At 38.3% G+C, this 55,840-nt stretch overlaps 4 protein-coding genes across 5 annotated transcripts; 2 read left to right on the top strand and 2 right to left on the bottom strand.

The window, feature by feature from the left end:
• Positions 1–2,083: 2,083 nt before the first annotated feature.
• On the top strand, positions 2,084–7,741 carry lamtor5 (late endosomal/lysosomal adaptor, MAPK and MTOR activator 5). The gene is made up of 4 exons (XM_079827875.1): positions 2,084–2,240; positions 2,326–2,387; positions 5,794–5,911; positions 6,087–7,741. Exons 1-4 carry the CDS (start codon positions 2,206–2,208, stop codon positions 6,145–6,147), a joined length of 276 nt encoding a protein of 91 aa, XP_079684001.1. The 5' UTR covers positions 2,084–2,205; the 3' UTR covers positions 6,148–7,741.
• A 706-nt stretch (positions 7,742–8,447) lies between these two features.
• slc16a4 (solute carrier family 16 member 4) lies at positions 8,448–30,111 on the top strand. 2 transcript variants are annotated; one of them, XM_079827041.1, is made up of 11 exons: positions 8,473–8,771; positions 9,171–9,291; positions 10,279–10,389; positions 18,808–18,937; positions 19,041–19,173; positions 19,251–19,394; positions 19,787–19,948; positions 20,352–20,927; positions 24,594–24,805; positions 27,145–27,238; positions 28,014–30,111. In XM_079827041.1, exons 3-11 carry the CDS (start codon positions 10,367–10,369, stop codon positions 28,217–28,219), a joined length of 1,680 nt encoding a protein of 559 aa, XP_079683167.1. In that variant the 5' UTR covers positions 8,473–8,771; positions 9,171–9,291; positions 10,279–10,366; the 3' UTR covers positions 28,220–30,111. The 2 variants fall into 2 exon arrangements, with proteins under 2 accessions (XP_079683168.1, XP_079683167.1); XM_079827042.1 differs by lacking the exon at positions 9,171–9,291 and having other exon boundaries at positions 8,448–8,771; positions 28,014–30,013.
• A 391-nt stretch (positions 30,112–30,502) lies between these two features.
• rbm15 (RNA binding motif protein 15) lies at positions 30,503–39,691 on the bottom strand. Its single transcript, XM_079827022.1, has 2 exons — positions 30,724–39,691; positions 30,503–30,630 (listed from the first exon to the last, which is right to left on the bottom strand). The coding sequence occupies exon 1, from the start codon at positions 39,542–39,544 to the stop codon at positions 36,983–36,985; it is 2,562 nt and encodes an 853-aa protein (XP_079683148.1). The 5' UTR covers positions 39,545–39,691; the 3' UTR covers positions 30,503–30,630; positions 30,724–36,982.
• A 2,282-nt stretch (positions 39,692–41,973) lies between these two features.
• On the bottom strand, positions 41,974–48,945 carry alx3 (ALX homeobox 3). The gene is made up of 4 exons (XM_079827881.1): positions 48,528–48,945; positions 44,629–44,900; positions 43,920–44,045; positions 41,974–43,248 (listed from the first exon to the last, which is right to left on the bottom strand). The coding sequence occupies exons 1-4, from the start codon at positions 48,850–48,852 to the stop codon at positions 42,886–42,888; spliced, it is 1,086 nt and encodes a 361-aa protein (XP_079684007.1). The 5' UTR covers positions 48,853–48,945; the 3' UTR covers positions 41,974–42,885.
• Positions 48,946–55,840: the final 6,895 nt, after the last annotated feature.

The raw sequence follows: 55,840 nt of genomic DNA, 5'->3' as shown, positions 1-55,840 counted from the left end.
AATCACACACAGAAGCATGTTTAGCAAGCCTGTAGATAAACAATACATAAAAGCTCTAATCAAAGAATCATTTACACTAATGCCAGGTTCGCTGTTGAGATTTTAACGTTAATGTTTGTAAAGTTAGGTGTTCGTCGGATAACGTTAAGTATGAATGAGCATTTAACAGACTGGTTTGCAGAACAGCGTTGTCATCTGTTTACTTCCTTGCTACAACGTACAATTAACCTATTACAGGAAAACACATCGATGAAAAATAAATCAGACTTACAGGTTGTGGCCCGTAAACAGCTTCTGTTTGTAAATCCAGCTTTCAGGACAAGCCGTTGTGCATATCCTGTATTGAACTCGCGAAGTTTGTGGAAGTTTGTGTTGTCCTCCGTGAAATGTGCAGCGCGCGCGTCGTGCATCCACGCACCGGCAGTGTTTTTTTCACGCAGCTGACGTTGTGCAAATCTGGCATTGAAATCGCGAAGACGGTGGATGTTTTCCTCTGTTATATGTGCTGCAGGGAGCCCTGCGCGCGCCTGATTCCCCGCTGACTCAAACACACGTGCATATAACATGCTGTATGTTAAACGCTCTGCAACGCACCCCCGTCCCAAGGAAGGCTGAACAGAGCAAGTACCCCAGACCTGCAATCCGGATGAAAATAACAGCGTTTCCTTGGCATCGCGGCAACAACACTCCAGCCTACTAACCACAACAGCGCCGCGATACAAAATGGCCTCACCCCCCCCTTATTTAATATTCTCGGAGGAGGGGTTTATGTAAATGTTGAGCCTGTTGATGTCACCAACCCTGGAGGAATGTGTGTAGTCGCCTACTGGCCGTTTGCTGTAGTTCTTAGGAACTGATTTCTTTAAAAGCAAATATCTCCCTTTGCTTTAAACTTTGAACGTTGTAACTTTGCAGATGTTGTTTATGCTCAAGCAGCAACATTACACGCTAGCTAAAGTTAGAATAGTGAAATCGTTGTTTACCACCCCTTTAATCAGATCATGGTCTTTATAATTTATATAAATTATATAATTTATTATAGCCTATATAATGTTATTTACTTAATAATCCGCATACTTCTAGTATCTTACAGCATCTTGGCACTTAGGAACTTATTATTCATTTATCTGTCAAGAGAGAAATGAAGGGGCAATACATAAAATTTACCTTACCTTATATCCATAAGGCTGCATGCATTCTGAAACCTGAACCTGTTCTGATGGGCTCTAGAGGGACAGAGATGTTTGATGATGCTCCCTTCCATTTGCATGTATATTGAGTTCAATAGCCTGATTTATACTTCACAATTTGCACAAATACAAAATAGTAGGTTGTATTTTAAAGTGAGTACAAAGAAATATAGGCCTGCCTATTTTATATATTATATAATGGATATGACAGATAAAGTGGCTTCATCAAAAGTGGCTCTTAAAACAGGCTCATGAAACACAAAAGAGTGTATCAGTATCATGAGTTCAAAATAGAGAAGACAGCATCAGTTTCTGATAAAGAACTTCTGCTCAAATACAATTGATGGCGAGAAGCAGGACTGATCTTTTATTCTGCTTTTGGTCAGAGCATGGGGTCGTCTAGAGAGATATCAACAGTGAACAGTCACACGTTCCCCTGGGAGTTCTCATTGACAATGACAGCTAAATGTTAACCGGATGTATTTGCCCTTTAAAGAATTCTTTAAGAATGTATTATTGATAAAAGGAAGCAGAGGAAGAAAAAAGACGTTGATCTAGATAGTAAACCGTCTAATAACAATAGTCCAGCAGGAACATTCATCTATAGCTGGTTGCTGTATTTTGGTACATAGCTGGTTTCTAAAGTGGTCCAAGCTGGTCTATAATTTGGTCCAACAAAACAGCAGCTATTAGTATGTTAGGCTAATTGTTCAGTTCTCCTGTCACACTCCATCAAATTCACTTAAATGTATTAACCCAAAACATTACATGCAACATGGAGAGTGTTTCGCAGCTGACAATATTTTCTTATTTACTGACAAGACTGACTGAGCTAGATGGCGCTAGATAATTTTCGCCTAGTGTTTTTTCCTCGCAGGGCGCCGTAGTGCTCCAGTCGCATGTTAGGATGTCAGCTGACATCCCGGAAGAAGTCCAAATAATAACTGTCGCTTCCCCTCTCTCCACAATATTTACTCTTTTCTGTTAATTTAACAGGGTTATTTAAGCCGCTGTTATGGAAGGTGCACTGGAGCAGCATCTTGATGATACGTACGTTAAAAACATTATCGTTCTTTACCAAGAATTTATGCTTATTTTATGTGTTGCTTTACTAATCTGTGTTTTCTTACACTAGGATGAAAAATCCTGCCATTGTTGGGGTTTTGTGCACAGACGCTCAAGGCCATAATCTAGGATGTAAGTATAGTTCTGTCTCGTTCGTCCACTAAGTCATGATAACAGTAAAGATTGTATTTTCGTAGTTTCGGCTACATGCCCATTAATTAATTTATTTTTCTCAGCAACATCAACAATATTAGTTTTAGGTAAACATTTAGAAAAGTATACACGGGAGGGTGTAGGTGAAAATTACTAACGTAAAGCTTTGAATGTTGTTCAGTTTACTTCCATAAAATCGGGGACATCATTACTATTCAGGGTTGTTATCGTTAACTCAAACGGAAATTATTAAAGACGTGTTAATTGCCATAAAAAATATTAAAAATTAAACTGAAATGTGCTTCTAAGCCTAAAGGCAACTAACTTAAAGTACTAAAACAAACTAGAAATACATGAAAGCTCGATTGTAACTGTAAAAAAAAAACACTAATAAAATGACAATATAATACAACAAAATGTTAGTAACAAAATTACAAACAATTACATTGAAATTATAAAAATGAAAGCTAATTCTAAATATGAATATATAAACAATAATTGTAAAATAACGCTGCTTTACATTATTTTAATTTGTTTCGATATTAAAGTAAGGGTAATAATATGTGGAAGCTTGTTTCCGCCATGTAATAAAAAACAAAAAAAAGATAATTGCAGCCTTGATGAGCATAAGAGGCTTTTGACTTGTATACTGTATCTCACATTTCTGACCTTTTTCCCGCAATTCCATTTTTAAAACTCACATTTCCTTAGAATTGTGAGATATAATATACATTTTTTGCAAGAAAAAAAAGGTATTTTTTCATTAAATTCTGTGATAAAAAGTAAATTAATAAGACCAGTGACAAATACCTTAAAGATTCCTTTTCCCCACTTTTTTTTTAATGTACAAAACAATATAATTGAAATTGAAATACACTTTATTATCCCCAAGGGGAAATTTGTCTTGGACTCGAGGTGCGTTTACATTGATAATACATTTGGGTCCTTAAACAATAAATGCATAATACAGTGCAATTACATAATAACAATACATAATAATAAAAACACAAGTCCCTGTATACCTACCCTTAACATAACATTCATTTGTTGTTTAATTGAGGTAGGTTGTATAAAATATTTTTTTTAATGATTGTACCTACACACTGGTAATCTGTTCCGTCTTCCAGAGTGCAGCAATTCATCCTGCGTCCAATATGTGCAATGCCTCAGCAAAATTTGTATGTGTTTCCATAAGAACTGACTGTTCATACAATGACTCGAAGGACTGATGTTCCTTTTTCCCTATGGTCTTCATTGCTATTTTTACCAGGCGCGCAAGCTTAGACTTTGCTTGGACTGTACGGTTCCCAAACCATACCGTAATGGCATATCGAATTATGCTCTCTATAACTGCCATAAATAAACCAATAGTTTTCTGGTTCACTCCATAAATCTTAAATCTGTGCAGAAAATATAATCTGCACTGTAAAAACAAATTTGTTCAGTTTACTTAATTCAATTGTGCATACTCATAGCCTTAATTCAATTAAGTAAGCATAACTTAATTGCATCAAGTTGTTCTTACTTAAACCATTTAACCATAAAGCCATCTTCTGAGGGCAAAATAATTTTTTTTTTTTTTTTTTTTTTTTTTTTTTAAATGAATACAAGACTTGGCTACTTTTCCTAAATTTTCCAGTGCCACCTGAACACACACACAAAAATTGACTCGATTCTACAATTAAGTGCTTGAAGAAAAAAAAAGTCCTTAATCCCGCCTTCGTGGACAAAAATGGGCACTCATAGGAATGAATGGAAAAAAATGTAATTCTGAGCATATTTTTTTTATTTGTCCAATAAAAATTAATAAATCCAACACAATGCAGATCATACATACACACAAATGAAGGAGTGAGCCTATAAAACATTCTCAATGTGGCAAACACACACACACACTCAAACACACACAAACACACACATCCACAAAAGCATAGCATTGAAAGCCATTGAATGAGCCTATAACAGAGTGAGTTTTATTTTTTTATTTTTGTCAAATAAAAAACAGTGACTCACACATACACAAACAAAGGAATTAAATGAGCCAATAACTGGGCAATTTAAAAAAAATTGTTAAAACATTGGTTTACAGAGTTCAGCCCATATGCAGCCATTGAGTTCTATTGCCATCAAGATAGTGGCTATTGATATTTTAGCTTTAAAAATAAACTAATACCATCATAGGTCACCAAAGTCACCACATTTTTAGGTTTTGGCTCTCTGGACTTGCTGATATGTTTTTTTTTTACTGAATTTAAAGATATATTAAATATAACATAAAAATAAGCATATTTTACATTAAAAATATTAGAGGTAAATACATTCATTAATACCCCAAAAATAAAAAAAGGCATGAATTGATAGAATTAATTTGATCAAAGATGGTGATATAACATTTATTTAAAAAAAATTTGAATCACACTTGTGACCTTCGTGCCCAAATGTGTCCATGAGGGCGGGATTAAGGGCTGTTATGCGAGGGTGGCTTGAGGGTTCAGTTTATTTCTAACTGTGATCTGAGGAAGTGTACTCCCAGAGTGCATTGCAGCCTTAATAAATTAATTGCTTGGTTTTACTATTTTTTGCTTTATTTTACCAATTTATTTGCTGTCTTGTGTCAGTATAACCCCAATAATGACAGCAAATAAAATTGTAATGGTCTTAAAAAACAAAACAAAACAAAAAAAACCTTGTTACCATTGTTGTGTTTTGCATGCTGAATGTTGAGGTCTGTGTGTGACTCAAGCATGATTAATTACAAGATATTGTCAAAAATATAGAGGGATTGTATCAACCCAATTAAAAGTTTGTCATAACATAAGTGTTAGCGTAGGAGACTGACACAGACGTGAGGAAATTGTTGAATAAAGTCGTTATTTTTGTTTGTTTTTAGCGCACAAAAAGTATTCTTGTTGCTTCATAAAACTAAGGTCGAACCAGTGGAGTCATATGGACTATTTTACATTTACATTTAGTCATTTAGCAGACGCTTTTATCCAAAGCAACTTACAAATGAGAGCAATAGAAGCAGCTAGAACAGTCAAGGGCAACAATATGTAAGTGCTGTAACAAGTCTCAGTTAATCTAGCACAGAACACACAGGACAGATGTTTTTTTTATTTTTATAAATTAGACAGACAGAAAATGATAGTAAATATAGTAAAACCAAAACATTTTAACAATGTTTCACTACCTTTCTGGACCTTGAAAGTGTTAATTAAATAGCTGTCTATGGAGGGGTCAGAGAGTTCTCAGATTTCATCAAAAATATCTTCATTTGTGTTCCAAAGATGAACGAAGCTCTTACGGGTTTGGAACGACATGAGGGTAATTAATGACAGAATTAAAATTTTTGGGTGAACTAACCCTTTAATGTTTTAATCTCTAGGCCGTGGCTCGCTCTCTGATGAACATGGAGGAATTGTGTCTGTACTGGCCAAGCAAGCTGCTTCTCTAACCAAAGACCCCACTGACTTCCCTACTGTGTGCCTGGAGTCTGACTGTGGGTAAGACGCTTCTGGATTAAGCTTAATTTTGAGAGGGAACAAAGAACAAAACAAACTCCAGATCTTAAAGGCTTAGAATCCTCATCCTAAAGTTTATTATAAAGAGACTTCCCATATATATTACAGCCAATTTATAAGTATTAATTGGGAAACTTTTGTAATTCTGTCATTGCAGGAACATTTTGGTGAGAACACACGGAACAATTACACTGGCCGTGCATAAGATGGCATCATGAATTCTGTTTGTATCTAAATCGTCAGATATTGAATGTGTGTAGTGTTTTTAAACATCATTACTTTGAGTTTGAAAAGCTTTAACCGTCTATTGTCAGCAACATCGAAGCTTAATGATTGGCTGAGATCAAGTCTTCCATCATATCAGAATGTTTGTTTTCCGTGGTTAATCACTAATTTCTGTTCCAATATTTGTACTTTCTTATAACCATAAACCACAGTTCAAATGTGTTTACTTGCTTTTTCGTTCAAACAATATTGTTTCTAGTTAATAAATTGTGTTATTTAAGGAAACTAATTCTGACTGTGTCTAATTTGCACATAAGTGAGAGGTGCTTTAGTTGAAGTACCATAGTGTGTCAGAAGGGGGCAGTAGTTATAACACGTTTAGCATGAAGCAGATGCCTGAAAATCATCAAATCGGAGCAAAAGAGTTTTCATTCATTAAGTATTTCACCGAGAACATTTTAAAAGTTCATTATGAACTGTAGTTTATATTATCAAAGTTGAGACAGGTGAGATGTTAAGCCATTATTTCTTAAAAAGAGACTGAGAAAGCCATTTGAAACAAGGCAACTATAATTATGATTATTTTTTAGGAAATATAGTATCCCTATCTCTTTTTCTTTGTTTGTTTGTATTGTACTGGCTTTGGCATATTTTTGTCATTCTCACTCTCCAGTAAAACACATTAGAGGGGAAAAAATGAGGTATCGGAAGATTGCTGATTTTTTTATATCAGGCACTGTGGCCTGTCATAAAGCATTCCTTCTGAATGCATGTGATGACTGACTGGTGAACCAGACTTGAGTTTATTGGCCAAGTTTGCAGTTAATAAGAAAACAACATCCAGTAGATATACAAAGAAAACCGCACGAATACTAAGAAATCAAGATCATTGTTGTACCATGTAATGTACACTCAAAAAAATGATACGTTGGATTTACTTAATTTTTTTTGTCAACAGGTTCCACGTAATTGGGTTATGTTGAATTTAATTAACATTGTTTATTTCAGTAAACTTATTTTTTTTTTTACGTAAGGTTAATTCAATGCCATTTAGTTAAATCAGGTTAACATTCTTCATTTTGTCCAAAACTATTAAGTTGAATTATTCTAAAATGAAAATAAACAAAACAAAACAAGTAATCCAGTTTAATTGATTATTTTTATTTAGTGAAATACTATTTTTTTACAACATTTACAAGATCTTATTCGTTAGCCAGATGATGGTTTTGTTACATCCATGGCATGCACAAATTAGTTATTATTAAAACAACTTTTAAATACCAACATTAAGCATTAAAAAGTCTCTTCATTTTCTCATCTTGTTAAAAATGCATCAAATAGCACTTTATTTAAACATTTACTCTCCGAATTCAGCCCCTTTGCAAAGCATGATGGGAAGTGAAAGTCCTGTTTGATTGGGTTACTTGATTGAAACATGTTATTTCAAAATTAAAACATCAAGTTATGTCAAAGAGTAACGGTTTGAAGTCAGTTTAACATGAATCAATTACATTTGAACCAGAAACCTGATATAATTGTGTTAAATCAAGACGAATTGCTTAAATAAAGTGAACAGCATCATAAAATCATTTTTTGAGTGTATTATTTGTAATGTTTAGTATGTTCTGAATGTCTAACTTTTTTCAAGCACAAAAACAGCACTGAGAACAGAACGCAATACTCATCATCAAAGCATGTTTGGGTGAAACATGATTTCATGAGGGAAAACAGTTGAAAAAAGTTGCTCTGGATCGAATTTGGATAATGCCATTTATACAACCAAAAGGACCAATTATTTTCTCTGAATTTCGGGATAAACTAAACATTGCAGAAGGTTTGTGTGTGCTTAAGTCAGAAGATAAAAAGTATATTTGTATGATTATTAAAACATTTCAGAATGCAGCAGGTTTGACCCATTGTGCCATAATGAGACCTGAGTAGAAAACTTGACACATGACAATGTTTACCTGCTACAGTATTAAAATAGAATGTGGCAATGTCTTAGAATGATAGACAGTCTGTCATTCATTACTGTCTATTTACCTGTGTTGTTCTACCAGCCTCAAATATTAACCTGCCCTTACGTTTTCAGGGCCCTGGGCTTCTCGCATTAGTGCTTTTATGGTTTCCCCCCCAAATGGTGATATCCATCTGAATATATACATTCATAATTTGCCCCTGAAGCTGTCACAGTGTAATGACCTCTTTCAAATAGCCACAGTCCAGGAAAGCCTCTGAAATTTGTTCCACTTCAATACTTGGCTACTAGGTTCCGGTCACATGGTCAATAAATGCACTAGGGGCCAGTATTTTGGCTCAGCACAGCCTGAGCGTATTGCATCCGATCTGTGCCGGTCCAAGGGGTCAGATGTGATCCCCGAGAGTCTCAAAGACTTTTCGGCAAACTTTCAGAAAGTAAGAGAAATCAAGCACAGAGAGTCCAGCCATGTTCAAGGATGACATTGATAAGACATACCACCACATAGGAGGAGCTGTAACCGGGAAATCCACGGATGTTGCCCGCAGCGCTGCTGCAGATGCGCGCATAAACTACACAAATCAAGTCTTACCAAGTGAAATCTGTAATAAACTGACTGAAATCGTCTCGGGAAATGTGGTAAGTGTTTATTTTTGTCGCCGACCGTATGTTTGCATTTATAAAATGGTACTCTCTCTCTCTCTCATGAGTCACTTTGGCGATAATATTATATACTGTCGATTCGATGTTCAGTAAGTCATAAAATAAAGTTTTTGAGTCTTGCTTGAATGAGAACTTTAGTTTAATAGAATCGCAGTGTAATCTTACAAATGTAATGTGTTTTCACTGTTTTGTTAATTATTTAATTTATTTGAAAAAATGAAACGAGAGGTGGGATGGACTTTTCTTAGTGTTTTCAAGTAGGCTACTTCACTAACAGAAAAGTAAAAACCGACATGTTTTATCGGAACATGAAGCATTGATCATAGAATGCCGGAGGTTTAATGACAGTGTTTTTTCATCGACTGTTATCGATAGGTGTAAAGTACTGCACTCCAGTAGCGCGCATTCACATGAACGCCGCTGTGCTCGCGCGAACCACACATGAGCGCTATGCGGCTGCGGGTAGCGCGCGACAGCATCAGCTCTGGCGTTTGGGGTAAGTGCATAAGTGCAACACCCTCGTGATTTTCCACACTGCTTTGTGTCATGGTATATAGGATTATAAACTAAGCCTAAGTTTTTAGACGTTTAACTATACAACCTTACTGCTAGTTGTCGTCGGTGTAGTTATCGACGTTTTGGGGATGATCATGTTGTAGACAGTGTGGGATGTCCTGGACGGTGCGTTCCCAATCTTTGAAGGGTGCAAACCCTTTACAAATATTTGTTTAAATAAAAGTTAGGAGTCACACGGCCTGTTTTCATTGTTGGCAATGGCAGTGCATTAATAAAGTAGACTTGAAGAGTGATGATGTAACATAATTTATAAAGTCCACATAAAGACACTTTCTCCCAAAGTTAGAATTAATCTTACTCGATCTACTAGTATGTTTCACATGTTTTGTAGAATCTAAATGTTTGATGTGAAGACACTGGGAGGCAATGTGTGGAAATGTACTTCTGTGAATGTATGTGTTTAGAAAATACAGCAAATCAATGGAGAGGTCAAAGAAGTTCCTTTCCCTGGCTGTAATGTCACAATGACAAGATTGCATCTGCAGAATCATCAAATGAGAGAGATTTATAGATTTAAATACAATTCTCCCTTGAATTGAGGTTATATATCTGATTAAAAAGGACCAACCCCTGCACAAATCCAACGCAAGAAAAAAAAAGGGTCCACAATCATAGGGGTGTAAAGTTCCACACAGGTATGCCAACGCTACAATGTTTTTAAAAAATTTGAGCCAAAAGCAGAATTTTGACTTTTCACCTCAGTTATGAAGTCGTGTGACTCCCAGTCAGACATCTCTGACAATGAATGCAAGATTAATTGCATCATGCGTATGTCATCATGCATGAAAATGTGTTATTTAAAGGTGTTTGTGTTATTTATTCACACACATTGAACACCCAATGATTAAAGATTCTTGTGTGGGGAAGATCTCAATTACAGCAAGTTATAACACCGTTTGTGTAACAGGTTTGTCAAATACGGGATCTTCAAGTTGAGCTTCATACAGAAGATGACACAGAGTAAATAAGGCTCTTCATTTTCCTGTGCAACGACTATGCTGCCAAAAGAACAACATTGGTGAGTCTGTAATTCCAGTGTCCTTTTATTTATGCATGGCTCTAACTCAAATTATTGTCATCATCCAAAACTCTCCTTCCCATGTTAGTGACTCTAAAATTGAATACATTTTAGGATGTTAAAATGTTTTGTTCAGTTTCTGCTCTTAAGACATGCGAATGCACAAATGAATATACACCGATCAGGCATAACATTGTTAGGTGAAGTGAATAACACTGAATATCTCTTCATCATGGCACCTGTTATTGGGTGGGATATATTAGGGAACAATTGAACATTGTTTGACAAGGGCCAAATTGTGATGGCTAGACGACGGTTTCAGAGCATCTCCAAAACTGCAGCTCTTTTGTGGTGTTCCCCGTCTGCAGTGGTCAGTATCTATCAAAAGTCGTCTAGGGAAGGAACAGTGGTGAACCGACGACAGGGTCATGGGCGGCCACGGCTCATTAATGCACGTGGGGAGCGAAGGCTGGCCCGTGTGGTCCGTTCAAACAGACGAGAAGAAGTTAATGCTGGTTCTGATAGAAAGATATCAGAATACACAGTGCATTGCAGTTGTTGCGTATGGGGCTGCATAGCCGCAGACCAGTCAGGGTGTTCATGCTCATCCCTGTCTACTGCCGAAAGTGCCAACAGTGAGCTCATGAACATCAAAACTGCACCACGGAGCAATGGAAGGAGGTGGCCTGGTCTGATGAATCACGTTTTCTTTTACATCACATGGATGGCTGGGTACTTGTGCATCGCTTACCTGGGGAACACATGGCACCAGGATGCACTATAGGAAGAAGGCAAGCAAGCTGAGGCCATGTGATGCTTTGGGCAATGTTCTGCTGGGAAACCTTGAGTCCTGCCACCCATGTGGATGTTACTTTGACACGTACCACCTACCTAAGCAGTGTTGCAGACCATGTACACCCTTTCATGGAAACGGTATTCCCTGGTAGCTGCAGTCTCTTTCAGCAGGATAATGTGCCCTGCCACAAAGCAAAATGGTTCTGTAATGGTTTGAGGAGCACAACAACAAGTTTGACTCATAGACTGTAAAAAAATATGGACGTAATGTCCGTGACGTCACCCATAGGATTCTGAAGAGCAGTTTTGAAGCGTAAAGTAGGGTCGAGCTGGCCGTTGCCATCTTGGCACCGCGTCATCGTGCGTCACTCCCGGATAACAGAAAATGGGCAAATAGGCGGGACGTGGGTGGAGCTGAGGTGGCGCGATGACTAACAGACAGCAATAAATGGCTATCCACCTGTCACTAAAAGTGGCCACACCCTTAATTATGCAGAACTTTAAGGCTTTATATAATGTAAAAGAATGAGTTATAAAAAAATCACCCCCCTCACAGTTGTCATGAAGGGCAAAATTAGCCATATAAACCAAAACCACAATTTGTACCAGGCTGTAAACATGTTTTTTTTCTGCTGTAAAGTTGGCCATTTTAACATGGGGCTCAATGAGATTCTGCTCCCCTCCTGGAGCCTGTCTCTAGCGGCCAGTCGAGGAATTGTAGTTTAAGGCTGTGTTCACACTGCAGGGCTTAATGCTCAATTCCGATTTTTTGAAAAAATGAGATTTTTTTGCAAGGCCGTTCACATTTCCAATTAAATGTGACCTTTTGTGATCTCCTGTGTGAACGTGAAATGACCCAGAAGTGACCCGCATGCGCAGAAGAGTACTCAACGGTCAACGACGTCACTTGTTGTTTACGGAAGTAGCCATATATGGGTGTCAGCATTGGAGTTCGTTTAGCTTTATTAAAGTTATTTTCGCAACGGAGCCAGCACCATTACAACCTTCTCATGTTAAGAAGAAACTTAAAAAAGAGGAGGAGAGCAAGGTTTTTGGCCATGGCGTTTTGTGGAGCAGTGGTAGCAACGTCGGTACAGAGAAACGTGTGTGTGCGCAGTCGCAGCCAGGAGTGGTGGGATACTGATGTGAGTGGCTTTACTGATACCGAATTCGTCAGTAACTTCAGAATGACCAGATCCACCTTCAATTATGTTTGCGAGCGCCTTCAACTAACTTTGTCACGGGAAGAGACACGTCTGCGGCGGCCCATAACAGTGCAGAAACGCGTTGGAGTTGGAGTGTATTGGCTAGCAACAGGTGCGTACTTCTTCTTTTATTGGCGGTTAGCAACTATTTCTTGTGCATTACCGCCACCACTGGACTGGAGTAAGGAACGGGAGTTACAATGATGACGTTTGTTGCGTATCAACGACGTGCGGGTCGGATACATGTGACCTGGCAGTTCAGACTGAAGACGCATTTCAAAAGATCGGATATGTATCGGATTTGGACCACATACCCAAGTGGCCTGGGTCGCATTTGAAAAGATCGGATCTGTGTCGTTCAGACTGTCATGAAAAGATCAGATACAGGTCGCATAAGGGCAAAAAAATCGGAATTGGGTCGTTTCAGCCTGCAGTGTGAACGCAGCCTAAGTCACTTCCATATTGGCTTCAAGAGAAACTGCGGTAGTTTGCCGCTTGGTTTGACTTGGCCTCCAAATTCCCCAGATCTCAATCCAGTCGAGCATCTGTGGGATGTGCTGAACAAACAAGTCCGATCCATGGAGGCCCCACCTTGCAACTTGCAGGATTTAAAGGATCTACTGCTAACATCTTGGTGCCAGATACCACAGCTCACCTTCAGGGGTCTAGTGGAGTCCATGCCTCGACGGGTCAGCGCTGTTTCGGCATCAAAAGGGGGCCCAACACAATATTAGGAATCATAGTGTTATATTAGGTCAATATTAGGTCATAATGTTATGCCTGATCGGTGTAAATTACAATTTGGTGGGATTTTGTTTCTCTGTGAACAAGATGAGAAAAATAAATAAATAAATGACATAGTATTGATGTATAAGATATACATATAAGAGAGAAAAAAACAAAAAAAAGAATACAGTATATATAATGGTGAAAGTCTTTTTTTCTCTAATTACTCAAAATTATGAGATCAAAATACTTTTTTTTTTTAATGTGTATATTCCTAAGTTTTTTTATGACGGTTCTTTTCGTCTATATACATGTTTTGCTCTGACATTCAAAACAAAGCGACCAGTTCTGCATGACAAAGCACAAGGACATAAACATTGCTGTTGTGACACAAAAAACTTGGCTTACTCAAATGCTGTTTAGGGCAGTTACCAAAAATGCAATTAGCTCTTTTTAAGAGGCTTTTGAGTGAAAGTGTTTGAGTAAAGAACAGGGTAGATCATAGTCTGCCGCAGTACCTTTCCAATACAACTTCCTGCACTTCCCCTTGAACCAAGGCATTCACACTTGTGGTCTTGCATACATGCATGCATGCGAGCACACACACATGCACAGACACACTCTGGGGTGGCCCGCTGTAAGCACATGGAAGGAAATGTTTCAACTTACAACACACTGGCCCAATTCATTGCTCTGTAATCTTCTAAGCAGTTTCTGCATGCTTAGGCCTCCCCACTTGTCTATCTTCTCTTGAAGGAACGGCCAACTAGTTTATGTACAAGACAAACCACATATTTTCTTTCTGGGAGGGGGTTTGTGCCCTTACTCGTGCCTCAAAAGGACTTACAAAGATACATAACAGCTACAAGTGTATGCACTACTTGCTTTTTAAGCTCTATATAGGATAAATCACAATACAGGATTTACCCTATTATACTTTATCGAAACAAATTGATAGTTCAAACAGCCACCCTTAAATATAGTCTATAAACAAAGCGTCCGGCTGTAACCATAATATAAACCATAATTCCTCTGTTCAATTAGGCCTAAGACATCAAGAGTCACGCAGACCTATATCAACCCAGCCACAACACATAATTTGGAATAACATGCCTTACCTTAAAGGGATAGTTCACCCAAAAATGAAAATTCTGTCATAATTTACTCACTCTTGCGTTGTTCCAAACCTGTATGAGTTTCTTTGTTCTGCAGAACACAAAAGAAGATATTTTGAGGAATGTTTGTAACCAAGCAGATAGAGCAACCATTTACTACCATAGTAGGGAAAAAAATACAATGGTAGTCAATGGTTGCTCTATCACAAACCACGTTTTCAGGGGAGCCCTTGTCTTATCAAGGGGAGCCGAGCACTCCCTATCTCCCCGTAGTTCGCACCCTGGGTGTGAAGTCTTAAGAGTGATTGAATCTGCCTGGAAGAATGCCGGGGCCACACCAATCTCAAATTGTAAATATCTAACATGTTGAATATTTACAATCAGAAATCCTGTTGTTTAGAGGGAACCCTGAGGACAAATGCGCACACACTCTGTAGATTGTCATATGGAACTAAACAATACCCAATCAGAAAGCGGGCTGACAGAAAGGAAGCATAGCACAACCTATTCCTCATCCAAACCTTTTTCTTTTTTCCAGCAAATTTTCTGTAAAGGCAGTCCAAACACTATTATCAGCATTTCTTCTTGTCCGTCGTCCGCCATGTTTGTTTACTCTGAAGTCACGTTTGATTGCGAGATTTTGCGACATTTTCCATGTTCACAGTCGGGAATCTGGCTGTTTGTGAATGAAATCTGTCAGTGTGTTGTGTGCTGTCTTGGTCACATTGCGGCACTCTGCACACTATATATATAAAAACCCTTTAAATCTGTGATTTTTTTAAATTTTTTTTAATCTTCATGTTTGTGGTCTCACATTTTGAAATGATAAGATTTTAAAAATGTTGTGTGGGCCAGCCTTTAGATAAAGGAATAGTTCATTCAACAAAGAACATTTTCTTGTCATTTACTTTAAAACTTGTATGGAAAACACAATGAGATTTTTATAGCAGAATGTCCAAGCTGCTCTTTTCTATACAATGAAAGTGAATGGTGACCAGTTAATAAAGCATTACACTTTAGTCTATTTATCATCCAAAGCTATCAAATCGTTTCAAAATATTTGAAATATAATCATATCATTATAGTCTACTTCTATGGGGGTTTTTTGATGGTGTTTTTTTTGTGTGGTTTTTGGAGCTTGGTCCCTATCCACTTTCACTGCAATGATTCTGTTCAGTATAGCTCAAATATTATACTAAATTTTTTATTAATATTATACCTTTTTATGTTCCACGAATGAAAGAAAGAAAATCATATAGGTTTGAGATAAAATGAGGGTCAGTAAATTAATACATTTTGAGTGAACTATACCTTTAAGATAAAAAGTGTATAATTCTATACAGTTGTTGTGTGTACCGTATGTACACATTTTAAAATCAACAAATTTCATCATGTTCCAGCTTCAGCTGGAACCACCTGAGGTGCTGACTGTGATTGCTCTGTATTTATAGTTGAGCAAGCATTTGTCTCTGTGAAACATTTCTAAGGGATCCGCCACCTCCGCACAGGGACTTGCTGTTCGGTTAACTTTATGCCAGGTGTTTGTTTGAACGAACCCGTTATCCTTTGACTGTTCTTTCGGTCAGTCTCTCTGTCATTTTGAACACTGTACTAGACACACATTGTATTCAGCTGTATCAGCTGTCTCTGGACTGGATCCAAAACACTTCACCTCATACTGATCACCAGATTAAACCAGTCGCATCCTCATGTCACTTAAATTTTAACCACTCTAAACAGAATAACCCATGGTAGTACTGATGTCATCATAATCCGCTACCTCCTGGAACAGAAAATATTTAACAGCTAGCCGTTAGATCACACCACATAATGCTGGCGATACTGTATTTGGGTCCAGTGCAAAAGAGATAGAAGAGTGACTGGAGTGAACTTAAAAATTAACACGTAACACATGGGGAAAAATTGCCATTTTTTTAAGATTCCCTTCTAAATCTAAAGCAAAACAAATGTGTACATTTGTCTTTGTTCTAATTTAACCTGTTGATGTAATAATTAATTATAAAAATCACAGAAGCCTTTTATCTGTAAGTGGTTGTATGTTTCAGAAAATGAACAGGGACAATATTCAGCCTCGTTCAGACTGTCAGTCCAAATCAGATTTTTATGCATATCCAATTGGATTCTGATCATGTTTAGCAAGTGTGAATGGCAAGAAATTTCATGAAATGTGTTTTTTACAAATCCGTTTTGAGCCACATTGAAATGTGATTTGTAATCCATTTCTAGCGACCTATTTCAGTCTGATCATTCTAATCAGATTTTGCGTGGTTTATGTAGCCTTCTCGTCGCTGTAGAAACAAAGTTGTGTTTTTGAAAAGTGCCAGTTGACAGTCAATATTTTAAACCTTGTCAGGCTGTCAGGCCAAATCCAATTTTTGTGCAAATCCGATTGGATTCAGATCATTTTTAGCAAGTGTGAACAGCAAAAAAAAATCACATGAAATGCATGACATTTTACGAATCCATTTTGAGCTACACTGTTAGACTTTGCTTTACTTACTGCAAAAAATCTGAGTAAAATACCATATATATTAATTACGGTTAACTACTGTAATTTGCACTGCATTGTGGGTATTTGTTAAGAAATTTACAGTAACTTACGGTATATGTGAATTTACAGTACTTTACTGTTTACTCAACAGCAGTAGTGCTACTGCACACACACACACACACACACACACGCACACAAACACACATCATACTGTAAAATGAAGTTACGGTAAGGGTATCATACTGTAAAATGTAATTACGGTAAGGGTATCATACTGTTAAATCAAATCACAGTAAGGGTATCATACTGTAAAATTAAATTGCGGTAAGGGTATCATACTGTAAAATCAAATTGCGGTAAGGGCATCATACTGTACAACACATTTACAGGTAAGATACTGTAAAGGGGCAATTACAGTAACTTACTGGCAATAGTGCTGCCAGTAAGTTACCGAAAAAATACAATAAAATGTGTGTACAGTGTACATTCATGTGTAAGCATTTCTGAAAATCAGTTTGACCACTCTAATCGAATTTCGTGTGGCGTCACTTTCTCACGCAAAACATTAACCAGACGTTGTTAAAATAAACATGCTGAAAGTTACAGAAACAAGGTTGTGTTGTTGCAAAGTGCTGGTCAGACTAAAACCGAATTTGTATAGGATTTCAAACAACATATGAATTAGGGCTGTACGATTAATCAAAAAATAACCGAAACCGACATTCAGAACTTCTAACCAACGTATTTTTCCCATGTCGGTTATTTCGGTTTTCACGTGACTCCGCCCCGTCAGTCACATCAAGTGCAGTTTGCAGGCACACAGAGAGATGCAGGAGCGGTTATCTGTGTTTATAGATGCCCAGAATCACTATAGTAACTTCATGTTTTACACAGTTTATACAGGTCAGTTAATTGCTGTTCTTATAGCCTACGCGCTGACATGCACACACACACACAGACGGTGCGCGCAAGCCCCGAAGCCAGATCGCTTTCACTTTCATGCTCATAAAGTTTGTCAAGTACATGCGTTTAAAGGCTTGCCAGTTTCAACATTTAAAGCGATTGTGCACTATTCAAAAACAACAATACGTATCCGTTCAGTGCTCAGCTTTTTTTCTGTGACACAGAGATCCGAGTCGTGTCGCGTCTCTGACAACACGCGCGCGCGCCCTGAAGGCAGACCTGTTTCACCTAACTCCTCACAAAGCTTTGTCATTTGTATGTGGTTTAAGCCCCGCCAGTTTGAACAGTAAAGCGAGTTTCGACCATCAGATGTGTATTATGTTGAACTAATGCCTGATATATTGTGACAAACGAACACTCAGACAGAAGCTTGCAAATCACGTGAAGATCGCGCGCAGAAACGCAGTGTCACCGCCGTCCTGTGACTAAAGTCACTAAAGTAGCTTAGAAACTCAACAGTTATAGGCATACATTTGAATACCTTTGAAGTAAGTACAAACCACAGCTTCATAAGAATAGAGACGGTATGACTAATTCACACACACAATCACTCTCATATCTCTACTCCCATAGACACTAACTGCTAAAAGTGAACCGTTTCCTTCAAGTATTTTAAAATCACAAAGAAATGCACTTTTTCATTAGAAAAAAAAAATCCACCTTTAATAGTTGAAAATATTTACAGTACAAACCTTATCAGTGAACTTACTCAAAAACCTTATGAGGGCAAAAAAAAGCAAAATAATCGTTCATTAATCGTAATCAAGGTCAAATGTTCAATTAATCGAGGTTTTTATTTTTGGTCAAATCGTTACAGCCCTAATATGAATGTAGTTCAAAAATTTTTTTTTTTACTAAATGTGATCGGATTCTAATCGGATATGCACAAAAAACGGATTTGGACAGACAGTTTGAACGAGGCTTTAAATCACATTCCAATCACATACACAAATAATTGGATTTGGACTGACAGTGTGAACAGTCTACATGGTATTTGGTAACAGTCTCTCATGATACTTGATTTTATAAAACCTTATCACTAACAATGGATGCATTGTATTAAGTGTATTAAATATATTAAGTGGATGTGGTGATGTTCCAGTGATGGCAAGGCTGCCAAAACCTCCTGCAATGAAGAAAAAGCCAAGGCCATGAAGAATGAAAAGGAGGTTGAGTATGTGGACCCACCAGATGGCGGATGGGGTTGGATGGTGGTTCTGCATTGTTTCCTGGTATGTCATGAATACCACTTTTGATAAAGAGCTTCTTTGTAATGATAAAACTGAAGTGTTTTGTATGTGAGCTAAACTCTTGGATCTTCTGCTGTCTTTTCAGGTGAACGTGTTGGTGATGGGTACACTGAAGAGCTTTGGGATCTTCTTTGTGGCATTCCAGGATGAATTTGGAGGCTCGTCCGAGAGCATAAGCTGGATTGGATCCATAATGTCCAGCCTCAGGCTCTCCGGAGGTACGGTCACCATAGCAACCATTTTCAAACCAAAGGGTCAATATGAGAGGTCATGAACTTTGTTTGTGGCCCGTTAGGTCCGTTGGCTTCAGTGGCCTGTGCCAAGCTGGGGAACAGGGTTACCTCCATAGTGGGGGCGCTTTTCGTCAGCGCCGGCTTTCTCTCCAGCATATTTGCCACCAGCGTGGTCTACCTTTACATTAGCATGGGGTTAGTTGTTGGTGAGTATTGTGTTTTGTTTTATAAATCAAAGTTAAATAGTGGAGGGTTATCATGCAAAAAGTCCTTTACATGGGGCAGTTGTGGCCTAATGGCTAGAGAGTCAGACTGGAACCCAAAGGTTGCGAGTTCGAGCCTCAATACCGGCAGGAAATGACTGAGGTGCCCTTGAGCTTAGCACCTAACCCCCAATTGCTCCCCGAGCGCCACAGCAAAAACAGCTACCCACTGTCCTGGTGTGTGTGTCCACGGTTTACAGTGTGTGTGTGTTCACTACTCACTACTCCTAATGTGTGTGCCTAACTTGGGTAGGTTAATTGCAGAGGACAAATACCATTCTTGGCTTTCACATGTAACTTTCGCTTTTTCACTTCCAAAACTTTGATCTTTCCAGGTCTCGGGTTTGCTCTTCTTTATCAGGCCACATCTGTTGTAACAGTGACCTATTTCCGAAAGAGGCTGGCAACTGCCTATTCTATTGGACGCTCTGGCATGGGTCTGACCTTTGCCCTCGCGCCTTTCACTCAGCTGCTTTTGGATCAGTATGCTTGGCAGGGTAATTAGCTTTCAGATACATTATTATAAAATTTGTGTTGTAATATCTTGGCATATTATTATTATTTCATTATTATTTCAACTGTTTTTATGTGATGGAAAAGCTGGATTTTCAGCAGTCATTACTCCAGTCTTCAGTGTCACATGATCCTTCAGAAATCATTCTAATATGCTGATTTTATACTCAAGAAACTTGTATTATTATTATTGTTTGAAAATAGTTGTGCTGCTTAATGAAGTGTGGATGTCTTTTCAGGATTTTTTGAGGAGACATTATTAATTTATTTACGGTCATTTTGCGGCAATTTAAAATATCCTCGATGAATAAAAGCATCAATTCCTTAAAACATTTTTAAAAAGAAAATCTTATTATTCACGTTGACTGTTTCTTGTTCTGTCTTTAGGAGCTCTGTTGATTTTGGGAGGTCTGATGCTGAACCTGGTGGCTTCTGGGATGCTTTTGCGGCCCCTTAACACTAGACCTCCAGCTTCACCCATGTCAAACTCCACCATTCATCAGGCTGGATCTGAGAAAGATCCTCTTAAGAACAATATGAATGGCAACACGCCTGTGTCCAATGGCACTTCCAAAATGGACAGCTCATCCCCCAATCACAGGGACATACTTATAATAGAGAACCCAGCTCATGATCAGAACACTCTTCCACATCTGGAACTCAAAAAATCCATCCAGAATGGAGTGAACGGAACGGACGGCAGTCAAAGTAAAACGTCCCCTGAGATGAATGGGGTTTCTCCTGTGGATGCGTTACTTGAGAACAGCAAAACAGAAAATCTTCCTGAAAACCAGCAAAAAGTTCTGGACTTCTCGCTGTTGAAGAACCCTTTCTTTTGCATCTACACCTGGTCGCTAGTCTTCAGTCAGCTGGCTTATTTTATCCCCTACTTCCATTTGTCTGCAAGGGCCCGGAACCTGGGCATCGACCCCATGGATGCTTCCTTCATCATCTCTGTGGCTGGTGAGTCATATTACCTTTGACCAACCTATGTAACACTAGAGTTTTGTTTTTCCACTTTCATCTATTTTAAGTACGAAGTGGGGTTTTTTCAGGATTAATTTTGCATTAGCAGGGAAAAATAGATAAAGGGTTGGTGACAAAGGTTACATGATGGTTCTAATTACAAAGTTATCTATTGCATAAAAGGTCCTCTAGTCAGCATGTTTGTTATTGCTGTTCTCTGGCTGCAACAGTTCAATTGTACACTAATAATGTGTAACAGCAGAATAAATCAATAGGACGTAAGCACTGCTGAGCTATGCTGTGGAAAGTAGAAAGACAAAAGACCATGTAATGCCAGTGCCAGTGGACAGCGTGTCCTTAGCTGTGCCAGAGAACTGATTTTTTTGTCTGGCTTCATCAGTGCTGTATTCCTGGAAAGCCATGAAGCTGGACCTGGGAGATGCACTACGGCCATTGTGCTTTGCAGCAAGATCTGCTCCAATATAGGGTTTAAGGGGTTGATGCAAACGCAGCCAACTTCACATTAATTATTTGTGAGCAGTTTAAAATCTGCAGTGTTATGCAATGAGGGCTCTTACATAAATAATGAACTTTGGCCCAGTGGCTAAAACCAGAGGGCTTGTAAGTGCCCTATCAAAAATGTCATGGTGAATGAAAGAGTTTACTCAAACATTATTTTTTTCAATCATTTACGTTTCTTTACCAAAAGATAATAGTAACGACACCCCAACCCTCCCACCATGGACCCAAAACATCCCTCCACCCCCCAAAAAAAATGTTGTCTGAGTATGTAGTAAACTAAACAATCAAATACTCTATCAATTATCTGTTTGTTTAATGCAATACACACCCCAATGAAGGCTCTCTTTTCACAACATGTGAAAATGTTCATGTTATAGCCGATAACAGACCAAATGACCAGTTGTTAAATTATTAACTATTTTGGTAAAAATAAATGAAGAATAAAATGCAATCGTGTATCCCTTTTTATATTGTAAGCCAAAAAGTCACTTTTTAGAATTACACCTAAAATGTATGAATGTCTCTGAATTATATAACAAAATCTCAAACCAAATAGCATTTATTTTAAATTCAACATAAGCGCACATTTCAAGCAAAACATTTAAATTCATAAATCACTGCAAAAATGGCTCAACGGGAAAGGTTTAGCATTAAACTTATTCACAGATGCCATTTGTTTTTATATTAAGTGTCCAAATACTGTGAAGCCAATGTATTTTATTTTTTTGTCATTTTTTTCTGTTAAGTTTGCCTGATTTAAGCTGTCAAAAAACTGCTTCCAAAAATCTGAAAAGTTTGACAAATAATTACAAAGAAGTAACATAAACATGAATTTTTTAAGTAGTAACACTGAAATAGCACTTTCTTATGATCACCAATAATCTTTGTTTTATTTACAACTTACCAAAATCTTTTTTTACAGAGTACTCTACCATGAATGAACTTTATAAGGTTATTTTGTAATCCAGAATTAGAGTCTGTTAGCCCCACCCCCTCCGCTACATAAAAAAACCTGTGATAGTTGAGAGAATATAGTGTCCTGTCCAACATGTCACACTTAGTTTTCTCGGTTTATTAAGTGCTGAGTTTTTAAAGTGCACCTTTTCTTTTCGGAATTTTCAGTGTGAATATATTAACCCGCGTATTCCAAACGTCTCATTTCCCTCACCCCCTCCCACCTGCACTTTGCAGTTTTCACATCAGGCAGGGTGAGCAGGGAACTAAAGCTCACCTCCTCGTGGCAGGTCACACACAGTCGGCGAGCTGAGGGAAATCGCTAAGCAACAGCCCAAGTAGCTGACGCGAGGCTTGGTAGTTCTGTGCCCAGTTCTGAAGTGCCTGACATTGTGTGGCTTGCCACCGAGGCAGCAATGCGGACAAAAGAGAGCGGGGAGACGAGCCAAACACGTTTTATGTTTTAATGAGCTAGTAGCGCTCGGACATGTATTTGGACTCTATTGTCCGCCTTTGATGTAGTGGGGACATTGCATTTGTCCAGTCCTTTTGTGTCAACTTGGTGAAGTACACAAAGACACAAACACCTGTCACATGCCCGATTACCCTGGTGAAAGTCCCCCTATACACTGCAGAGTTGTGTGGACTGGGCTCCTCCATTTAAAGGCAGTTTGCTACTTTCTGTCACTGAGATTTTGTATTGAAGTTTCATTGTACAAAGCATGACAGGAACAGCTGTGAAACTCAATGGCCCTGCTGGGATTTAAAAACACAAACAACGCACAAAATGTCTTCGGGTCCAAGCGGGGCACACCAGGACATCACCTTTAGTGGCGCACAGAGGACACGCAAACATTGAGCAGCTGTTTTGTTTTATGTCTGGCCAGCAATAAATGACTCCACATGTGCATGAAATGCAGCATCAGCTCAAGCCATCGGTTCTACATGAGCTGGTCAGTGTGGTTGATCATGCCAACACCACTAGGCTTTTGTGTAAACATACGTTGCTTGATAGGTTATGAATGAGTTGCAGAATACATGTATGGGGCATATGTGCATTTTTTTATGCATTCAATAAACTGTGGCAGCCTGCATGTCAGCAGTGAGTGTCACCCTTTGGATCTGTTGCGTATGTATGAATCTGCAATAGTGCTGCATCAGGTCTTTTCCTAGACTGTTCAATATCGCCCTGCAGCACACAGACACACAATCACAACTGCGGCACAGACAACAGCAAATACAAACCAGCACTGAATTCTTTGTACAGGATGCCACAAAATAACTAAGCTGTTATCATCATGCTATATTTCTTGTTAGATTTACATACACCACCGTTCAGAAGTTTGGGATAGGAAGGTTTTTAAAAAGAACAATTTTTTTTAAAGTGTCTTATAATTAAAAAGTCTGCATTTATTTGATCAAAAATGCAGTAAAACCAGTACTATTGTGCAATATTGATATAAACTATTTTCTATTTTAATATATTTTCAAATGTAATGTATTACTGTCATGGCAAAGCAGCCATTACTTCAGTCTTCAGTGTCACATGATCCTTCAGAAATCGTTATTTGCTGATTTGATGCTCAAGAAACATCTCATAATTATCATCATCAATGTTGAAAACAGGTGTGCTGCTTAATATTTTGGTAGAAACCATTCATCTTTTTTTCAGGATTCTTTGATGAACAGAACGTTCAAAAGAACAGCATTTATTTAAAATAGAAATATTTTGTAATGTTATAAAAGTCTTTACTGTCACTATTGATCAATGTAATGCATCCTTGATGAATAGAAGGATTCATTTATTTAATTCTCACAAATAAAAAAATGATTGAATGAATGACTTGAAATATATACACGAGTCATTTAGATCACTTTCAATATATGTTTATGGTGATTTTTGTCATTTTGGATCTTGACAGCCACAGTCCTCATATGCATATTGAAAAGAGGGCAAACAGGTTTGGAACAACATGAGGATGAGGTAATAATAATAGATAGCAAGCTGCAGTCATTGGCATTTAAAACAAATAGCCTGCAGCTATTTCATGCCTGATGATGGTTGACCAATGTGTGGCCAGCTGCTAGTGGTTTAATATAATGGCTCAATACTGTATAAGCATGAAACCTTTGAAGAATCCAACACTAGTAGTCCATTTTCAGTTCAGCGTCTTTTCTGTCTCACAGGTATAACAGAGACGGTGGCCCAACTTGCATCTGGTTGGGTGACAGACAGGAATCTAGTTCACAAATATCACTACCATAAGGCCTACCTGATCCTGTGTGGTGTGGTCAATCTTCTCTCCCCTATGGCCACCTCGTACATCTTGCTCATGGTCTACGCTGTCTTCTTTGCCATCTTTTGTGGGGGCTACATGGCCCTACTACTTCCTGTTTTGGTGAGTACTGAGTAGTTATGATATGAACATACAGTGTTTTGAAATTCGCTAGGTTCAATTTCTCAATACTTAGGTCACTTTCTTTTGTTTAACTCTTCATACAGTGATCACAAAAGCACTCTATGTGGCCTTAACTGTGGATCATTTGTCATTGCTTTGGAACAAAATGCATTCAATGACGACGACATCTTTCAAATTTCATGAATTCTTTTTATACTCTGACACAAACACCACCAAAACTATATGTACATACATAAATTTTTTTTAACTGTTAAATTCAAGTTAACATTATACAGAAATAAGGCAGCAATTTTCTACATTTCTATAGTAATACCATATTAAAATAAATTCGGAATCTAAAACATGAAATGGTATCAAAACAATAAGATGTAGCTGAACACCTATAGGTGTTAGTCTTTCAGTTTCTTTACCATTTATACAAAATGGGACAACTTGGGAATCATTTTGTGCATCATTTTGCATTTTGTATATATAGTAATGAAATTGAAAGACTAAGTGTTCTTCTGCTACATCTAATTGTTTTGATTTCAATCTTAAAATTAATTGTTTTTAAATCTATTTCAATTTTTGATTCAGTATATGTCAGTATGGTATTATTGTAGAAATTATGCAAATTGCTGTCTTATTTATTTTTGTATTATGTTAGGTTTTGAACTTAAGTTTAACTGTTTTGAAAAGAGCATGTAAGGGTTTTTGGTGGTGTTTGTTTCTTAAAGCCACAATATGTAATTTTTCACCGCTAGAGGTCAAAGGCGTAGCTTAATGAAGCCTTGATTTCGCAGAGCTTTTATTATGCCGCAGACGACCGCTTCCGCTTCTTCCTGACAAGCGTTTATGGGGTAACGCAGTGCATAGATACATTTGAGTATGTTTGAAAGTTATGTTATAATGCTACTCTGTGCGTCCGCTCAGCAGCTACTATGAGACACTTGTTGCACACTGCAGAAAGCTAGATCGAAATTAGGCATGGTAAAACATGGTATTAGGTACCATGGTAGATTTAAATAATAAGACTAACTGTGTTGGGCTATATAACAATGATGAGTTTTCTGTTGATGAATGTATCCAAACAGTTGCTCACCTGTCTAATAAAACACATAATATATTAAAGTGTCTTTGGTGTTTCCATGGTTTCTACAAAAACCGAGAGTAACGCCGGTATGATGTCATTGATAGGCGGACATGGTCCGTGTCCGGGTTAAAATAGCTTATTTCTCTGGATTTAAACATTATTGGAAACATTTGGGGTACTGCAAGTACACAAGTCAACAAAATATATAACATTGTTTCTAGTGGTTTTTGGATATTTAAATAATTTAACAAAACGTACATATTACGTATGTACCTTTAAGTGAGAAAAGAATGAATGTAAACTGAAAGTAGCAGTCATTGAATGCATTTTGTGCCAAAGCAATGATAAATGATCCACAGTACAGCCCACATAGACTGTTGTTGAGTTCACTGTGTGAAGTGTTTTGAAAAAGTGAATCGAGAAATGTGTGCTAGCGATTGTAAGAAGAAAAACCTGTAAATCAACACTGAACAGCACAATTTGAATTTGTCTCATATTTGATAAGTTCTGCATTGTTTTTATTTTCCTGTTTATTACTGTGACGTTGCTCTGGAACATGTATTTTAAAAAGTGCTATATAAATACAGGTCACTTGACATGGACCGGCTGGCAGGCTTTGAGGACATCCTAGTGCTGAGTGCTGCTTCCTTCACATTTATTATTTGTGCCCATGAAAAGGTCTCCGTACCTTTCTAAGTATTGAGACATTGAGTTCGTGTGCCCTAATACTGTGCAGGGAAGTGTAATGAGAGAGGGATAGATTGACAGGCAGCAGTATACCCGTTCCTCGGGAAGGAATCTTAGGTTTTACCTTTCAAATATTTTTACAACCTATGGAAACCATCTCAGTGAACCAGATAGGCAGAGTTAGTGCTTAAAAACCCAAGTGTTAGTGTTTGACTTTGCTTTAAATTAACAGAAAAAGCAAATATGTTTTCTTTGTGAACTCGCTGAACCTAAAGAAAGCAAAAACCAAATAAGAAAATACCACGTGTTTTTACCTTGTCATTACTTGCCCAAATGTCATATGCAAATCAGCTGTTCTTTTAGGATTGAATTAGTGAGTAAATGTGAAAAAATTCTCCATTACAGCAGTGTTTCATACTGTTTGGTACTGTAAAGTCCTTAAATGTATGAAATATATACACGTCCATTCAAAAGTTTTGCAAGAAACCTTTCAGAGAAGTCAATCTGTCATATATCATCTATCATAAATACGGTTCATTTTCCTATCTGTGTTTTCCAGGTGGACTTGGTGGGTTCTGAAAAGTTGAACAACTCGATGGGGTTCTCAATGTTCTTTGTGGGGCTTGGCTGTCTCACAGGTCCTCCTCTGGCAGGTATGTGGGGTTTGGAAGAGCTCCATGACTAGATCAAGACAAGCCTGCTTCTGTGTGTGTGGCTTGAGGGACACTGTGGTCATATAGTTTCATATTTCTATTTAAGTGGGCTACAGATGGGAGACATGTTAGCCCATCTAAAAATAGGACGACCTGTCTGGTTAGATTTAAAGGCTTATTTTTCCCCCTAATATGCAGTATTTGGCACCTTTTCATCATAATATAATGCTACTTTCAGGATTATAGAACATTCAATTTATTTGTCTTATTTGCTGCTATTTATCAGCAATATACAACAATAAAATAAATACCAATACAGAATCTCCTTATGTAGAACAGCTGTAAAGCGAGGGACGATTCTTGGAAATACACGTCTTGCAGAGGGGCCTCTTTAGGAAGGCGAGTATAGACCTTGCCCTGAACTCTGTTACACAGTTATGCTAACATGAACCATCTTGTCAGGGCCCCCTTTCACAATCCCCCCGCCTACCAAAAATAATGAGCAGCCAGGGAAGCAAAACTGATTTTTCTATCCTACCCAAGGCCTTTCCGGACTTGACCCGCCGTTGCTTGCGTAGTGAAAACAAGCTGTCGTTTTAAAAGCATATCCAGTCAGAAAACAGGTGTGGGAAATTCTGGGGTGGAAAGTGAAGAAAGTTTTCTCCATGTGTCCATCATCTTAAGCGTTAGGTTACGGAATGTCGTTTTAATTAAGAAAAACATTCCTTTGCCAACAGTTTAATATATGTCTAACGCATTGCGTTTTGTCCCCAAGGCTTCCTGTACGACTACACTCAGACCTACGACTGCTCCTTCTACCTGGCAGGTGTGTGTTACCTGTTATCATCGGTTTCTCTTTTCCTCGAGCCTCTGGCGAGACGCTGGCAAGCCCGTAAGAAACGGCTGGAGGCGATAAACGAAGAATTGATGTGGAATAACGGCTGTTTCTGCCCGGCGCCTCAGAGGAATGGTGTTGTATAATAAAGAAATAAACTCAAAGCCATTTTACTTTCCACCATGTCATGTGGTTTCACCCCCCCGAGGGCTAACCGGAAGAGGACCTGACCTGGACATTTGGCGGGACCACAGTGTGGCATGCAAATGAATGTTCATTTGAATCCGGAGACCAATAAATGAATGCTTGAGGACACTACAATGCAAACTATTTTGTTGGTGGGTGAATGAGAATGGATTTTGTTGAATTGGTTTTATATATAAACATATAGTTTCCCTCATCGCAATCTTTAATGACAATCAGAACAAGAACAAAATTAGGAGTCTTCATCACCACATAAGAATCATGAATCTAGATTCATAAGGAAATAGCTTCCACTGACATGATTGTAAAGTGGCGTATCACATATTTTACACACTTAGGCAAATATACTAGAACTAAAATAAGGGTATTTTTTCAGATGGTGATGAGTCTATGCAAGAAGCATAAGATGGCTGCTTCCTTTGCGAGTCCCTATTTTGAGCCTTTAATTCCTGGTCATGTCTGTTGATGTGTTTTTGCAATGTATCAGTTGATATGAAGCCGTGTAAAGGACTACGTAATGGCACAATGACTGAAAACAACATAGATTTTGCTTTGCCCTCAATGCCCCAACTGGAAGACATTTTGGGGTAGAATATTCCTGACATGGACTTATTTTCTTGCTGGTGCCAAATCAGTCTCCCTATCATTCACTGCTGACAACAACCAAGAGATTTTCTGGAACTCACTGCTGCATGAATACAAGTGAATATTCTTCTGATGCTAATGAGCCAAGTGTTGCAATTAGGTCAGTTGGTTTGTGGGTTCACGTGTACCTGTACAAGAGGCCCAGATGGTGAGCATTTATGTGGAGAGTTTCTGTAAAGTGCAAATCCTTTATACTTATTGTCATTTTATAGGTTTGTATTTGTAGGTTTTGCTGGGTAATCTACTGTTTATCACCACTATTTGCCTTTGTACACAATGACTGTGCTAAATATCCTGTGATGAGAGCCAAAGATGCAATAGAAATATAATTTATCAATCTATGCATTTGAACATGTCCTTTGTATTTAGAAATACGATCTAGTTACAGCTCGCACGTTAGTTCTCCGTGAGCTGTTGCCCTCTAGAGGCACTGACGACGTACTGCCACTGGAATGTTGTGTTAATTAACAGGCAATCCATGTTCTGGAATGTCTAGTTCTGTCCTTTCATCAGCAAGCAATGACAAACAGTATTTCCTAACAAGAATGAGAAAGACGCGCAACTGCTACAAATAAGCACATCACGAAGATAAGAAAAGTATGGCACACTTTTTTTTCTGTCAGAATGCATTTCTTTATCACTCTTAATTGTTTAATGAGAAGGTTTCTTTGGAGAAATGGGTTAGAAATGTTTTGGTATTGTTGTATAAATTGTAAACTTAAAAACTAGCCTTAAAGACGGTAAAGGGGACACAATAACACTGTTATCATCAATGACAGACTTCAGATATCCTGTACTGTTAGTGATTATGTAATTGTGTGGAAATGTGATAGCATTATGCTGGTATTGGGGTTATTAGCAGGACGTGTTTTGTTTTGTTTGAGTTTTTTTTTTTTTACTGTTTCTGAAGGTTTTTAATAATTATTTTGTTGACGATGCTCACAACTGTCAGTATTTACATGACTGCATTTAAAGGCAGCTGTAAATTTGCCACTGGTCAAAAGTTTCTGTAAAACATTTGTTGATACCCGAGAGATTTTCTCCATGTTCTCCACGAATATAGATTATAGATAATATAATCTTTGAAATGCAACTGTCTGAAGTACATACATTTTTTTTTTTTATTATTATTCGCTTTTTGAAAAAAAAAAGGTAGCATTTCCATGTGTGTAAAATCAAAATACTGCACAAAGTGGTGTAACAAATATCTTTATTGAAAACACTGAATGTAGTACATACAACAATGGTAGGCATCATTCCAAGACATTACTCTAATATGAAAATATGACATTTTATTACAAGAAATCATTAACACTCATTAATATTTATATGAACCTACTCAATTCTAAAAGAGAGAGAGAGAGAGAGAGAGAGAGAGAGAGAGAGAGGGAGAGAGGAGAGGGGGAGAGAGAGAGAGAGAGAGAGAGAGAGAGAGAGAGAGAGAGAGAGAGAGAGAGAGAGAGAGAGAGGAGAGAGAGAGAGAGAGAGAGAGAGATGAGAGAGAGAGAGAGAGATGAGAGAGAGAGGAGAGAGAGAGAGAGAGAGAGAGAGAGAGAGAAGAGAGAGAGAGAGAGAGAGAGAGAGAGAGAGAGAGAGAGAGCGAAGATAAATAAATAAAAAAAAACTGGTACTTACAGAAATGTGAGCCATGACGAGACTATTTTCGTGTTTAATCACTGATGGATACCCAAAATGCAACACTGATGTTCTGTAGACACCAAAAACATTGCACATAAAAACATGTGTAGGAAAATCTCATCAATTACATGCATAAAATACATATGCTTATAATCATTAATACTTGGATGTGTCCACCTTGAACTGATTCAGATCAGGACATCTGTAAAAAAAAAATTCAGCATATATTCTTGCTAGAGTAAGAGTTGGTTAAAATGAAGTTATAACAGCGGTGGATGCAGATAGGTCAACATTATACTGTGTTCAGAATTAACCTTTAAAGAGCAAATTGTGACTGTATTCAGTTTGCACATTTAACTAAAGTTTCCAATAATTTACTCAGAGTAGTAAGATCATTCTTAGTAAGATCATAGGATAGAAAGCTTCTTGTGAGGCCTGAAATAGCTTCTAGTCATCATGTGGTAGCTTATGCAGAGAACTAAGCTACGGCCAGGAACAATGAGCTAATGTTTTGGACTGTCACACTTAATATGGTCTTTTCATGACTTAAAAAAGTGGGAAGGGAACACTGCCAGGACTACACAAAGACATTATGCAAATGAGGCCAGAGGAGGGGCTTGAGTGTTACCGTGGAGACCTACGGTTACCAAGTTACCAGGCCCATTCCATAGCATCAGAAGCCAGGCCAGTCAGTCAGAACTGTGGTGAGGACACAAGAGGCCGCAGCTGAGCGCCATGGGCTGAGAGAGCTCGTCATTTTCATCACTGGCATGGTGTTGTCTCAACGTGTAACTGAAACTGGACAAGTACAAATGTTATAGAGATTAATTATTTCAGGTATATTTGTTAATGCAAATAGATGTTAATGCAAATAAATGTTAGCCAGTGCCTAAATGTTTTTGCAAAGAGCAGATTTTGGTCAACAGATGTGTTCTGCACGGAACCACACCACATCTGTCTCATTTCAAAGGCTGCTCCCTCTGGAGGTCACCTTTGTGGGCCGCATGGATGTTTACTTTCAGAAAAGTAATCATTATGAAATTGACCTTGTGAGGTGTAAATTATTGTAATTTAGTTTTTTCTGGCAGCCTCAAATGACGTATGTGGCCGACAAATGTGACCTCCGGAGGGCACAGCCTTAGTCCAAATTCAAACACCAATATTTCTTTAAATATACTGTCAAATTTGAAGTTTCTTTTTTATAATGGAGTATATTTCAGCTTGTAAATTCTATTCCTATTTATAGGCAGAAATCTATTTTTGTATAGAAAATTCCTGTTTGTCTTTATGTTTATAAAGTGACCTTCATAAGAATACCAGAATTAATGTCACTGTAAAGGGGGGGATTATGATATTCCTATGGGTGGAAAAAAATAAGTAAAACCTTATGCAATAAAATGATTTTACTGACACCCATCATAATTGAAACTGAGATATTTAACACAATAAGCCCCTGGTTATTTTCAAGTCTGTCCAGAATCAATGAGGTTTACTGCATAACTAATGTAATCGCTATCTTCTACATTTATTCCTATCATTAGGACAAAATGTTACAATCAGGAGGAGCCAGTTATGTGTACTAGTGCTCTAAGAATCCATCAGTTACAGTAATTTCAAGAAAGTTAACAATTGAAATTGTCAGAATTTATAAGGTAAGTTGGTAACACTTTACAATAAGGTTCATTAGTTAACATTAGTTAACAATAACTAATAATGCACTTCACTTATAAAGCATTTATTTATCTTTGTTAATGTTAATTTCAACATGTACTAATGCATTATTAGCATCTTGCTAACATCAGTTAATGCACTGTGAACTAACATGAACAAACCATGAACAGCTGGATTTTTATGAACCAACGTTAACAAAGATGAACTAATGCTGAACAGAGGTGTTGTTCATGGTCAGTTCATGTTAACTAATGCATTAACTAATGTTAACTAATACAACCTTATTGTAAAGTGTTACCGGTAAGTTAATTGTTAGGATTATAAGGCTGATTAACAGTAAATGTAGTGAAGCTTTAACTGAAATGAGAAGCACTAAGGCTAAAATGAAGTGTGGCATTATGTCATTTGTAAATTTGGTTGTTTTAGATCTAGTAAAAGCCGTTTCCAATTTTTCATAATCCAAATGAAAATGAAAGAATGCCAACAAACTCATTTTAGAGGTTTGCTAATGTTTTATATTTATTTAAAATGATTAGCATTCATTTTGGTTATGGTCATTCTAGAGATGCTACCAACTATTATTTTTGCACGTGTGAATAATATGTAGGTTATTCATTTTTCTACATTTAAAAATACAACGCATTTATTGGTAACACTTTACAGTAACTTACATAAACTAACCATGAGCAATACATTTGTTGCTGTATTTGTTAACGTTAGTTCATTGTTTTTTCATGTCACTTTACAGTGCTAACACTAATGTTGACAGATACAACTTCTGATTTTAATAATGTATTAGTAAATGTTGAAATTGACATTAGTGCAGCTGATTAGTTCATGTTAACTAGTTAACTAATGAAACCTTATTGTAATTATTTTCTCAAATGAAAGGAATAGTATTGTCAATTCTGTCATCATTTACTCACCCTCATGTCATTCCAAACCGGTATGACTTTCTTCTGTAGAACATAAGATATTTGGAAGAATGTTTTAACCGTTGTTGCCCATACAGTTAACGTCAAGAGGACCAAAATGACAATTTTATAAGGAGAGAAAAAAAGCGAAAGTCATACAGGTTTGGAAGAACACGAGCGAGTACATTTTCAGATGAACTAGTGCTTTAACATGAACATCCTTATTGCCAGTTTATTTGAAGCCTTTGACCTCCTACCAAAAATATAGAAATGAAGGTTTTGGATCATACAAACCAAGATCAGTCACAGTCAATGGTAATGTTCTAATGCATTGCTTTAACTGACACTTACCTGTACCAGGTAGACTCTGAGTCTAAAGACCTGGTATGAAGCAAACGCTCCCTTACTCACCACCCACACCAGAGGACTGGTCTGGATCCTCACGGCAGAGGCCTGAATGAGCTGCAGGGGAAGTGATGCAGCTGACCCGATGTCTTACTAAGGAAAGGGAAGGAGGTGGTGTTCATTGGCTTCCTCCTGACGAGGCTCCTGGCAAGCAAACTCCATGTTAACTTTGGGTGGAGTTCACAAGGGCGGCTTGTTTTCTTTCAGGGGGTCTTCACAACGGAGGGTCAATTAACCGCGTACCGATCATCTGGATGCATTTTTAAAATCTCTTTCGGAAAACAAACGTTTAGGGAAACAGAACTACCAAAACTCGATTCGAGTCGCACATAATTTCGAAGGCTAATTTCTAAATCCTCTTCCTTCACTGATTTTCAATGGAGCAAAACAAAATCATATCAGACGAAATCAAAGGATGGGATAAACAAATGCCTGCTCCTCTGAATTGGAAATCTCTGAAATCAGGTTCAGGCAGTCGTGCTGGCAAATGCATAGCGTGGCCGGCCAGGTTACGGCAAGCCTGGATACTTCCAGCTGAGGGACACATACGGGGAGCAGCCGCCACGCCTGAGGGGATCAAAAGGTGCTGAAACAGATCAGTTTAGATGAAGGTCTGCGCAAACATCATCTCTCCGCTCATTCTCAACGCTCAGCAGAACGGCCCCTTTCTCCCTGATCTGTTTGAGGGTTGTGGGGCACAGCAGCACCCTCAGGTTACTTAGCATGTGGGGCAACTCCAGGACACAAGGGTGGAAAACACAGATCAACAACAACATCGAGCCTCAAAAGAGCTTTGCTCTCACTGCCATGACTGATCCCGGGCCGAACACAAAGGAGCATTTTCTCTTTCCTGAGCAGAAACAAGCATTTGAGCAACAATTCCTCCCGAAACACAACCGAAAAAAGCAGCGCAGGCGTTCTTCAATTGATTTCCAAGGAATAAACATTTCTCCCTCAAATGAAACAATTTATTGATAGCGTGATATAATCAAATGAGGGGCCAGTGCACTTTTTGTGTGTGTACAAACAGCCACGTCAAGAGCTGTGCAAGGAGTGAGTGACGCTTCCTCTTTCTCCCCAATCAAGAAATTAGGTAAACACAGCACAAATCAAGAGTGTCATTATTTCCGTTTAAATACGGGAACTGTAAGCACAAAAAAAAAAAAAAAAAACAATTACACAAGCAGGAAGAGGCTCTCAGTGAGAGTACACTAACACTAAATGGAAAGCTCTTGCCCCCGTGCATCCAAAGGGCTCCTGAATCATTTCAAACAATTATTTCTGCTTCCAGCCATGTGAAGTCCACTTGTGGAATGGTCCATTCGCTGTCCTGTCCCGTGTGGCCGGGACTGAACGTACAGTATGTCCATTTAATCATGTACACAAAGAGCTGTTGTAGAACGTGAAATCACCAATCAAATCAACTTTTTAAAACACAATTTAGTGTGAAGAAGAATAGAAAAGTCATACATGAAAAGATGTTAGTTATGCATCAGATCAGTACACTGCAATTAGCTAAACAGACTAAGAACACAAATTTCTACTTCTTCAGGATTTAAGAGTAAAGTATTGACTGCCATTTTAAAACCATTCAAACAATGACACATTAGAACCACAACTGTGTGTGAGATTTCAAACAAAAATGGCTGTTAAACTATGAACATATTTAAATGTATAGTCAACTGAAGGTGTCAATGAAATAAAACGTAGGACTGTCATACAGCTGCACAAGAATCAAATCATTAGGCCACTCTCTGTTTGGTTTAAATTACACCTTAAAGGGATAGTTCACCCAAAAATGAAAATTCTGTCATCGTTTACTCACCCTCAAGTTGTTCCAAACCTGTATGAGTTTCTTTCTTCTGCTGAACACAAAAGAAGACATTTTGAAGAATGTTCGTAACCAAGCAACCATTGACTACCATAGTATTTTTTCCCCTACTATGGTAGTCAATGGTTGCTTGGTTACAAACATTCTTCAAAATATCTTCTTCTGTGTTCAGAAGAAGAAACAAACTCATACAGGTTTGGAACAACTTGAGGGTGAGTAAACGATGACAGAACTTTCATTTTTGGGTGAACTTATCCCCACCAAAAATGAAAATCCTGTCATTTACTCACCCTTATGAGTTTCTTTCTTCTGCTAAACACACAGTATATTTTGAAGAATGTTGGTGAAAGAAACACAAGGGTGAATAAATGAAAGGAAAGTGTCATTTTTGGGTGAACTATCCCTTTACGTTCTCAGTGCTATCCACATGGCATATTTAGCAAATTACAAGTGACGATGACAAAATATTACATAATAGGCCACATGCACTTAACATCGATGATTTGAAAAGTCTGTTTTTATAGCAAATGCATCTTTTTGTCTTTATCTTTATAAAGAGACCTTTATAAGAACACCAGCATTAACAATTTCACTGTAAAGAGGATATATCTGGAAAATTATGACAGTCCTATGGGGAAAATTCAAATTAAAACCACATTATGCTATCAAATTAATTATCTGACACCCATCATAATTTTGAACCGAGACATTTAACACGATCTCACTTTGAAACCAGAATCATGCTTCATTCCAAAAAAACTTTCAAATGTAACCCAAAAACATGAAAACAGTATGTCAGAATACCTTTTTTCTTTAAACACAAAATGTGATGTTTGATGTTAATGCTTTGGTCTAAAGAGGGCTTAGAAATATCTACTTTTATAATTAAAATATGTTCACAGATTTTTTTCTTTTTATGTGATAAGGGGGTATTGAAATGCAGCCCGTTTCAATCAATATAACACTGATGACATTTTTTTGGCTACATCTTTGTATATTAAACCTCTGCAACAGCTTACAGTAGAACACTAGCATAAACATGCATTTCACTGAGCAAAATATTCTGCCTGTTTTAGTTGCCTACAGGACTATATACCTATTTTACACTCCCAATTACTGAATGATTGTTCAAAGCATCAAGACACAAACCAGGCTCCCATTAAATCAGGTCTATTGATAACCATGAACATGAATGAAATGAACACTCACAGAAATGATTTCGTACAGGGATAACTGTCTGGAATCTGACTGAAATACATGTTGATAGGAAGTATTGTAACTAGACAGTGTTTAATGACCAATAGCAAATTAAATTTCTATTCTAATATGCCCAATATCACTCATTCTTTTTTTTTTTTTTACGCAGGGTACAACTTATCACAAACTAGACATCTGAATAAATTGCAATGGAAAACAAATATATTGCTATAGAGCTAAACTTTGCTATGCGAATGGGCCTTTTTCTCTCATTTTTGTACATGTTTGGCAGAGCAATAACATTTGCCCTTTACTCTAGTACCACTTCTGCTTTAGAGAGCATGCAATTAAGAGACATTAAGAGAAGCTTGCTTTTAACAATACTTTAGTGTGTATTATGATTGTTAGGATGCTCCTCGCACAATGATCATGACCAGGAAGTCCTCTTCCGTTTTGGCAAGAGCTTTCGCAGAAGAATCTAAGAACTGCTGAGAGAAATCACATGGTGGAAATGCGTGCAGGACCCCAGCGTTGTCCTTATCTCTACTGCCCCCGACGGGTAAACTGATGACCCCGGCGGCCTGCTTTTGCTTCAGGTACGAAACCAAGTTGCGCAGGGGCCGCTGCGTCGATGCTGCTGGGTCCGAAGACGAAGTCTCCTCGGAGCTGCCCGGAACCGCCAGTAGAACCGCATACCCGCCCGGGCCTGCGACTTTGATGCGGCGAGACACTTCGTCGATCTTGGGCTGGTCGAGGCGGAGGCGCTGCGTGATGCGCAGCTGAGTGACTTTGCCACCCGTGCTGCCGTCGATGAGTAGACTGGTGGCGACGCTCAGGTCCCCGTCCAGGAGATGCATGCTGGCTGGGAAGTTACTGTTCTTTAGGAGCAGCATGCCGTTCCAGGCCATGCTCAGCTTGCCCCCTGCATCCTGCTTTGAAGCCTGATTGCTTTTGGAGCTGCTCTCAGACCTGTCCCTTTTGGAGGCACCTTTGGCTGAATCGCCTGCTTTGCGCTTTCTTTCCGCTGGGCTGGCGCCGACACTGGACTCTGAGACGTTGCTGCCTTTTAAGCGCTTCTCACCAGGGGCCCGGTCCAGGCTGCTGCGGCTCTCTCGTGCAGGCGACACCCGATCTGCTCTCGCTGGCCGCTCTGAGTCGCTGAATCGCCCGTCACGGCTGCTCCCTCCCGGGCTGCCTTCAAGGGACGGCGGCCTGCGGCGTCGGGCTGCCCATTCGCTGCTGCTGTCAGGCGAACACTCCAGATGTCTCCCGTCCTCCATGAGTCGTCGTTTGCGTGCAGCGTCCCTGGCTGGAAGCTCCCGCTCCAGCGACCACGCCTCTCGCCGCCGCTCACGCTCCAAGTGTTCAAGGGGCTCAAATGCAGGAGTTCGTACACGTTCACGAATGGCAGGGGCAGGCCATTCAGCCCCGGCATACAGTTCTCGTTCTCTGAAGTGCAGTGGTGGGGGAGTCCGTTCTCGGACCCTGATGGCCTCGGGGGTGGCACGATGGACAAAAGACTCAGCCACGATTTCATAGTGTTGCAAAGGGAGGGGCTGCAAGAACTGTTGCTGGTAGCGGTGCTCTGTGTCAGCGAAGTCCACCCTCAGCCTCCTGTCGGGACCGCCGAGGGGAAATCCACGCATGTGCGTGCAGGCTGCCTGAGCGGCATCCAGGCTTTCATACTGAATATAAGCCCAGGTGTCCCCTTTTCTGTAGTCTATAGTCCTAATAGTGCCAAAGCGGTCAAACTCCCTGGCTAACGCAGTCAGAGGCACCCAAGGTCCAAGACCGCCCACCCATAAGCGAGTGGTGGGGGTGGCTTTGCCATAGCCAATTTTGATGGGGTTTCGGCCCACGACTTTCCCAGACATGCTAATTTTTGCTCTATGGGCCATGTCCAAGTTCTCAAATTTAAGAAAGCCATAGGTGCTGCTCTGGCCCCGAGTGGGTCTTTTAATGTCCACCTCAGTGATGGTCCCAAATCGTTCAAAAGCCCTCCTCAAATCATTTTCAGTCACAGTAATATCCAAATTACCCAGAAATAGTGTGCGGTTGGCTCTCTGGTCGTCCTCTGGAGAGATAAAGTCCTCCTCGCGGAAAGGAGCGGCTCGCTCAGCGATGTACGCGGGCCGCGCCCTCGCTTCATAAAAGGCAAATTCTCTTTCTCTTTCAAGCTCTCTCGGTAAGGGCGGGGGTGGGGGAGGAGGAAGCCGGCCCAGCGCTAACTGCTGCAACCGGTAGTCTCTGTAACCCAGACCGGTGGGAGAGAGCGGCCTCTGGGTATGCAAATGTCTATGGCCTGCTACGACAGAGAAATGGTCCTTATCTACCGGAGACCGACTTCTCCGCCTATTTAAGTAGACAGCCTCGATTTTCAAAGGACGGTCGTACAGCACCAGCCGTCCTCGCGCGTGCTTTGCCGCCCTGGCATCATCCGGTCTTCTAAAGTTGACGAATGCGATTCTCTCGTCGTTGACTCGGCTGATTTTAACGCTCACGTCACCAAATTTTTTGAATTCGTGGAAGAGGCCGTCCTCGATTTCCTCGTCGCTCAGCTGGGAGCCGAGCTCGCTGATTTTTAAAGTTTTGTACTCACTTTCGTTGGTGGGAAGCGGGGCGCGCGACTCTCCGCGTGAGTTGGTGCGCGCGGCCGCTTCTAAGGACAGGCTCGACGCGTGATTCTTGCCGCTCGAGCTCGCAACGGGGCTGGTGTAACCGTGGTTATTTCCAGTCCGACTGGAGACATGTCCGTCAAAATCCCTTCCATCTCTTTTATCTCCGATCAGACCCCGTCGTGCAGAGCCCCCTTCGCCTTTAGAAGAACTGTTGCCGTTGTTGCTCCCACCGCCAGAAATCGAGATAACCCCCATTTTCTTACTGGTCGGGTGGCTTCCTCCCCTGTCTCGTATATCATCCAAGGCCCTTGAACGCTTTTTCACCGGCGACCGCTCTTTCCCTTTCATGGTAGATATCCTCTGGCTTTGCGCGTCTAATAAAACACTTTTTAACAGTTATGCTACAGCGATGGCAACGAATTTACACGAGAAATTGTATAATTTGTTCAGTGTCCCTGCGGCAAAACAACCGCATACGCCATCTTGTCAAGACTAAAGCATGCCCCGCCCGTCGACTTTGATTGGTTTGAATCTCTGAGAAACGTCAACGCCAGTGGTTGTTCTGTCTGTCAATCTAGACCGCCCGTACAGCGCCCAGTCTTGGTGTACACCATTTTAGCTTCAAACGGCAAATATTTACCATAGCAAGAGAGGTGACATTTAAATCTTCCTTGAGGTCATGCACTTAAAATATTGTATATATGTGCTTCTGCTTCGAATTCCATAATCTTTTAATAAAAACGATGAATCAATAAATCTGGCAGAAAATTTTTTTTACATTTAAAAAGTGTTTACTTTAAGTTGATGCTAAAAGACTGTGAGTTTCGTCTTAAATTTCATTTAAATAACAAATGTAATCTTTATAAACGTGAGTGGTCAAAAAAAAAAAGTAGTTTATATTCAATTGCATTGCACTTTATGTCCAACAGATGGTGATGTTTGCCTGTTTCACTGAGGTGAACGGAAGGGTCACGTTAGTGTAAACGTGAAGAATAGCTTTTTAACCATGTCGCAGTCAACGGGGTTCACCCTTATAAAATTAATATTTTTTTAAATAATGAAGATTTTCAGAGTGGTGGAATATATTTTCTCCCAAATAACGAAAGGCTAATGTAAAATATTATGTTAAAGGGCACAGTTAAATGCTACAAAAGGGAATGTATTTATATTTCAAGAAAATATGCTCTAATCTGGAGCTACATGCAACAATAAAAAATGCTTTGGCTTCATAAATGTTTCTTGTGTGGTCAAAGAGCAAGCATGCAATTCAGAAAAATATCTGCTAGGATTGAATATACAAAATTCACAAGCTAACACATTATATAATTTAACATTTTGTTTATATATTTTATTGAAGTAGGCTATAATAGATTTAGCTGCCAGTTAACTTGCCATTCATTGCCTAGTCATTAGGACAGATCAACTCAATTTTGGTGATTTTATGGTTTATTTTAATCATAAACATTTAGATTAATAGTGTGTGTTCTATTACAGCCTACAATAGTTAGTACAATACACTTTCTTTCGGTACATTTTTCATCCTGCCAGTTTCATTGTAGTTCTCATCCATTTAGTAACGCTTCTCTTGTATTCCTGAACTTTATTTCTGTATCACATCCTTTAATCTGGGATTTAATCAGTTTGCATGTGTAGCTGGAGCTGGCTCCACTTTCTTGAAAGATCAGGCTGGAATTCGAAGCTGTGGAGACTTTCTGTCAGCCTCCCTTTCTATCCTCTATTGGAACCACATGTCAGCTCTCTCCAAAACACGGCACAGTCCGCTAAACTGGCACTTAATGTGATCCAGCGTTTCTGTCATCCTCAATGCACAAAGGAAAGAAGCAGCAGGAAATGCTTGCCCCAAAGCGAGTGTCGATCTGTTCCCATTTTGAGAATTAGGAAAATGAGAGAAGCTTTGAAAATCCTGTCACTGCAACTTTTTTTCATCTTGAACAATTTCGTCTTATGTGTCATCTAAATGAAGTGAATCACCCTGAAAGAGTGGCTGGCAGGATTGGCACGCAGTCATTAAACCCAGATGGAGCTGAATAACCCATACCAGTCCCACTGCTGGGTCACAGAACTGCCCTCCTCAAGGCTGTTTGGCACTTGTATCAACAGAACACTTTAACTTCAGCTATTTCCCACTGGATCGGGATTCCAAAAACACATCAAACATGATCAACTGAATACTCTATTCTTATGAGGGACATAGTTTTAGTTAAACGTCAATGTCAGAAAGATTGAATGAGCAAAAATATGCAGTCGGAATTTAAATTTGACTAGTTTGATTGGGTATTGAGGCCCATGTGCATTTTGCACCATGCAAAAATGTTATTAACTGTTAATTTTTTCCCTTTTATCCAATACATCCAACCACAGAGCCAGCTTCAGGAACTTTTTCGATTTTTGGCCAAGACTTTTAAATGAAACAGTAGCATAACATGTGCGTTGACTCATAATTCATTAGGCTTTGTGGTCCTGCTCTGCTGTCAGACCCCAGACCTACAATTGATGGCTATGACAGAGGAAAAACCTTGGAATCCATCATCAGTCCAGGAGTGAAGGGCTTGTGGTTACTTAGTTGGTTTTGTATTAGCAGGGCTGTCACATGCTGCTGATGTATCGAGTGACATTTGACAGCCTTTACAGCCGGCCTACAGCAAAACACACATTTAAAATTACACATTAGACGGCCATGTCCTCTCTCAAATACAAAATGTTTCACTTTACATGTAAGCCAGCCTTAAAGAATTGGCACACAAAATATTTTTCTTGCATTAGAATTTTATGAGATGCTTGTGGATCCAAAAGTTGCCAATTTGCCGTGTTATACTAAAACCACACATTCCAGATTTTAAGATTAGAATTAAGGATGCATGAATATTAAAATTCTGGTCGATACCAAAATTATGGTTTACAATTTTGTCTAAATAAATAAAACATATTTTTTTAATGCAGCAAGTAAATTGATGTAAAGATTACATTTAACAATGTTATTCAATGATGGTGTTTTTAAGTGATTATTAGATGATGGCTAAAATGTAAAATCTGGAAAATAGCAAGCACAAGTAGATGTGAAACCTATTAAATAAATAAATAATCTCTAATATCAGCGGAAACCATACCATTATATCCCTGAAGAGAAAAAGCAATCCATCAACACAAAATGCAATCTATATGCAGAAGAAGGTGGTGACGTATTTGAATGCACAAAGTTGGGAAATGGAAAATCATTTATTGACTGGGGCTACATATATACATAATGGGGCTAAAACGCTGCATACACTGAAACTATGAGATTAACATTAACATATACTTAAATAAACATGTTGCACATCCTCTTTGGTAATTAATATTACATCATTTTTACAGTTTTAGTATCCCAGAAATAATTTTATATTAAGGCAAGTTGTGTGCAAAGCCCATTATGAGTCACTGGGTTTCGTCAAAATCACACAAACAAGTGAGATGCTTCCTTAGGGAAAGGGGAAGAGTCCGGGCACAAGATAGTTCTTTGCCATGAAAACATCTGGAAGCCTGCAAAAATGAAATGTGTACATTGAGCATTTAAAAATGATGTCTTTCAGTTGTGTTTCTGAGTAACACTAACATGCCGGTTTTGTGCAGGCATGCTAAATGTTTGTTGGCTCAGTGATGTCATCGCAATCGCAATTGCAGCTGCACGGTCATGTCGGCCAGGACAACAGGCTCCCGGGGTCTTTGGCTTTCATGCGCAGGGCCACCAGGCCTGAGGGCTTGTATTCAGACTCTGGTCCGGGCTCAAAGGAATGGGCCCCCAGGCTTCCTGGGAAGCCATGGAGCGAGTATATCCCGTTGATGCTAGGGTGGTGGGTTGGGTGGTGATGATGATGGTGATGAGGATGGCCTGCAGATGCAGACATACCCATAAGCCCGGGTAGGTTGCCATGAGGATGGGGATAAGGGGTCATACAGGATGACGCCATGTTTTCCGTGCCCAGAACACAACCACTGGCCGCTCCGCCTACACCGCCCGTTCCCGCACTGCTTGGCCATAGGTTATTTTGCATCTGTGGATATTAAAAAAACACACACAAAAAAGACAATATTAGTCTAATATGTATTAGAATTAATACCAATTGTAGAATATTGTCTGAATATATATACAATTTATATATATTTTTGTGTAAATGCTATATGCCATGAGACCAGATTGATGTCATTGCATCAGATAATATAAGGGTACGTTTACACGACAGTGATGTACTAAAAACATCAAAGTTTTTCCTTTGCGTTTTTCCAGACAGATCCCCATTCACACGGATCCTGTATTATGCATGCCAGGCCAGTAGTTGGCGATGTCACTTTAGAAAGAAACACTACTCACCTTTAGACTGAACACTTAACATGCATGCGCACAATGTCACCGTTATCAAAGCATACCTGTTTTCAAAAGTTTGCGTTTTCAGACTCCCAAAAGCTGTCGTGTAATGAACTAAAACAAGTCTTTTGTTTTAGTTGAAAACGGTGTTGTGTAACTGGGCCCTAAAACCAAATTCGATTTCTGTGTTGTTGACAACAAATGTAATCTGTTACAATGTTCACTAGCCTATATCCCCAGCCAAACCAAAGCAACTCCCCAGTGTATGTTGAAATACTAGACCAAAAAAAAAGTAGTCTTGTTCTCAAGCTCTGTCTTACACTCTCTGTGTCTTCTGTGTTTGTGTTTTCGTTTGTGTACCTGGTATGTGTCGGAGCGAGGGAGAAGGGAGATATCGTATGTAGCAGCAAAGTGGTTTCGCACCTCTTGCATCTTCCCGTAGCGCTCTCTTTTTCTCCATTTGGCCCGTCTGTTTTGGAACCACACCTGGGGAAAGAACATTAAGCTGAAGTATTGCTTGAGACAGTAGCTGAAGCTGAAGTATAGGCCCTGTCAGAATTAAACACCTCTCTCTCATGTAAAATCTTTTCTAAAATCCCAATTTTATCAACTCAGTATTTAGTATCCAGATATATAAATCATATGATCAAATATACTACAGAAATTAAAACTTTTTTCCAGCAAAGATACACAAATCAAAGAATCCTGAAAAAAATGTATCATGATTTTCAACTGTTTTCAACATTGATAATAATAAGAAATATTTTCAATTAATCAGCATATTAGAATGATTTCTGAAGGATCTTGTGACACTGAAGACTGAATTACATTTTATATATTGATTGTTGTTTTCAATTTTAATAATATTTCAAAGCATTACTATTTTTAATGTATTTTTGATTTAATAAATGCAGCTTTGATGAGCATAAGTGACTAACAAAAACATTTAAAAATCTCAGACCCTACATTTTTGAACGATAGATAGTGTATCATGATTCTTTTAATATTACCAGTTTTATTTAATCTTATATCCCTCTTACATGCATAGCTAACAACCTGTCGAACACACCTGCACTCTTGCCTCGGTGAGCTCCGTCCTCAGTGCCAGCTGTTCCCTTGCGTACACATCTGGGTAATGCGTCTTCTGAAAGACCTTCTCCAGCTCCTCCAGCTGAAAGGTGCTGAAAGTTGTCCGGTTTCGCCGCTTCTTGTTCTTGCCTGATAGGTCGATGGAGTCAGCGATGGAGTCTCCAGCCAGTTCGTTGGGCGGCTCTTTCAGTTTTCCACAGCACTCTGAGTTTAATGCAGGATAGCCAAGGGGCTTGGGTAGGGTCTTATCTCCTGCTGACACCAAAAGACAGAATGACTTCCGAACAGACGAGACTTGCCAATAAATGCAGATCAGTGACCATTTAGTCTATACTGTGCATAATTAAACACCAGTTTCTGAGAGAGTATGTGCTTTTCTTGTCTCCTCAACTGCTGTTAATGACTATTTATTTGATATTTATTATGACATAAATTAATACATTGTATAGCCTGAATATTTCCTCATCTGATATAGCGAAAGTGAACTCAGACTTACCAAAAAAAAGCATCTCAGATATGTGAGTTTTAATTAAACAGCAAACAGAATTATAATGCAGTATTTATGTGTCCCAAAAAAACTTTTTAAAATCCAAATTGCATTGCATGTTTTGGTTACACCTTATTTAAAGGTGTCATTGTTACAATGCAATTATATATTTAAGTACAAAGTAATAATAATTAACTACATGTATTTACTAGGGTTAGGGTAGGATTAGGGTTGTGGTAAGTACGTGTAACATATGTAACAAGGACACTGTAAAATAAAGTCTTACCCAGGTTTTTATATGAATATATTCCCTAAATATCAATTCAGCTAAAAACACATATTGTTGATCTGTGATAAATTAATAGCAATCACTGTATATGTTACTGTAAACCGTGTAAGCCATGTTGTACATCAACAGGCCTTATGTAATATACTTCCTGACTGGAACATAAAATCAAAAATATCATATGTATCAAATTATAATACATAGTAGACCATTAAACCAACCTTGAAAAGACAAACATTTTCTCCTTCAAATATTCTGTCTGTTTTTCAGTATCCCACATACTTTAAAAAGGATAATAAAACACACTGTCAGTAGAGCTTACTGTTTTGATTAAGCTTGAAACCTGAGATTGAATGGCTTGAGTTTAGAACGAATGTTGGTTTTTTTTTGCTAGCTCAGATACTTTTTTCAATACAATAAAAAAGCATGTCATTACAAACTCCAATATTCTGATGTGACAGATTAAAAGGTTGTAAGAAGTCGAAGAATTTTGACGACGACAACAACAAAAAGATCCGTTAAAATCCCTATAATAATAAACATCATTCAAACAGGACGTGTTTGCTTTTCTCAAGAGAAAATAAAGGATGGGAAGTTCTGTTTTAAAAGGAATAAACCATAGAGTTTTAGCTTGACTACTTCTATCCAAAAATAGAGAGACATTGAGAACAATTGTACTGCAATATTTGTATGTGTTTTATTTTCTATTGAAAATAAAATAAAACACATGCCTCAGTTTCTATGTATCTGGAATCATGTTTTCAGATATCTTTATGCAATTTATCATAGTTGCCTGAACGGATAGAATGGAGAGATAATGTTTAAACCATGCATGATCATAGGTCAATAAAATGACAAAATGACATCTCTAAGTAAAATACATACCAAAAATCTTGTATGTGAGACAATTACTATATTAAACGTATTTAATATGTGAAACAATTACTATATTAAACGTATTTAATGGGCACAACAAAAGTTCATAAGTTTACATTTTTTAATAATGATCAATGAGTTGATGCTGTTTGGTTTCCTCACAAGAACTCCATCTGAAGAGTGAAACTATAATTTAGACATTTCTCTAGATATAAAAAACATCTGACCTTGGGTCATAAAGTGTCCTCGGGCAGTTTGCTTTACAGCTCAATGTGTCTCTTTGCTCAGTGATTACAAGTAGCAGAAATGAATTATGGCTCTTCCTAATTTAATTTTCGCCAAAACAGAGGAAGCCCTTTACTAGAGCTACATAAATTTAAAGTGCATTATATTTGATCTCTTGAAATAGTTTAGAAACTTAAAAAAAAAATGCTAAACTCACATTTAAGAACAGTTATATAACGTACTATAATTTATCTATCAACTTTTTATCCGTTTTCTTTTTTATGTGTAGTAAATATATCCTAAGATGACTCTAGCCTTCAAAAGCTTGATAAATGAATAATTTACAAAATCAATGTGAAAATGACTAAATTGTCTTTATGAGAATAGATAATAAAGTAAGTTATGTATCAGAAACACGTTAGACCACAAACCCCAGCTATATGGCTGAAACAGCCTTGCATTTTTTCTGTTCCTTATACTGTAAGCCAAAAGACAAAACATTAAGGAGAGTCTGTCTTTGAAATATTGTACTGACCTCTCATATAATCAAATCCAAGCTTGTTAGACACACCCCCATAAGGTATAAGGTTCCCAATTAAAAGGCTAAAGATACTGGCTGAACAAGGCTAGTGATCTTAAAACAAATAGGCCTAAGTTATTCCAGAAATGGAAACCTGTTTGTTGACTTATGGAAAATGGTAAATATCAACAATATCGTTTATAAATGGAACGAATTTAAAACCCTCAAGGAAAAATCTATGTTCGTCTTTAGAATATGTGACAATAAGCCATTTAAAAGCTAATGACACAGGCCTCAATGCTGCGCAGACAAATACAGTTTTGAATGCTGTAATTTGATTAAATAATGCATCTGAGCATTGGGCCTTCACATCGCAATATTTTAGGCCTGCTACTAGCCTATAGAAATTGGGACTGAAATAAATCGTTCCAGCCCAGCAAGAGAAGAAAAAGTGAAATCGCTTTAAAGGATTAAATAATTGTCAATAATCCTAGAACTTTATAAATGTTTTATTTTTATCAGAATATGGAAAAGTCTGAGGACGAAACGCGCTATGGATATTGGGAGCAGGCCTGCACTTAAACTACTAATGTTCAAAATAAAGAAGAAAAAAAAAAGTCGATCTTCTTTTTGTGCCAAGATCAAAATAATAAAATATCAAATGTAGAATAGGCAATTTGAGATGATTGAGATGATTAAACCTGAAAAGGGTCATTAAAACATTTCCAAAGCCTATAAAACTATTTTCGATAGGCCTATAGCGAAATAACCTAAATATAATATATAATAAATAAATAACTTTTTGTAGTTATTTAGAAAACCCACCCTGATTACTGCCCCACAACTTTTTTTTTTTCATTTCTCAAAAAATAAATAAATAAATAAAACATCTTAAAAACCCATAGTGTATTTTCTTATATATGCATATTTTTAAGATGTTAGTATTTTTCTTAATTATTATTACGTGTTTACTGTTCGGTTATTGAGATATATCGAATATTTTTAGTAGGCTAATGTTAGATTATTATATATATTTAGAACTTAAGAGTATACCTATTTAAACGCTAATAAAAAATACACAGTGACTTTTAGCCGACAGTTTTCAAAATGCTTGTGGATTCCAGATCGAACGAAATAGACCTACTGATAGACCGAAAAGACTAAATGAATAATTAAATGAAATATTAAAATAGGCCTATCTATCTCTAATCATCACAGATAAACACCATCTTATTTGATCTGATATAGCCAAATTGTAAGAGAATATTTACGTTTCCAATTGCCACATACTTTTAAGAAACGTGTCTATTAAAAACATTAATGGTTTGTCACATTTCTACAGTTCTAGTCCGTTATGGCATGGGGAGTTGGAGTTTTTGAAAAGTTTCCTAAACTTTAATTGAGAATTATTATTATTATTAGGCTATATTGTGTGTTTTTTCGCCGCTGACTATTATGAAAACCAAAACTACCATCAGAACTTACCATCGGAATTAGTCTCATAAAATGACGAGTTCTTCTCAGTGATCGAAGGTTTTTGATCCTGATTCATATTCTCCAAAAATTTGCTATGTTTTCCAGGCGAGGCGCGGGGAGTTGTTGTGCTGACGCCGTGCGTAAAGTCCGCGGAGCCGCCGTCCGCGTAGCGTCCCATAAAAAACTCATGCCGATGCGCTAGAGGAAGATGCGGAGACTTTTGAAGGTCGTCACACTGAAAGAAAGAGCCGGAATTATGCTCCAAACCCGGTGAATTCTCCGGCGTGATCCTGTTTGGAGGCGAGGAGAAAGACAAACAACTCTCAGTCTCCATCACCTCGTCCCGAGCACGAAAGCGCAAATAGTGGACTAGGATGCTATTAACAGGGGACAAGTTAGTGTATAAGCGAGCGAGATGGGGATTTTTTTCCACTTCTTCATTTCAAGTGGGTGGGATTTAGAGGATCAGAAACAAAGACCCGTGAATTGGGAGGGAGAGAGTGAGACATCGGTCTGATTCAATACGCCCAGAAATCAATCACGTGCGCGGCTCCTGTCAATTAACCATTTACCTCCAAACATTTTCTCTTATAAAACTAAATTGTTATGAGAGATAGGACAATGCGATTAAATCGAGTAATCGTGACTGTCTGAGCCTTTATAACTTTAAATCACCCAAGTAGCCGAATCCGGATTTGATGAGTTTCGATCCGGGAACATTTTACGCGTGACGCTGCCGGTCGCTGTCAGAGCTCAATCAAACGCACTGGCTATACAAATGCCATGAATGAATGTGATTATGATTTATCCCATCTAGGCTACATTAAGGGTCGATGACAAAATTAAGATATTTTACGGATTTTACATTTACGGCTCTATGACCACACACATTTTGGCTACTCTGAAATGCCATTATGTTTTAGTCAGTATAGCATATAATTCAGAATAGGCATATCATTCAGAAATTAGGCCCAGTTTGCTTTAAAGAAGCATCGTTTATTATTATGGCTAAACATGAACGAGGTCTAGATAGAAGTATAGGCTACAAATAAATTGTATTTGGATTTACAGAATGAAACAACTATGTGAAATAATCACATATAGCCTAAAAATAGTAGACTGCCATAGAATTTCAGACAGGAAAAGAAAGTATTGATAGGCCTATGTATTCCCATATAGGCTACTATGGCTAATCGTAGGCCCAATTATATATATTATTTGATATATATTATCTTATCATTACAAATGAGGCAACATTTTAAATTGTGATTTTTTTACGACACAAGGAAGTTTTCGAACCACACACATCAAACAGGTTATATCTTACCACACATAACCCAAAATCTGTCGAAATAATTAAATGGCCGAATAGAAAACAGCTAATTTATTTAAAGAAAACAGCTAGTGATGTTGACACCGTCAGCTTAGACATCACATTCATAAACTAGCAAGATAATAGAAATGAGCGTGTCACATACACGCCATTAAGTGCGTAACATATACGCGAAAAACTACGTATCATGTGCACGTCAAAAGTCATTTTGGCGTATATTCCACGCCATTGCACACGTACTATTGATACGCATTGTCATGAGATCGTGTTGAATTAGCAGGTCTATAATAGGCATAATATAAAAAATATCAACATTCTGATCCAGTTGCATCTTTATTAAACATTAGGCTACATAAAATGTTAAATCTTTGATTCATCAATGTGATCAACTCACCTGTCACTTCTTTCCACTTCTATCATCGCAAAAGCACAGAACTTCAACTTTACTCCTTTAGATACAGAAAGAATAGGCCTAAAGCAAACCACTTTCAATAGCCAACCTCAATATTCAATATCTATTAGGAGAATGTCATTTAAGTTCTTGATTTTTTTGTAGAGGCAGGGCTTGCTGTATAGGGGTAAAAACGAAAGTCTCCTGCATCCATTATACTGTTTCTGCTCGATCTGTGGTAATTAAAAAAAACATTTAAAAGCCAATCAAGCAGAAAAGCTAGTTTTAATAATAATATTGTTCTTTTAGTTTACAACTCAAAAGCTTGAGGAATACCGCAAACTGCAGACTGTCCCCCAAATGAATCCCAGTGGGAGAAAAAAAAAAAAACACCTTCCATGTGGAGTTGCTTCAGTTTGGACATCCAGAGATCGAAGAAATTCAAAACTGTTGATATTGACGTGGCAGCTCAAATCTCTGCAAGATCTCTAAACATAGAGCACTTAAAGGGCTTGCCTGCTTTCCAGGATGTCTAACAGTTTTTTGGATATCTATAAGGCCGCGTGGAGCCAACCTGACGGACAAGTGTGTAAACATCAAGTCCATTTGCGTCGGTCAGCCCACATAAGAACCGCTTCATTCGACGGTGAATTCGCCAAGCTAACAGACTTCGGGAATACGGAAGAGATCATATCACATTCACATTCCTCTGACAAGTTGTTTTGTTGCACTGCAAACTGCAAAGTCTTTTGAAAACTTAAATTAAATACTGATTCACTTGTATGTCACTGACGTCGTACTCAAAACAAAACACATGCCTACATCTCATATTCTGTTATTTTGTTGCATAAACGTCTATTATAAATGTCTCTCACTTGAAGGTTGGTTATTGTGGTTTGTGTATAAAAAGGGACGTATGCTAATTTGTAATGGGAAGAGAGTAAATGTTGTTTGTTACAAATAAGGAGAACCGAAAAAAATTGAATTAGCGGGAAGCCTTGAGCAAACAGCCCACGTTTAGCCGTGCACAGACGAGATTAAAGATGAAAAAGAGAGAGTAAAAACGCCGTCTTTCATTATAGTGATCCTAAAAGGCATCAAGAGCCCCGTTAATTACCGAGCAGAAGTTAATCAAAAGGACATGACCGGCCTGTCGCGCGTGGTTGCAGTGGCATGTTTGTAACCCAATTAATGAAGAACATGACTTAGATTATGTCGTGGGAGCTCTGGAAACATGGGCGAAAACTGGAGACCCTCTGAGTAGAATATGACCACCGCATGCTGTCTATGAAATGATATAGCCACAGCGAGCACGATTAAATACATGGAGAAATGCGTGTAATTATTTAAAAATAAATGATGCATATTGGGGAGACTGGGCAGGTTGTCACAAGAGCTACTTCGGGTTTGGAGTCAAAACTCAATTACAAAAGTTTTTTCTTTTGTTTGTTAGTTTCCAACAGTTCAAACATTTTGATAACACTGTATTTTAAGGTGACGTAGTCACACATTACTACATGTAGGCCTACTTACTATAGTTAACAGTAAATTATGCACAATTACAAGTAACTAACCCAAAACCAAACCCAACTGTAGCCTAATAGTAAGTGCATGTATATAGTTAATTAATATTAGCCTACTTATTTGAGTAAGTACTATGTAACTATGTCACCTTAAAATAAAATGTTGTGTCCTTGATACAGATGTTACATGCCATTGTTATAACACTAAATTATGCATAACCATGTAACAATGACACCTTAAAATAAAGTGTAACCAATATTTTTTAAAGTAAGATAATTTTGTGCATTTTACCAATTCAATATAGTGTCATTTTTTAAAAATGGGTTTATCAAAATACCTTACTGGCATAATTCAGAAAGAGACATTAATGTCTGGTTGGGTGTCACATTTCTATATATTATATAATATATTGAGATGTCCCCAGTGGGTGTGCCACAATATGATCCACGGACATGGAATGTTGTCATAAAAGACAATACTAGTGTACATGTTCATCTTTTTGAAACCTTCAATAGAATTTTGACTTAAAAAATAAACCGGTAACACTTTACAATAAGGTTGCATTAGCTAACATGATGAACAACACCTCAGCATTAGTTAATCTTTGTTAACTTTAGTTAATAAAAATCCAGCTGTTCATATTTGTTCATGTTAGTTCACAGTGCATTAACTAATATTAGCACAATTTTAATAATGCATTACTAAATGTTGAAATTAACATTAACAAAGATTTAAAAAAAAAAAGCTTTATAAAGTGCAGTTCATTATTAGTTCATGTTAACGAATGTAGTTAACTATGTTAACTCATGAACCTTATTGTAAAGTGTTAATAAACCTAATCTAAGAAATATTCACTGGAGTAAAAAGTGTGACAACTAGCCCCACTCTCTCTCCCCTATACTTCAATATGTCTTTGTTAATGTGAATACTCTACTGTGTATGCAGTGCACCTTGAACACTTCTCCTATGTGTGATCAGCCAAGTTTTGTGATTCTGGCACAGAGTTAAATGGCTGAAGTCCCATAGAACATTTCCTGAGGTGATGGCGTGTTCTTGAAATAAAAAACCCAGTAGAGAAAATGTACTCCAGAACATACGTTTGGAGAAAATATCGAGTCTGAGTTGGCTGGATGGCCTCAGGAACCAGTGCTCTTAACTTTGGTGTTGACAGAGTTGGCGTGTGCACAACCACAGCCATATCATTTGCATCTGCAGGAAAGCAGACTGAGAGCTGATGCTCTCCTCTATTTCAATAGCTTGCTGATATCATTAAAATATGACAACCAGTAAAAGAGGGGGGGAAATCTATGCACCCCCCTCCTCCCCCCTTTTGATCAAACAGATCAGCAGCCATTTTAGAACACAGAAAAAATATGTTCAGAATAGAAGACATGTAGTTATACATACAAATGAGTCTCCTTTTGAACTGAATATGATTTGAGTGTCCTATAAAGAGAACTGAATGAACCCTGAAAAAAAGATATGAACAACGCTATTCAATTATAAAGGTTTTCACTGAAAAAAAGAGGTTCACAGCGTCCGTCCTTCATTACAGTTTTTCTCAGTCGCTTTGGTACATTTCTCGAATCATCCTCGACATTTGCAAAACAGTAAGTGCATTTCTCAAAACAATTCGTACAAATAGCAAAACACCATGGATTACCTGCAAAAGCCAGTCTCTTGCTCAAAATCCTTAGCTCATCTCTCAAAAATAAATATCTGTGTCAATGAACATGTCAGTGCCATCCGAATGACAAGTCCTTGTGTCATTGTGAATGGATAAAATAGTCAAATTGCTTAGTCATGTTGTCAATATAACAGTGTACGGATGTTCTGATGTAAATATGGCTACAATTTTTATGACAATTATTGTAAATTGTAGGTTACACCATGTGGGGGTTTGATTGTAAGAAACCGGCAAGATTCACATTTATGCTTTTACTGTTTGTACTGTAATTTGTTGACAGACCTTGTCATTGCGATACAGTAAGGAAAAGACAGCACTGCATAGCACAAAGAAAAAAAAACCTGAAAAACTGAAATGTGAACGTCTAATGGAAATGTATAGAAATATGCTTGACATATTATATGACAACTTGTTCAACCATTTTGCATGTAAAGACTTATGCTATGAACTAATGCTTAAATGTTGTGGGGGGTGAGACTATTCAAGAGAGACCCATTAAAGGTCCCATGGCATGACATTTTCATTTTCTGAGGTTTTTCAACATTAATATGAGTTTCCCTAGTCAAAATATTGTCCCCAAGTGGCTGAAATTTTGATGGATGTAAACCGAGTTCTGGCTGTCTCTCTATGCCTTTGAGAAAATGACAGCTCAGACGAGCCGATCTGGAATTTTCCTGTTATGACGTCATAACAGGAATGGTTACCTCCCTTTCCTCCGCCCAGAAAATCTGGCACACCCATGCAAGCGCCATATTTGTTTGTCCTCGAGAGATCATGGCTTGTGAACCAGTGAATGCTGGCAGTTTCTCAGTGTTTGGATGTACAAATGAAAAGAGAAGTCTTTTTTCAGTTCCTTCTGATCTGTGATCAGTGATTTCTGATGTGTAGCTAATTATTTATTATTCGTGCACACGCTGTGGCTTCTTTCACTCCCGACAGAACGGTGTTTTTCGTGTTTTCTATCTTGTGAGTCAGTGTTTTTGTACGTCCTCGTCGCGTCTATCTGTCCTAAAGTGTGCATACAGTCGTGAGTTTCTGCTCAACATCGGCAGAGTAACATCTTTAGAGATAAACCTCACGTACGCCGAAGCTCGGGCTGCACTGGCCGGTCGGCCTTCAACATCCCCGACCCCCAGTACTGCATCTGGCCCACAGCGAAGGCGCCAAATGCGGCACGAGATTAAGCAGAATGGGGGGAGAGCGTGAGCGTATCCGGGCTAGCCAGCTATCCCCACAATAAACTGGATTACATTCGATTACTGCTGTTGTGTCTTTGTTTGCGCTGTGTAGTCAATGCGCGTCACTGACACTTTTCATATGATAGGAAAATATCTAAAAAATAATGCTATAATCAACATTTACTCGTAACTCGTTCATCTTGACAGCTGTAATGGTAACGTTACATTGCATGTGTTACAAAGTTGGTAGAATAATGATGAAGACAGACTCGGTGTGACTGGGACTCGTGTTTATTCAGAACTCTTAGATACAAACACAATAAACTCACAGCGCTAACAGCGCTAACAGCGCTCTCACAACTCAGTAGTTACTATAAATAACTTTGTTAGCAATCGCTCCGTCTCTGGTCCGTGATGTCCGGTTTGCAAACTAATCATTCTTTTGAACCGGTTCTTTTTAGTGAACCGAACCAGTTCACCAAATCGGACTGAATCGTTCTAAACGGTTCGCGTCTCCAGTCAGCGCTGCTCCATAATTTACTAAAGTTACTAACTTTCTGACATGAGTGACAGCCCCTCCGACTAGAAATAAACTAATAACCTGAAGTATATACTGTAACTACAACAGTTCACTGAACTGAGACGTACTGACAGAACTGATGAGAAGTGAACTCAGGTCCATCTGTCTCTCTGGCAGCAGGCTTGTGCCTGCTCGTGCCTGGTAGACCTCGTTAAACCACGCCCCCTCCGCTACAAGATCTGATACTCATTTCAAATGCAAAGATGTCAGCCAATCACAACAGTGGGCGTTTTTACTGAAGTCTCACAGCAGACACGCCTCTTGAAACAGGGCATTCAGCCACAGGGCAAACGTCACTATAGAAAAAATGCCTTTTATTTCTAAATTATGACATTTTATGATGTAAAAATCATACTAACAATATAAGTACACCTCAGGAAACATTATAAAATAATAGAAAAATGCCATGCCATGGGACCTTTAATACATTTTGATCAACATGACATAAGCAATTGATAATGTAGGAAACAGCAGAGAATTGTACATAATCATTTGTATGGACGTACAAAAGCATTTGCAACTCGTTCAAAGAAATGAGAAACTGCTTTTTTGATGTGCCACAAGTGACACAATGGTGTGAAGATTGAACAGGTAGTTTTGAGAATTTCAAATCTGATCTGACAAATGTA

Source organism: Gobio gobio (assembly GCF_949357685.1).
Source record: "Gobio gobio genome assembly, chromosome: 10".
Lineage (NCBI taxonomy): Eukaryota > Metazoa > Chordata > Actinopteri > Cypriniformes > Gobionidae > Gobio > Gobio gobio.
This window is presented reverse-complemented; position numbering and strand designations above follow the sequence as displayed.

What these genes read in the sequence shown, in the direction of transcription:
- lamtor5 (XM_079827875.1), top strand. Translation starts at nt 2,206, where the DNA reads ATGGAAGGTGCACTGGAGCAGCATCTTGATGATAC. An exon ending in TCAAGGCCATAATCTAGGAT is followed by an intron (nt 2,388 to 5,793) that starts GTAAGTATAGTT and finishes TTTAATCTCTAG; the next exon opens with GCCGTGGCTCGCTCTCTGAT. An exon ending in TGCCTGGAGTCTGACTGTGG is followed by an intron (nt 5,912 to 6,086) that starts GTAAGACGCTTC and finishes CTGTCATTGCAG; the next exon opens with GAACATTTTGGTGAGAACAC.
- slc16a4 (XM_079827041.1), top strand. Translation starts at nt 10,367, where the DNA reads ATGCTGCCAAAAGAACAACATTG. An exon ending in CCCTACTACTTCCTGTTTTG is followed by an intron (nt 24,806 to 27,144) that starts GTGAGTACTGAG and finishes TGTGTTTTCCAG; the next exon opens with GTGGACTTGGTGGGTTCTGA. An exon ending in CACAGGTCCTCCTCTGGCAG is followed by an intron (nt 27,239 to 28,013) that starts GTATGTGGGGTT and finishes TTTGTCCCCAAG; the next exon opens with GCTTCCTGTACGACTACACT.
- rbm15 (XM_079827022.1), bottom strand. Translation starts at nt 39,544, where the DNA reads ATGAAAGGGAAAGAGCGGTCGCCGGTGAAAAAGCGTTCAAGGGCCTTG.
- alx3 (XM_079827881.1), bottom strand. Translation starts at nt 48,852, where the DNA reads ATGGAGACTGAGAGTTGTTTGTCTTTCTCCTCGCCTCCAAACAGGATC. An exon ending in TTATGAGACTAATTCCGATG is followed by an intron (nt 44,901 to 48,527) that starts GTAAGTTCTGAT and finishes TGGTGTCAGCAG; the next exon opens with GAGATAAGACCCTACCCAAG. An exon ending in CTCGCTCCGACACATACCAG is followed by an intron (nt 43,249 to 43,919) that starts GTACACAAACGA and finishes TAATATCCACAG; the next exon opens with ATGCAAAATAACCTATGGCC.